General features: G+C 45.8%; 1 protein-coding gene across 1 annotated transcript; it reads right to left on the bottom strand.

Moving 5' to 3' along the window:
* Positions 1-23,924: 23,924 nt before the first annotated feature.
* On the bottom strand, positions 23,925-47,394 carry PPP1R2 (protein phosphatase 1 regulatory inhibitor subunit 2). Its single transcript, XM_030215939.1, has 6 exons — positions 47,139-47,394; positions 38,715-38,822; positions 37,045-37,128; positions 36,548-36,645; positions 35,230-35,403; positions 23,925-25,544 (listed from the first exon to the last, which is right to left on the bottom strand). Exons 1-6 carry the CDS (start codon positions 47,258-47,260, stop codon positions 25,507-25,509), a joined length of 624 nt encoding a protein of 207 aa, XP_030071799.1. The 5' UTR covers positions 47,261-47,394; the 3' UTR covers positions 23,925-25,506.
* Positions 47,395-67,759: the final 20,365 nt, after the last annotated feature.

Genomic DNA, 67,759 nt, shown 5'->3' with positions numbered 1-67,759 from the left:
CCGAAAAAGCAAACTTCTAGAAGCCCCTGCCCCCCTCCCTTCCTCACTACTCTCTCAAACTTCTAGAAGTTTGCTTTTACGGGGTGGGGGGAGCGGCGGAAAGTGGGGAGCAGCGGGGGGGGGGGGGCAAGGCCGTCCGTACAGGACGCTCCTGATGAGCGCCCTTGCCCCCTCCCGATCCTTTTTTTATTTTTATTTTTTTATGTGTTTTCTGAGGTCCTTTGGACCAATCACAGCGCTTTTAGCTCTGCTAATGCGCTGGGATTGGCTCAAAGTTTGTTTATTTTTTCACTTAACACTTTTTCCTGCCACGGAGCTGTCCTAACGAGAGGTCCAGACCTCTCGTTAGTTTTCCTGCCTTTTTCCTGCGTAAAGGCAATCGGAAAAGGTTAGTGCATGTCGTTTCAATGGGGTTTTCACACTAATTGCTCATCTCCATTCCGTTTTCGTTAGCTGCTACTGTCGTCGGAAAATAGGCTTAAGTGCATGGAAAGGATAGGAAATTCTTCCCTGAGGGCTCATTTAACGATGAAAAACGTTTAGTGCATCTACCTCTCAGTGCTGTGTTGTGCTCTGAAGCCTTATGTCCCACCCTTCTTTTGTGCATAGAAATACTTCAAACCGCCTCCCACTCCCATACTGTACCACTCCCTTCGGTTTTGCAGCCCAGATGCATGACCCTGCAATTTTTAGCATTAAAACTTAACTGCCAAATTCTAGACCACTTTTCACCCTATCTACATCCTCTGGGGTCTCTACCCTATTGCAGATTTTGGTATCGTTCACAAAGAAGAGTCAGAACAAGGGCTGATCCCTAAAACACACCACTGATAGCATATCTTTCCTCTGAGAGAACTCCATTTACCATTATCCCTTGTCACCTTCTGCTCAACCAGTTTCTTTAGGGTACATACTGAGGGCACTCCGTTTATTTTTAAGTTGCCTAGGTGGAACTGTGTCAAAGGCTTTGCTAAAATCTAAATACACCACATCCAGCATGCTCCCTTGATCCAACTATCTGGTCACCCTGTCAAAGAAATTAATCAGATTTGTCTGACAAGACCTACCTCTAGCAAAAACCAAGCTGCCTCAGGTCCTACAACCCATTGGGTTCCAGAAAACTCACTATCCTATGCTTTGGAAGCACTTTCATTGTTTTACTTACCACAGAGGTCAGATTAACAGGGACTGCAGTTCCCAATATCTTCCTTCTGCTTTTGTGAAGAACAACCGCCATCTGCCTTTCTCCAGTTTTCTCGGACCACTCCTGACTCTAAACAGGCATTGAAAAGGTCAGACAGCAGTGTTGCCAGAACTTCTCAGATGATCAAAAGCCCTGCGCTGTTCCAAACAGCACTTTAAAAATAGCGCTGGAACAGCACGAGGCTTTACCACCCCTATGATCAGAGATGTTCATGCATATTTATGCATGCTATTATCTCTGATCATAGGGTAAAGTGCGGGAGGATTGTGCCAGAGCATGCCCAGACCTATCAAATGCAGGGGCTGGAGGTCTATGGGACCACCAGACCCCAAACAGCATGGTCCTGGTGGCCTAGTGCCCCCACCAAACCCCCACCCTGAGCCAGCGACACAAGGGCTGGAGGTCCAGCAGACCGCCATTGCCCCTGACCCCCCCCCCACCCCGAAAAAAGTTAAATGTTTGGTACGCTGCTCGCTGATCATTGGGGAGGAATACATTGAGCATGCATTTACATGCTACTTGTGCTAAGACCCCTGCTTTGCATGCATTTGCATGCTACTTGCATTCAGAGTCCGTGAGCGCGCTGTTTCACGCACTCAGGGGCTCTGATCATGGGGCGGTAGCAAACGCAGGCTAGTATGGCACTAATAGCCTCTAGCACCTGCATTTGCTTCTGATCATTGGCCCATAAATTCTTTCAGTACCTTTGAATGCATCACATTTTGTTTAGCTAGCTCTTCACAAACAGTCTTCTGAAAAGCATTCAGGGACTACCACCCCCTCCATTCCTATCTGTTTGTCTTCTGGCATCCTACTCCCGGCCCTTCCTTTACGAACAGGAAGCAGACATATTTGTTAAGCAATTCCATTTTATCCTTATAAACTTCTACACATTCCTCCCCTTCATCCTTGAGCCTCACCATACCACTTTTGCATTTCCTCCTATCACTTACATATCTTAAAAAAGAAAAAGACCTTGTTCCCCCATTTTACCATATTGGTTATTTTTTTTTCTTCCATTTGCATGTTTGCTTTCCTGTCTACTCTACCAGCTTCTCTTAGCTTTTCCAGATATTGCTACCTGTCTTCCTCTTGCTGCGATCTCTTGTAGTTTATGAAGTTGTAGCACTCTTTTCCCTTACCTTTTCAGCTATTTTTGAGAACCAAAAGTGGCCTCCTTTCCCAAGTTTATGTTTCAATCATTTTTATTAAGTGAACATAATCAGCTGTAACATTTCACATTACATACGCAAGTTCCATAACAGCAATTGGCATATCTTCACATTTTGTATTTTTATTGATATTAGTATTTCCCCCCCTAAACTACTCCCCCTCCCCTCCCCAAAGCCTCCCCCCCACCTTTTTTCCATTATATATCCAATAGCAAGCAGAGGTTACAGGAGCAGCAGCAACGGGGATTATAGGTTCAATATCTGGCTCCGGACCATTGGGGGTCAAGGTTTCCCAAAAGGGTGCCCATCTGCATTCAAATTGTTGTCTTCTTATCCGTGGCTGGTTCCGCATTGCCAGATGTTCTGTACGTAAAAGTATAAGCATTTGAGTTCGCCAATATTGCAGTGATGGTGGTTTGTTGCCCAGCCACTCCTGCAGGATTGCTTTTTTGGCTACTAGTGTACCTCTTTTTACAAAGTCTGTGAATCCCTTCGCGTTGGCTTGCTTAGCCTTGGGTGCCTAAAAAGCAACTTTGGATCATATGTCCATCTTCGGGACCAGAGTTCTGTCACTTGTTGTAGTATACTTTTCCAAAACCAAACCACTCTTGGGCATGTCCAAAACATGTGAGCCAATGTAGCCCCTTCTTGATGGCATTTCCCACATGCTCCATCCGGTGATGCTCCCATATGGAAAGCTCTTCTAGGCGCCACATATATCCTTAGTGTGAATTTATATTGTATTTCCCAGTGCTCTGCCAGTTTTGTGGTCTGCCAGAGCGACCGCACATGGTCCTTAAACATAGTCTCAGTTTTCCCAAGTTTATTCATACTTGATAAACCACCAGAGAGACATTCCATCCTCTCACTTTTATTTATTTTCCTAACAAAAAGATTTGTTGCCATTGAAGAAGCTCCTTTCGCTTTTGCCCACTGCTTTTCTACTTCCCCCAGATATTCAGCTAACAACTCTTTGAGGTATTCCCCCATCTTGACAAAGTTATCTTGGCGATTTTATTTTTTATTTTTATTAATTCTAGAACCTTCACTTTTGAATAAGTTCTCTACAAGCTGGACTTGTTGAGGGGTATTTGAGACTGTCACACTACTTCATATACATACATAATAGATGATGGCAGAAAAACACCTGCACGGTCCATCCAGTCTGCCCAACAAGATAACTCATATTTGCTGCTTTTTGTGTATACCCTACTTTGATTTGTACCTGTGCTCTTCAGGGCACAGATCCAGATCCTATAAGTCCGCCCAGTACTATCCCCGCCTCCCAACTACCAGCCCCGCCTCCCACCACCAGCTCTGGCACAGACCGTATAAGTCTGCCCAGCACTATCCCCGCCTCCCAACCACCAGCCCCAAGGTTTGGATGTAACCATCCTGATTTCTACAATAAAATCAGATTACTTTTATCACATAGTGCCCATAAAGGGGTAATGCAGAACTAGAAAGCTCTGCTCTGGCTTTACAATTATACCATTATTTTTGTTACATTTCAAGCAGCCGTATGTTCTTTAATAATTCATTACAGAGACATGGTCCAGCTTTCATGTTAGCTCTCTTTAGAGCCAGATGTTTTGGTGGTCAGTTGCCACTGGGTATACGTTATATAAATGTGTGGCCTCTATAGAGAGCTTTGTTTTCCAATAATCCATTTTCACATAAGAAATGCATTTATGACATTGCCTTGGGCTTTGTGAGCTCTTAAAGCCAAGCATCTGGTACTGAAATCCCTCCCTCACCAAAATATATCTGACCCTGACTCCAGGGCACACTAAACTGAACCCTCCTTTGGTTGGAAGCTTCATTAAGGACATATGCTCAACAATATTACATCCTAAGCAGGCACTGGGTTTATTTAACATTTTTGGCATTTCAGTTAATTTTTTTCCGAGAATATAATCATTCTTGTGGGTTGTAATTGTATTAACATCCCTCTCCTTCCCACGTCATCCACTCCCCCCCCCCCCCCTTTCTGCTGTAAAAGATCCTCGTTGGCAATAAGTTGTATGTTTGACAGAAGAATTCTCTTATTGAGTTCTTATGCTGCCTGGCTCCATTCCAACGGCCGGGTTGGAGCACAGAATGACACAAGAGAGTTCTTAGGTTTAAGAGTGACATGAACCTTATGCTCTCTGGTGATATCCAACACAAATCCATTACAGGAGATTATTCAGAAAGCACTATTTTCTACAGCAAAACTTCTCTCGTTCTCAAATACATACACGTCTCATCCTTGCTCACCCTCCTCCCAGGTCAAGATGATGCTGCATCAACATGTGGCTAGTCAGCAAGGTACAGACAGTAATTACTAGAAGAACACAGTTTCATACTGACACGCCCCTTCCTTTCTAATTCCAGGCCATGCTTCGCCTTGGTTAAAAGAAGCACAGAGTGCACTAGCTCAGTGTTCCTTCTGAATCCCAAACCTGGTCCTGGAGGCATCCCAGCCAATAGGGTGTTCATGAGAAAGATTTGTATGCAGTGGAGGTAGTGCATGCAAATCTCTCATTTTTATTTTTGTTACATTTGTACCCCGCGCTTTCCCACTCATGGCAGGCTCAATGCGGCTTACATGGGGCAATGGAGGGTTAAGTGACTTGCCCAGAGTCACAGGGAGCTGCCTGTGCCTGAACTGGAAATCGAACTCAGTTCCTCAGCAACATTCCATGTAGAAGTCGGCCCTTGCAGATCACCAATATGGCCGCGCAGGCTTCTGCTTCTGTGAGTCTGACATCCTGCATGTACGTGCAGGACGTCAGACTCACAGAAACAGAAGCCTGCGCAGCCTTCTACATGGAATATTGCTAGTGGAATAGCAACATTCCATGTAGAATCTCCAATAGTAGCAACATTCCATGTAGAATCTCCAATAGTAGCAACAGAATCTCAATAGTAGCAACATTCCATGTAGAATCTCCAATAGTATCTATTTTATTTTTGTTACATTTGTACCCTGTGCTTTCCCACTCATGGCAGGCTCAATGCGGCTTACATGGGGCAATGGAGGGTTAAGTGACTTGCCCAGAGTCACAGGGAGCTGCCTGTGCCTGAAGTGGGAATTTAACTCAGTTCCCCAGGACCAAAGTCTACCACCTTAACCACTAGGCCACTCCTCCACTCCATTCATTATGGATATCCTGAAAACATGACTGGCTGGTTTGGGAACCACTAGATTAGATATTTTATATGATACCATATAATGAAATATTTCTGTAGACATGTAATTCCACTTGAGCTCGTTTTTCTTTAGGGGAAAGTGGAAAATAAATGCCAATTTAGATTAAAATAGATTTTTTTTTTCCTATCCTGATTGTAAAGTGAGTTGGGTTCATCTATATGAAAACCATCCCAACATCCTACGTGCAGGTTTTGAAACTGGTAATAGTGAGAAGGTGGAGACAGATGACGATCAGACTGTGGATGCTCCAAGGATAATTGAAAATGATTAAACTCCGTAGAAAAAAAAACTAAGACTGAAATAGGTCAGACTTCCTGGACACATCCACACCATCCAACATATGTCTTAATAATCTTTTATTTAAACATCCTTGGTAAGGTATTATTGTGCTATAAAGTTATTACTTTTTCCTGGACACTCAAAATCTGCTGCCAAAGGGAACAGCTGTACTCCTGTAACTTCACTCATATCCCTTGAATCCCATAAAGGAAGAAAGACATTATTGTTCACTTGAAGGTAGCTGCATGTGGAAAGCATTACCCAGCAGAATGAGTTCCTATTCTATTATTTTCATAACCCTCCATATTGTAACAAATCTTCCACAGAACAGCTTTGCATCTGGTGTCTGTACCCCAAGAATGTTACTGTTTAGTAACGAGACACAAATCCGCTGCTAAAAATCTGGGACTGTTATCACAGAGGGGACAGAGGAACATCTTTTGGTTGTGGGAGCCAAAGAAGCAACCTCTGTCCTTGGCTCCTCCTCCCTCAAGCTGCTGATGCTGTGTGAGGCAAACGATGGTCTTGAAGACTCGTCCATTCCGCTTTATGATTAAAAAAAAAAAAAAAGATGCCAATTTATAGTTCTAAGCCACTTCTGTTTTTCTGGTTAACTATGGTAAATTTTGTGATATTGTTAGCAGAAATGGTATTTCCGGAAAATGACAAATGGGAGTTCTATTTGCCAACTGTCTGTTCTAGTGGAAGAAAAGAAAGAGCGTTCTGTCTTTTAACTGGTTACAGAGACACATAAGCACACACAATACACTGTTAATTAGAAGAGGAACCTGTACAGAAAGCCAAATTGTAATGATTGGTCTCAGTCTCTGCTGACTCAAGTTCCCTGTCTTCTGGATCTGTAAACGTTCTTCCCTTCTATTCCTTGAGTAAAAAAACCTGCTTTTGTGTTAATTCTTTCTTTTCTCCCTCCTTTAATGTGTCTGCTCGATATTCATAGCTTACTTTGAACTCCTTTTCTCCTTCCTCTGTGTCTGCTCCATATTCATACTCTGTAACATTACAAAGATTTCTCTCTCTCTCTCTCCTTTGACTCCTGTAGACTTCTCAGCCAAACCTTGTTTACATCTAGATTAGATTACTGTACTAAGCCACTAGCCACATCTCCCAGTTCTCTCTGTAGCCCCCCCCACCCTCTTCAGGTTTTCCAAAACTCTGCCGCCATTTTCTTTTTCATTCATTTGTACTCTCAGGTGTCTCCACTTCCATTTCTTAGTGTTATTATTTACTATTCTCCTTTCTTTCCATTGACTTCCTATCAGTTCCGGCTACTAATATCAGAGTTGCCAAGTCTGGCGTCATTAGGCGTGTCTCTCACTCATTGGAAGGCTCTCTCATTCTCACACTCAGTCCCCTTCTACACCTCATCAGAGCCTCAGTACCAGTGCAGGGATCCTGATCACTGTTTTCATGAGAGGCAAGTTGAAGAGAGAGTTGCACAGGGACAGAAATTTCACTCATCTGCCCATCCCCAATGAATTCTAACCTATACTCACTAAGATCCATTCCATCCCCAACGTACATGGAGTAATCAACAGTATTATTTACTTGCTTGCAGCCCTCTGTTTCCTCCCAACCCCAACAGCCTCCCATTCTAGTGATCCAACTGCCTCTCTCTGTACATTCCAAACCTCATTCTGGTGTTACAATTCCCTTTCTCAGTGCATTCTAAGCCTCATTCTGGAGTCACCAGTGACCTGACTACACTCCCGCGGGAATCCTGTAGCAACTTCTTCCATCCACACAGGAATCCCGCAGGTTCCATGGGATTCCCACAATTCCCATTCAGGTCTGTAGTCTGAGAAGGAAAAGTCAAGAAGTCTAATGTAAGGAGAATTCATTGTGTGCTGTCCTGCTTCCTTTGCCTCCCCCTGTACCCCCCCCCCCCCCACATCTAAAAGAACCCACTGTGAAACCTGTGCACCCAGCTTTAGAGGAGAGTAATTTTCCGCCTGGAGAAGTAGCTACAGTAATTGCGTAGTTACCTGAGAAAATTCTTTTGAAATTGTCCTCATACTGCTCCCTTCTCTGTCTTTATCCTTTCAGAGGCTTTTTTTTTTCATTTGCAAAGTAATAAAACTATTTCTATGTTTATACCAAGATGCACCATCTCAAACATCTCACTCTTTAGGATGGACATAAGAGTAGCTCTCTTGAAATCTCTGTAGAATAAAATGAAATTCACCTCCATTCTTTCAGTTGGATTCATGGTGTTGCCCCCATCCTGTCTACCACTCCCTCCCTATTTATTATTCACTCTTCCCTTTCACTCAGTCTTCATTCTTTCCTGGGGCCTTGGCTCATTTACAGGCTTTTCCCTAGGAGCAGAGTTTGGCATTTTATTTATTTGTTGCATTTGTATCCCACATTTTCCCACATATTTGTAGGCTCAATGTGGCTTACGTAGTACCGGGAGGCGTTTGCCGGCTCCGGTGAGAAGACAAAGTGATATTGTGGTAAGATAAAATTCTCATGGCGCAGTCACATTTGGGGAAATGTGCAGCGTAGAAGTTGAATTATGTCCAGTATGTGCTTTAATTTTGATGTTGCAGAGATCAGGCATTTAGGTTGGATCGACAGGGTATGCCTTTTTGAATAGGTTAGTTTTTAGTGATTTCCGGAAGGTTAGGTGGTCCTGCGTCGTTTTCAAGGCTTTTGGTAATGTGTTCCAGAGTTGTGTGCTTATGTAGGAAAAGCTGGATGCGTAGGTTGATTTGTATTTGAGGCCTTTGCAGCTTGGGTAGTGCAGATTTAGATATGTTCGAGTTGATTTTGATGCGTTTCTCGTTGGTAAGTCGATCAAGTCTGTCGTGTATCCAGGGGCTTCACCTGAACCATGGTGCATATTTTGAAGGTAATGCGTTCTTTGATTGGGAGCCAGTGTAATTTTTCACGGAGGGGTTTTGTGCTTTCATATCGTGTTTTTCCAAATATAAGCCTGGCTGCCGTGTTCTGGGCGGTCTGAAGCTTCTTTAAAGGTCTGTTCCTTGCATCCCGCGTAAATTCCATTGCAGTGTTAGTTTATTGGCTCTGTTGTCCTGGACTAAGAATCCAGCTGTTTGTGTATTGGGTCTGTGGGTGCTTTCCGGGAACTGTGGGACCCCTGCGAGTGTGGCCCCAGTAACCTGGAAATCACTGGGGAATAATTTGAGAGTGGGAGACTTACCCAGAGGCAAGTGGGACCCAGTCAGTGGGAGGAAGCATGTGTCTAGGTGAAAGACCCTCAAGCTGGCCAAAAGGTTAACCCCAGGTGGGCGCTAGGCGTCCCATGACAAAGAAACAGAATAGGCTTAACATCTACTACCCTGGAACACTGCAAAGTACCAGATTCTATAATCCTTTTCTTTCTTCTTGGGCATTTAAAATATATATATTGTTATACTTTTAGAAAAATTGGCGTCTACCAATATTGTGGCTACTCCCTATATTTAATAAAATGCCTCCCTCCATACTTTCAGAATATAAAGGCAACACCCGCATGAAATTCAACAGTCCAGCTTTGTAAGAATAAAAAGCTGAGTCTGTACAAGAAAAAGGAGCTTTCACATACTTAATCAAGGATCTGAAATCTCCCCCAACATCTCCCCAGCAGAATGAACTGGGGGAAACCAAGATGGCTTCAGATTAATCATGACGAGGGGATATCTGTTTGGGCTGCTGTTAGAATGATGGTGAAGAGGAAGGGGTAAGCTCAAGCGTTCCCTTTCATACCCAGTGCAGAATTCTGGATCACCAGTATTGGGCCTGATAAGATGCTTCCGTCATGCATATACCGACATCACCATATTGAAACAGGTGGGAAATCAGGAGACGAAAGGCAAACTTTGGTTCCAAACAAGGCAACTTTATTGCTAGCAAGTGAACAGCACCGAGTAGCCTCGGGACACTGTGTGTCATAAATCACCTGACACTTACATTTATACTTCCCTACTGGGCCTGCGCATTTGGCCCCTTACACGTCACAACTATCATGCGCAGTAGACATTTGTAGTTCTTACAGTACAAAATTGTAGTCCCAGTACGTACACACGTCATAACACTGAAATGATACTGGCAAGAAAAACGAAACTCAGCAGCTTATTCTGTACACACAATGCTCCTTTCTAGCACAGGAGATAAGGTGCGGCTCAGGAATGCAGGGGGGTGTCAGCACCCTCCAAGGTCGCCTATTCAGATGGCGTTGCTACGTGCAAGCTGGTCTTGTATAGGCCTTGCAAACTACTGTTACAAGCTATATGTCTAATAGCCCTGCATTCTGTCTGTACATTAGTAAACAGCAAACTTCTTTCTGTTAGTAAACAGTAAAACTGGATAAGGCACAAATGTCCAGTGCAGTAATAAGGTGTGGCCAAACAGCCAAAAGCAGAGGTAGAGTGCATAAGTAAAAGTCCATCAGTAGGTACAAAACATGAGGTTGTCCTGTTGTTCAGTAGTATTCAGGTAGTACCGGCGTTCCACTCCTTCATTCCCCCCTTTTGATACTTGAACATCCATTCTGGTGGAGAGTATCACCTCCATGAACCCTGAAACGGAAAGAAAGGACAAGGATAGTTAGCGAGGGAGGCAACAAGCGAGCCCTAAGCCCTTGCGCAGCCGTTGGTTGCTTCGCCGGGGTTGAGACGGAGGGCCCCTAGTGGAATCCCCCCCCCTGTGTAGCCGGTCTTTTGCTGGCACAAGGGTGATGGCCCATTGAGTGACTCAAGGGGTTCAAAGTACACATCAGCCACAAGGTGCTTCATCGTCAGCTTCATCAGCCTGGGGAATGGGGGAGTACATCTGGAGAGCCATAAGTTGGGCAGCAGCACGGCGGTCAGCGATGCTTTCCATGGTGGAGCGGAGACACCTGAAAACTAAGGGGAGAGACAAAGGTATTATTAGGCAAGACAGCAAGAACAGGCCACCCATGACGAGGAGGCCTTGCAGGCTTCCGGAAGTTGGGAGCCAGCTGGTGAGGGAGGAAGTCCAATCCCACGCACTGTTCCAGGTCTGGACGGGGACGTGGGCTAGTTTAACCATCCGGTCAGTTATCTCCCTGATGACATGGCTCTGGTCATCAATCTGTAAGCAGCAATTACTGAGGTTAAACTTGCCACACACCCCGCCCTCCTGGGCTAAGAGGTAGTCAAGAGCCAAGCGATTTTGGTAGACGGCGGTAATGAGCTTAGTGTTCTGTCGAGCTAGGATATTGAGGGCCAGGGCCGAATCGTTAGTGAGGATTTCGAGTACGGCCTGTAGGCGAATAATGCGATTTAGCATATAGATAGGGGTACGGTACCCCCATGTACCATCTTCAGCCCACGTGGCCGGTCCATAGTAATGAATGATGCGTTCAGGCGGCCACTCATTGTCTTTCCAGTCTCCAATTTGGACCTTGGGCTTGACGGGTGGGAAAGACCGTCGTCGTCGGGTAGGATTATCAGGCCCCTTTTCCACGTAAAGGGGGATACCCAAAGTTTCGCCGACTTGTATGGGCAGAAGGAAAAAACTAGGGCGGACAGTGCCCAAGAGACAGGTACCATACCAGCGGGCCGGGAGCTGTTCGTAGGCCCTGCGGCCGCAGATATAGTAGTAGCCCGCCGGGGCTACCCACTTGAGGGAAGCGTTCCCTCCGTAGGTCCATGTCATGTTCAAGGTGGGTTCTGTCCAGATAGGCTCCGGGGCGGGCAGGTTGTCCGTTTGCCACCAGGTCGTCCGGCTGCCATTATAGTGAAGAACCCCCGTACAGGCAGAGTCTCCCACTGGTACAGAGTAACGCTTCGATGGCGCTCGACTAGCGCAGAGGGTACCTATGATATTTGTTCTCAGGGCCCATTCGTACGGCTTCGGCCGTTGGGGAAAGGTAATGTTAGTGGTGTTGAGTGCATCCCATGTGTGTTGTCGGATCTCTCTCGCTTCCCAGGGCCATTGTTCACCCATGTCGGTGCCTCCACAGACGAAACAGTTGGCAATTCCGAGGGAGAGGGCGATGTTTTCAGCCAAATTGAGGAACATATTTCGGGCTTCTGGGGAGATGGGGAATTTAGTCTCGGTCTGCTCAGCACGAGCAATTTCATCAAATACGTCTTGGTAGCCGACAACAGTAGTCTGGTAGTGCGTAGGAGGCTTCGTTTCGAGACTCTGATATATGGTAATATATGTCAACGGATCCATTCCTCCGCCGTCAATGCCGAGGCCCCACGTTCCTCTCCAGGGCATGTCGTGTCCTCGGATGGGCCAGTCTAGGGACACATAGTTACCAGAACCTCGACGAAATTCACCCAGGCCGGCGCATCCGGCATATCCTCCTCCCGTATAAGCACATACTCGGTCCCAGCCGGAAGCTCGAGTGTCGCCGGCGCATGGGAGCCACACCCACGGGGAGCAGCATCTCATGTCTGGACTGAAGGGGCAGACATACTTGTGGTCCTTAACGTATGCCTCTCGCCAACTCTGGCTACCACACTTGCGAGACCAAGGGTGCTTGTCCATGGCGGCACAGACGTCGAAGGTGAGGGTTGCCACAGTTTGGATGCCACCGACAAGGATACGAGTGGAATTAATGTAATATAGGATGCCATCTCCCTCGACTCCCGGAGGTCCGGCCACATACGCAGGGAGTCCTACGCTGAGGGTGACATTGTAGTATCTTGGTTTGGTAGGGCTGTGGCAGATAGTGAGATTTCCTTGGAGGCATCTGTGGAACTGTTGGAGGCCATTCGGAGTGATGAGGGCGCAGGTCGGGAGAAACTGGCAACCGCCTTCCGGGGGCTGCGTCTGGTGAATGAGGGTAGTGACTAGGTGATATCCTCCCTCTATACGGTGGCGCACGAGGCGCAAACATTCAGTACAGTTCTGGCTCAAGGGGTAAGAGCTCGGGACTGAGCAAAGGAGGAGTAGTAGGCTAAGCATCATATATGCGGTGGAAGGTATCCGAGCCTTTGCAGCAAGAAGATGATAAGGCCTACGATTATGGCTGCGATAAAGAGAGAGCCAAAAACGCAGTGGGTCCAGAAACTGAGTTCCTGTCGCTGGGCAGGCATGAATCTGGTGGTTCACGTCTTTCTTAGAGTCAGCCGTAATGGAGCGTCAGGATGTTGGTGCGCAGTCCAACGCTTCAGGGTGCTGCTAGTGGGAGCAGCAGGCTTCAATCGGGTCCAATGTATCCACACTGGGCTTCCTGCAATTTTAACAGCGGTGGAGGTCGTTAGGAGAACAAGGGAGGGCCCCTTCCATTTTGGCTTTAGGCAGTCAGATTCATCCCACTCTTTTACCCATACCTCGTCTCCCACCCTGAACCTGTGCGTCGGATTGGTGAGGACCAAGGGAGCTACTCTTTCAGTGTACTGCTGGATGTCTTGCACTACCTGGTGTAAGGCTCTCATCTGTTTTACTAAGGAACTCTCACCCTGTATCTGCAAGGAGTCGGGAAAGGAGGGTAGTGGTGGTGGCCTAGCGTACATCATCTCGTAAGGAGTAAGGCCTGTAGCCTTGGGGGTACACCTAAGATGCAGCAAGGCCAGTGGAAGCAGGTCGGGCCACTTGGCTTTTGCTTCTTGGCATAGCTTGGCAAGCTGGTTCTTCAGGGATCGGTTAGCCCTCTCCACTACTCCACTGCTTTGGGGTCTCCAGGCACAATGCAACTTCCAATCGAGGCCCAGTCTGGTACTGAGCTGTTGTGTTACTTCACTAGCGAAGGCGGGGCCGTTGTCAGAATTTATTTGCTTGGGGAGGCCGTATCTGGGTAGGATTTGATGAAGCAGTAGGGAGGTGACTTCTTTAGCCATCTCCGTTCTAGTGGGCTGGGCTTCAATCCATCCGGTGTAGGTACACACGGCGACGAGGATGGCTTTGTAGCCGCGCGCCGGGGGCATGTGTGTGAAGTCAATCTGGCACACGTGGAAAGGGCTGGTTCCTCGGAGAACATGTCCTGGCATAGGGCCGGGCCCCGTTCGAGGGTTGTTCCGGGCACAAGTCGCGCAGCGGCTGGAAGCGTTTTTGGTCCACAGGGATAGTTTGTTGATGTAGTAGGTCTTCTCCAGTAAGCGCCCCAGAGCGTCCCTTCCCAGGTGTGTGCGGTCGTGAGCCTCCTTGGCCACCGTCCAGGCCAAGGCTTCGGGTATCCATATGCGCCCATCCTGTAGTATCCACCAGCCATTGCGTGACTGTAGACCCTCTTGTTGGGCCCATTCCGTTTCTTGGGGGGTGTAGATAGGGGTCTCCGTAGGGAGCTGGACGACGAGTACGGGGTCAGAAGGGTGAGAGGAGTAGGGGAGCTGACTTGCCCTTTTTGCAGCGTCGTCTGCCCGCTGATTTCCCCGGGCGATAGGGTCCGTTCTTCCAGTGTGGGCCCTGCAGTGCATCACAGCCACCTTCTTCGGCTTCCATACCGACTCGAGTAATTGGCAGATCTCAGCGGCATTTGCAAGTCCTTTCCCTTCAGCTGTCAGGAATCCCCTCTCCTTGTACAAGGCTCCGTGCACCTGGAGGGTGAGGAAAGCGTATTTGGAGTCGGTGTAAATGTTGACAACTTTTCCTTCAGCCCACAGGAGGGCTCTGGTGAGGGCGATCAGCTCCGCTTTCTGGGCTGATGTTCCGGGTGTCAGAGCCATAGCCTCGATCACATGGTCCTCAGACACCACCGCATAGCCAGCTCTTCGAATTCCCTCTATCACCTGGCTGCTTCCATCGGTAAAAAGGGTGATGCCCCCTTGCCAGGGTTGATCCTTCAGGTCAGGTCTGCTCGAGTGCACAGTGGCCATTACCTCTTCACAGTCGTGGAGTGGTGGTTCAGGGGCCGGAAGGAGAGTAGCGGGATTAAGGTTAGTTGTGTCCAGGATCCGTACCTCCGGATTTTCGCACAGGAGGGCTTGGTATTTGACCAATCGGGAGTTGGTCATCCATCTAGGTCCGTGGCTCTCGAGTAGGCCGCGGATGGTGTGGGGTGTGGTCACAAAGAGTGTCTGGCCAAACGTGAGTTTATTGGCCTCGTGTATCAGGAGACAAGCAGCCGCGATGCTTCGTAGGCAGCCCGGCCATCCTCGTGCCACGTTGTCCATGCTCTTGGAGAGGTATGCTACAGGGCGTTGCCAGGTACCGACCAGTTGGGTGAGAACTCCAAGTGCCAATCCCTTCTTTTCGTCGATGAACAAGTAGAACGGCTTAGTCACATCTGGCAGTCCGAGCGCTGGGGGGGCCACAAGGGCCTCCTTGAGGTCCTGAAGGGCTTTCAGTTCGTGTTTCTCCCACTGGAGATTTTGGCCCTCGAGTTCAGGTCCTTTCAGTTTGGCGTACAAACTGTGGGTCAGGATGGCAAAATTGATAATCCAAATGCGGCAATATCCAGCGGCTCCGAGGAGTGCCCGTAGTTCCTTCTTATTTGCAGGCGTGGGTTGGTTGCGGATGGCTTGGGTTCGGGGGATACCGAGCCGTCGGGTTCCTTCTCGGAGGCGAAACCCCAGATACTCGACTTCGATCTCGCATATCTGCGCCTTCTTGCGACTGGCCCGGTACCCCTGGGCTTCCAGGGTTTTCAAGAGGTAAAGGGTGGCTTCTGCACAGTCCGTGTACGTCTCACGGGCCACCAACAGGTCATCCACGTATTGGACGACCGGCCCGTACTCGTCTTGGTACGTTTTCAGGTCCTGGGCAAGCTGGTCACCAAAGAGGGTGGGGGAGTTCTTGAACCCCTGGGGAAGCCGGGTCCATGTATATTGCTGCTTGGTTCCCGTCTGTAAGTCTTCCCACGTGAAGGCAAACAACTTTTGGCTGTCAACAGCAAGAGGGATGGAGAAGAAGGCGTCCTTCAAATCAATGACACTGTACCACTTGGTCTGAGAGGGCACTTGGGCTAGGATGGAGTATGGGTTCGGTACGAGGGCAACGATGTCGGCTACCTGGTTGTTGACTTTCCTCAGGTCCTGGACGGGTCTGTACTCGGATGTTCCTGGCTTCTTAACGGGCAACAATGGGGTGTTCCATGCGGATCTGATTGGCTTAAGGACTCCCTGTTGAAGGAGCTTCTGTAGATGTATGTGCATACTATGCCGGGCTGCATAGGGGATGTGGTATTGTCCTTGGTTAACAACTTGAGCATTCGGTTTGAGCTCAATCCAGATGGGGATAGCGTTTACGGCCAGTCCGCCGGGGTTCAATTCCGCCCATACATCAGGCACTTCATCCATTATGGCCCGCCTCTGCTGGGCGAAAGGGGTATTCTGGTCGTAACGGCAGTCGCCGGGTCCCACAGTTGGGGGAGCGTGTAGTCTCCATTCTTCTCTTACTGGACAGATAAGTGTTACTGGCCGATCTTCAAAGCGAGCTTCCACTTCACCCGTAGTCTTGAACTTCAGGGTGGCCTGGAGCTTACAGAGTAGGTCTCGACCAATCAAGGGGACCGGGCATCCAGGGATGTGTATGAACTGATGGGACACCATCGTCCCTCCGATCTGGACTTGGCGCTCTTTGAGGAGGGGGGGCCGCAAGGGATTTCCCGGAGGCTCCCACAATTGGTATAGTTTCTTTCGTGGCTGGGGCTATGGCAGTGGTGATAACAGATCGCTGGGCCCCCGTGTCTAGTAAGGCCTTCATAGATTCTGTCCCCACCCGAATTTCCACCAGAGGGTCAGTGGGGACTTTGCCCTCCCGGTTTCTTCATGCTGTGCCGTCTCGGGTAGCGTCCACAGCCATCTGCCATTCCCTCCGGTCATCCCGTCCTCTCTCTCTTCGGCCCCTTCCACGGCCTCGCCTAGGGGCCCCCGTGCGGTCGCCGGTCTCCTCCTCTCTCTGCCGGTCCCATGATTCCTCTTCTCTCGGGTTGTCCCGTATCTCCTCTGGACAATCAGCCCACCAGTGTCCTTCTTGTCGGCAATTTGCACACTGGTTACGCCCTATGGGGGACCGCGTTCCTCTTGTTCTCCTGCCCCTCCCCTTTGGTCTAGACCTCATTCGTTCTTCCAGCACCGTGGCCAACACATCTGCCTTCTCCCGCATCCGTCTGGTCGATTCCTTCCGGGCCTCCACCTTCTCCTCCTGGTCGCGATATCCGAATACGCGATCAGCTATAGCTTTCAGTTGGCTGAGGCTCATCCCTTCGAACCCCTCTGTTCTCTGTAGCTTTCTTCGTATATCCGGTGCCGACTGGCTAACAAAACTCATAACCACGGTTGGGAGGTTCTTAGGGTCCTCGGGATTTATCGGGCTGTGCCTCCTGAAGGCTTCCATAAGTCGTTCAAGGAAGTCCCCTGGGCTCTCGTCCTTTTGTTGAACCACACTGTGGATTTTTCCCATGTTGGTAACCTTCTGCTTCCCCTTCTTTAAGGCGGCCAGGTACGCCTGCTGGTATCGGCGGATAAAGGTTTGGCCTTCGGCGGTTCGGTAGTCCCACGTAGGGGCAGCGATGGGCGCCTCCGTTTCTAGTAGGTTCTGTAAATTGGCATGAGCCGGATTCGCATCCCGGATGGCTTGCTCCATATTTTGTTGCAAAAGGCGGCGTTCTTCAGAGGTCAGGATGTGGGCGCTCAACTGCCTAAGGTCTGCCCAAGTTGGATTATAACTGTATATAATACCTTCCACCAGCTCTATCAGCTGCTCGGGTTTCTGGTCGTAGGACGGCCCATGGAATTTCCAGTTATACAAATCGGCACTTGAGAAGGGAACGTGGCTATAGACGGTTGATTCGATGGGCTGGCCCCCCCCTTCCGCCGGGTTAGGGGTATAGGTGGTGGACTGTCGAACTGGGAATAAGTGGGAGGTTCCCTCTTTTCGGCTGGACGGAAGGGCCTGTTGCGGACTCGATTGGGGGAACCGAGTAATGTTCTTCACAACCCGTTTACTCTTCCGTGTGGTTGCGGGGCCAGGTGACTCAGGTGAGGCTGGGCGGGACGTCTCCCCGGCATCCGACCCTGACCCGGAAGTCCCGGCATCAGCGGGGCCTTCTGCTAGGCCCGTAAGGTCAGGGTACATAGGAGCATAGGGCGGCGGCGCGATGTCGTCTTCGTATGCTTCCGCCGTAGCAAGTATCGGGGCTTTTGGAGGCTTCTTCTCGGCCAAACCCTGAACTTTCCCTGTGGTTTTCTTTGGGGGTTTTTTTCTAGAAAGTGTGTTGGTAGTACTGGGCGTAGTTCCTGCTTTCACCCTGGTAGCAGGGGGCGTGGTCTCAGTGGCTTCAGTGCTAGGGGCGGTAGGCCGTATGGGGGCGGTCCCTGCGGCCTTCGGGACGACAGCGGTTGCCGAGCTTTGGAGAGCGAAGGCGTGGGTCGGCAGGGTTCTAAGTTTGGTTTTCCGGCCTTTTCTCTGCTTTACCAACATAAGGGCGGCCTTTTCTACCTTCCGTTGGGCCCAGGCCGGCGGATCCCGGACTACATCCAACCACGCTTCTATGTATGGAATGTCCTCTGGACAGCCTGGGTTCCCCTCAATTATAACAATATTCATGACCGCCGCCACTTTCTCATACTCGAATGACCCTTCCGGGGGCCATCCAGCAATTCCTAGCCCTGGCCACATAAATTGACATCTCTGTATCATCCCGGCCCTGCTACATTTATCGAGGTCGAACACTTCGCTAAAGTGTTCCGTCATTAAATCTAACGGTGAAGACCCACCCCCGCCCATCCTAACCTGAGTGCCAAAGGACAGGTGACGGACAAAAGGGGAAAGGGGAGGTGGAGGAGTAAGGGGTCTCGTTCCACCAGACACAGAAGGGTCAACACTCGGCCTGACCAGGACGCGGTCGCCCGGCCTGGAACTGCAAGCCCACTCACACACTTTCATACGCCACAAGAAACCCCCCCGTTCGTTCGCCGCTCGGTTTCGTCGCCGGAGCCTAGTGAGTTTCGGGACCTAGTCGGATACCAATAGTCCGTATTAGTCACTGGCTAAAAGAGGGTGATCACGCCTCTTCTTCGGTCCTTACTGGGCCGGTCACTACGTAGAGTATACTCGCCTGTCCGCCGGGGTCGCAGGCTGCGCCGTCGTACGCTTCTCTCTGAAATAGAAAAAGGTGCCTTGTCGGAACCACACAGCCCTCTCTGCAGTCAGGCGGAGTGGATCGGCCCTCCTCCGGGAGATGGACGCTGAAATCAGCGGTGGCCACTCACCACCTCCTCGGGTGGGAATCGATGACCCGATCCGACTGCAGTGGGGGAGGGGAAGAATATAATCCGATTCCCCTTTCTACTTCTGTCCCATCTGGGTCGCCAATGAAACAGGTGGGAAATCAGGAGACGAAAGGCAAACTTTGGTTCCAAACAAGGCAACTTTATTGCTAGCAAGTGAACAGCACCGAGTAGCCTCGGGACACTGTGTGTCATAAATCACCTGACACTTACATTTATACTTCCCTACTGGGCCTGCGCATTTGGCCCCTTACACGTCACAACTATCATGCGCAGTAGACATTTGTAGTTCTTACAGTACAAAATTGTAGTCCCAGTACGTACACACGTCATAACACTGAAATGATACTGGCAAGAAAAACGAAACTCAGCAGCTTATTCTGTACACACAATGCTCCTTTCTAGCACAGGAGATAAGGTGCGGCTCAGGAATGCAGGGGGGTGTCAGCACCCTCCAAGGTCGCCTATTCAGATGGCGTTGCTACGTGCAAGCTGGTCTTGTATAGGCCTTGCAAACTACTGTTACAAGCTATATGTCTAATAGCCCTGCATTCTGTCTGTACATTAGTAAACAGCAAACTTCTTTCTGTTAGTAAACAGTAAAACTGGATAAGGCACAAATGTCCAGTGCAGTAATAAGGTGTGGCCAAACAGCCAAAAGCAGAGGTAGAGTGCATAAGTAAAAGTCCATCAGTAGGTACAAAACATGAGGTTGTCCTGTTGTTCAGTAGTATTCAGGTAGTACCGGCGTTCCACTCCTTCAATATGACCTTGCCAGAAGAAGAGTCTAATCTCTTTTCGGAAGAGCAATGTCCCCTCAAGTTCACAGTTCATGAAGCCATTGACCTATCGCTTTGGGCTGCGAGTGATGATGCACCCGGAGTGATGGGAGGAGTTTTGGGTGGTCCGGGCATCCAAGGAAGCAACCAGTCATTCTCTTGGCCTTGGGGAACACATGAGGGATACAATGGAGGAATCAGGTACTGCAATGTGAAAGCAGCAGAAGGGCTTCCAGGGGACTTGATGCAAGCTGAGTTCCAGCTGCTGCCCGGGAAGATCAAGATGAAATGTCCTGACGTTTTCACAGTGGAAAAAACACTATGAGGCGATAGCTAGAACGCAGAATACACTTGTCAGGGCAGATTTCCAAATTGTATGCCGAGCTTGTATTGGTGATCTCCAAATCTTCCAGACGAGGGACTCAGGTCTTGGATTTTAGGATCAAATAGAAGGCTCAAAAGCAAAAAAAATTCAAAGTTGGAGATAAATGATTATTCACTGATGAAGGACAATTCGTCTTTGCATATAAGGATTGGTAATTTGGGAAATGTTTATCAGGTGTAGAAATATTCTGCTGATTAATTTTTCTAAAATGTTTTTTAGCAAATCCTCAAGGTATTAAAGGTAGCCCGAGACCTCAGAGTAGTGCCTCTCCCAAAAATGTACTACCTCCCTTTAGCAGGGAAAAGGAACTGGTGAAGCTCAGCAGTCTACTTTGTCACTTATTTTCTTGTAAGGTCTGATGTGGAGGCTGTGACACTGGTAACCATAACTGTTCAGTAGGCTTTAGCCTTTGACAGGAAGCAGCTCTTAAGAAATTTCCATAAGTACTATAATATTCCTTTTTTAACAAATGCAAAAAATACATATGCTGTATCACATTCTACCTAGAGAAAGAGGAAACAATGTTTGCTGATGAGACCACACTTTTAACAGCTGAATGTCTCTTTTATACCAAGATATCCCTGTAACGCATTATTAAAAAATTCAAAGGACAGATCTTTTTTGACCAACAAACTGGGGGCCTCACCGCCTCTGGCAGCTCTTAGCAGACTGCATCAATTTGCACAAGTCCTTTTTTCATTTATTAAAGGTTATTTATTTTTATTTATTTATTTTTGTTACATTTGTACCCTGCGCTTTCCCACTCATGGCAGGCTCAATGCGGCTTACATGGGGCAATGGAGGGTTAAGTGACTTGCCCAGAGTCACAAGGAGCTGCCTGTGCCTGAAGTGGGAATCGACCTCAGTTCCTCAGGACCAAAGACCACCACCCTAACCACTAGGCCACTCCTTCACTCCTTTTCATATTTCCTATGAAAAGTTTTTCCTGCCTTCTCCTTTGTGTCTGCATTCCCCAATTGTGGACTAGAACGGTTCAAGTGTGGGTGATATATATTTTTTGTACTATTAAGCTGCTAGAGCATGGACGCTTACTTCTTTGCCTCGTGTCTCTGTTGGAAGCTTCTGATTATTGTAAATTTAAGTGTATAAAATGAATAAAAAGAATGAAAATGAGAAATCTAAATAAATTTGCTTAATTGCCAAATGAAAGATTTTGTCCGTGCTTGTTAGTACTGTTGACTTTGCAAAGAGCCAAGAAAAAGTACACAATACTGACATTAGGAAAGTAAAGGAATATACAACATTACTCTAAAATGGAACGGTTTTATTGTTTAATACACAGTTTCATTGCAGAGATCAGGGAATACAATCTGTTTGTTAGATGTTCATGGTTTAATACTGTACTGTGTTAATATGATGCGCTCAACACACACGTTTAACCAGGAAAACTCAAAAGCAGCTTAGAAATCTAACAGAAGAGATTCCCGATGGAATCAGCTAATGAAAGGCCTGTAAAAACCAAAACAGATACCAAGGTTATAAAGACACTGCTGCAGTTCAGAGATCACACTTTCTATGAGAATATTTTATGAACAATTCTTCTATGCAAATACAGTACAAAAAAAAAGATAGAAATGACCTTTATATCTTCTACATTTTAGTGAAAATGTAGGTACTCTACTGGAAAGAAAGTCAGGCCTAGTGAAGTGTTCCAAGTGCAATTTATATTTTACGTGAATTAACAGATTCTGGCAAAGTGCTGCATGCAGGAAAAGAATTGGTAATACAACATTGCCCATTTGCACACACTGGAATCAGAGTTAAACAAGCTTTGACAGGTCATTTCATCTACTGTAAATACTGGCTAATTAAAACAAAAAAAAACAAGTCCCCTATTTATTCTCCTAACTAAAAAAAAAAAAAAAGACAAGCTTAAGACTTAGTCAATACACAAAATCAAATTAACTTTGAGGCAGAAGTATGTGTGCAACATTCAAATTCCCTCTACACAGCTCCCATTCCCCTCTTTCACCTTCTTTCATTGCAAACCTCAGTCACCTCCATGCAGCGTTAGAAAGACATAAGGAAAAGTACATTTTTGAAGGGAAGGGGACAGAAACAAGCAGAACTTTTCTCTCAACCCATAATGATAACACCATTTTGTGGGGCAGAGAGAAGTTTGACTTGGTAGGAGAATACAAAATGTTGCATTTTGAAAACCATATATTTAGAACTATGAAAGTGATTCAAAACAGAGCTGCGGCTGTATATATAAGTACTTTTTATTGGAGGCATGCTTACAATACCACCCGTTTTCAGGCACAAGAAAACCAAAAATACACCTAGTTGACCAAAGTTCCTTAAATTTTTGCTTTTTTTTTTTCCTATCAAATGTTGATTCAGTGACAATATTTGTTCTTTAAAAGATAGTTTAAACTAATTTGCTGCTGTTTAGGGGTGAATACAAGATCAAATTAACTTATACCGACCTTTTTATTTTTTTTCACGCACACTTCAAATATTCTATATATATACAATCTATTTCAGCATCATCGTACTAAAGTCCCAAACGTGTGGCATCATTGAGAAATAAGCAAAGGTTTAAACCAAAGAAAAGAAAACCAAACATATTATATACTCCATAATGGCAGCAAAGTGCGAGGCTGTGTTTAAAGGTAGAACAAGGCCTGGATATTAAAGTGGAATCAGTTGTATGGTGCAGCATGTGAGGATGAAGATGAAACAAAAGAGGAGGTAAAAACCCTCACGGAACCGTGAGATATAAAACAAAAAGTGAGGAGATTGAATAAGGATACCAAAAAATATTTATTCACATGAAAAATAACAAATGATGTAAACAGTATTAAAAATGACCCGACATGGCCGTGTTTCGGCCCAAAGGCCTGCCTCAGGGGTCTTTATAACCTTGGTAATATATGACTTAGAATATATGCTCCAAGGGATATAATAAAACGAAACTCTCTTGGGTCTCCTCTCTTCAAAAAGAGATGTGTACAAATATGTGATATATCACATATTTGTACACATCTCTTCGGAGAGGAGTACAACAAGTTGTTTTGTTTTTTAACACTGTTTGAAGAGAGGAGACCCAAGAGAGTTTCGTTTTATTATATCCCTTGGAGCATATATTCTAAGTCATATATTACCAAGGTTATAAAGACCCCTGAGGCAGGCCTTTGGGCCGAAACACGGCCGTGTCGGGTCATTTTTAATACTGTTTACATCATTTTTTATTTTTCATGTGAATAAATATTTTTTGGTATCCTTATTCAATCTCCTCACTTTTTGTTTTATATAGCAGCATGTGAGGATGCACAACGAACACCTCGCAGCCTCTCCTACTGAATATTCAAATATAGGATACTCCTTTCTTGGTCTTTTAGCTGAGACTCAGATCCAAGCAAGGCGCAGTGCCCCACCGGGTGCACGGAGCCGCCATTAACATGGCGCCGTGCCCCAATGGGCCTGCGCACTAACGCGAGCGGGGGCGAGGCGGGCATGTTCCCGCCCCCCAGGGGCAACCCGCTGGGAAGGGCAGGGCGCAAAAAGGGGTTTAAAACCCCTGGGCGGAGCCCGGACGTCCTCTTCTGGCGTCCGGGCATCAGCATGCACCCAGCCCCCCCCTCCCGATTTAATGTGGATATGTACAAGTATATAGTTTGTCGCAGCTTTGGCGGGGTACCCAAGCCTGATGGTGTAAGCAGCTGGGATAGCTGCGCTTACGGTTGAGCGACCTTGCTGTGCGGCGGGGAGCTCTGTATACGATTGGTCAGTCTTGCTAATGACGGCGGACTGGGTTGGCTTCTAAGCCGAAAGATTGATTGGCTTGGGTATACCCAGGGTTATGATGTTTGTTTTTAAAATAAAGCTGCGGCCAAGTTGTGCCATGTTAAGAAAATACCATGTGTCTTGTTATTATTCCAACATCACAAATACCCTTAGGCCCGAGAGGTCGCGGCTGCCTATGTTATGGGTAATAAGGGAAGTTTACACCCTACCGCCAAACTAGGATGTAATGTAATGATCATTACCAAAGTAGGAGAATTCAACCTTGTATTTAAAGTGAGAAGAACCCCCACCACACACACACAAAATCTCCAGGAAAGCCGATACATGCCCCAGTTTAAAGCAGCAATTCATTTAACACAGCTAAGAGTAATGCTGCCTGGAAAAGTAGGCCGTGAAGTTCCTCCTTCCCTGAAATAAGAAACAGGACTCCAAGATGGTAAAATATACTAGTGTAGCCTCTGAGGGAGCCAAACAACTAGAAAATGAGCCCTGGGCCAGAGTACACCCATAAGACAGATGGACAACCTCTCTGCCTCTGGAGCACTTAAATTTTCAAACACATATATATGTCAGAAAAACAAACAAACAAAAACCACATTAGAATTCAGTGCAATACTAGTCAGGTTTAAGGAGTTGATTTTGCAAGAAACACTTAGTGAAACTGATTCAGATCTTCTAACAACAAATAATGGGGTAAGAGTTATAAATTCTTAAAATTCACCAGAAATATAATTACCAACATAATCCCTTAGTCAAATGCTTAAAGCAGCTCTCTTACCCTTTCTTATCTCATTCCACTGCCGCTCGATATTTCTCTGTCATCCTTCTCTAGGGCCTAAAGCTCTTTTTTTTTTTTTCCTTTCTAAAACTTCTATCACGAAGATATTCCCTATTTCTAAAGTACTGCTTTCTCAGTGGTCACTCTTCAGGCACTGGAGGAGAGGATTGAGCTACCACTGAAGAACCACACCATGGTAGCAGAAAACAGAGAGGAAGGAGCAGGCGACAGGAGCTGCCAAAAATGAACGTCAATCTCGGAAACTCAATAAAAATTAGGAAGGATAAACGGAATCTTAAATCTTTTATCCTAACTGCTAACTATATTATTTAAAAATCTCTCTATTCTGGTTGTATCATTTGCCATCATTTTACTCAACGTGTTGATTTGCTCAGGATATTCATAACCAGTCACCTTATTTGGCTTTTAATTCATAACCCTTTCTGTAAGTGATGCCATGGTCAGATCCTGATAGAACTCCTACAGATAAATAGTGAAACCCACTAAACATATATTGATTCCAATAAATCTGAAGTACATGAAACGTCTGAATGCACATTACAACTATTCAGGGCCTTTACCATATATTTTGTTTTGATGGTTCTTGAAGTAATGGTCTCCGTAAGACACCGGGTGAAAGAAGAAATCACTTTGGCAATATTCATTCAGGAGTCACCTCGTTCACCGCTACAGTTCTTGGCAGTACACAGCTATGACCAATACACTCCTCAATGTTCAAAATCCATACGTTTGCAACCCTGTGGAGTAGTGCTTTTCTGTGATAAATAGGTGCTTCTCACAAGCTGTTTTCAGAGCTGGGCTGTTATCGTTTACAAACCATGTCCAGTGAGTAGACCGTCAGAATGCGCTGCACAAAAGAAAAAGATATAGATTTAACACTGAAGCAGAAGGTCAAAAATAAATTCCAGGTAAACTCGATGTTAGTGTTTTCCCTAGAGCAAGAGAAAAAGTATTAACACTGTAGACAGAATGAGAAGACAGAAAGGTTTCTCAAGATAAATGGCGCCCGTCATCTGCTGCTGAACTCAGCATCCCGGTGCAGTCATTCATAAAGTGAATAGTGGTCTGCTGCTTCTAATTTCCATGCAGTCTTGCCACAGTTTTCTATTATGCTAAACATCTGGAACTGTCATGAATATTCCAGTAATTTCCTTGGAGGCTCCGCCACATTTGTACAATGAAACTGCCCTTTTCTTGTTCTCACATATGCCTGAAAAAATATGTATGGAAATGCCACATCTTCATGCATTTAACATACATGTTATATGTGTTTTTACATCCCGGGTGACCCCCCCCCCTCGGTTTTTTTTGTGGGGGGGGTAACATTTTTCTCCAGCTACAGTTTTTCTCTCTCTCTCATTCCCCCTCCCCCCTCCTGATCTTGCATCTCTCTCTTTCACTTTCTCTCTCTCCCTCCTCCTTAGTTCTTTACAGTCTCTAGCTATACTGTCATAAGACCAGTGATCCATATACAGGCAGTCTTCCACCTTTGTGGATCTGAACATAAAAAGTATGAAGGACTGCGGGGGGGAGGGGGGGGAGGGATGCAGGACTCATGCAGAGGGGAAGAAGAATTAAAAAAGACACAAACAGGAGCAAAACAGAGGAAGAAGGGAGAGATGGGGGAGGGGGAGGCCTCGATGCCAGCAAAAACCTACCAAATTCCATACAAAGTGTGCACGTTATATGCATTTATTTTTACATGTTCACACAATTTCCAAGTTTCCAAATAGATTAATACTTGATATACGGCCAGAGGGACATTCCATCAAGGCAGTTCACAATGTAAAAAAAAAAAAAACTCTATATAATTAATCCAGTGAGAAATAGTCACCTTAAATGCAGGCACGAAAAAAAGAACAAAAATGATCAGACCACCTGAGAACATTGGTTATTTGCAAATACCGGAGAAGAATTTGACAATACCAAGGCAACGGAACAAGCGAAAATCTGTCTTGCAGGCCCCTTCCTTAAAAAGAGGGCAGGAAAAGAGGCTGGCTAAGATGAAAAGCCAAAGAACTGGATTAAGGACATGCGCTAGATGTAATCTACTTGGATTTCAGCAAGCGTTTGATATTCTCTCTCACAGAAGACCCGTGAATAAACTGAGAGGGCTGAACTTAAGACCCAAAGTGGTGACCTGGACAGGAAACTGCTCGACCTACAGGTGACAAAGGGTGGTAGTAAACGGAATATGCTCAGAGGAAAGGAAGCTGAGTACTGAAGTGCCTCAGGGGTTGGTGCTGGGGCCGATTCTGTTTAATATATTTGTGAGAGATATTGCTGAAGAGTTCATACCCATCACTAATATTTAGGTTATATGTATATGTTTACAGATTTAATACTGAGGATTGTTTGGAGGTCAGTTAAAATTTAATGCCAAGAAATGCAGAATGATGCACTTGGGGTGCAGAAACCCAAAAGAGATATACCAGATAGGAAGGGAGAGATTGGTAAGCTTGACTCAGGAGAGGGACCTTGAAGATAGTGGGCTCTCCAACCTGTCAAGCTGGTATTTATGAAACAAAGGGGCAGACGATCTGCAAGCTCCAAGATGGAAAATATACAAAGCAGATCGTTGATTATTTTAATAATAAATTAGAATATGCATACAATAGGGCTATTGTATGCATATTCTAATTTATTATTAAAATCATTTTTATCCATCAACGATCTGCTTTGTATATTTTCCAAGCTGGTATTTATGACTACAGCTATCCAAAGAGAAGATGCCAGAGACGCAGTTCAGAGGAGCTTGTTCGGTTGAAGCCACCCCCGACATACTGTGCTTCGCCAGAGGTCTCGACATGAGACGATAATTGTAGCCCTGAGAAACCAGTGACCACCAGGACAAGAAAGGCTGCTGGAGCAGATGCATAGGAGCTGTGGCTTAGGACACTGCTGTAGAGCCCAGTACCTGAACATAATCCCAAACTCAAAGATTCAGAATTTGCAACAAGCGGCGAATTTGTTCTCGAACCATTCTGGGAAAGAGACCTGACCCCGGGTCATATTGAATCGTACTTCCCAGATAATACAAAGTCTGTATTGGGACCAGATGACTCTTTTGCAGATTGATAATCCAACCTCAAGACTGCAAACGTGCCATGACCTTGGTAGTCACTTGAGTTGTCGTCTGCTCCGACGGGGGCCTGATTAGCCCATCACCCAGACAGGAATGCACTCTGATTTCTTCTTTTCTCAGCAATATGGCGACCACCACCACATCCTTGGAAAAGGTTCTGGGCATCGTAGCTAAACCAAATGGCAACGCTTGAAACTGAAAGATGCCCTAGCCTTGCCCTAGAAAATGCCAGCACAGGGGCCAAAAGAGAACATGCAAGTAGGCCTCCTTGAGATCCAGAACTGGATACAACACCCCCGTGCTCCGCTCGAAGGACTGGTCCACGGGGGGAGATCTGGTTCTGCTACCCAGGGGTCGGGGCCTGCTCCAGCGAGGGCCAGATGTTAGGCCTTCCTACCAGCAGAGAATTTTTTTTTCCTCCAGTGAATTCAGAGAGAAGAGAGGATTCTAACTGCCAATTTGTCCTGGCAGGAACAGTGTATGAGAGCAAATGTATCCATTTTTTGTGCTGGAGAGGGGAAGGGAACAGCACCTGTAAAATGTTCCCTGACAAAGAGAGAGAGATTGAATGACCCAAATTTACACCCCAGAACTATAATGCAGCACCCCTGTTCAGCGTCTGGCTCTGAAGGCCGCACAGCATGTGCCATCAGCACGCCCAACCCCATAGCAGTCGTGAACTGGCCTGACTGACTGCCCCAGCATCCCTGCTGTCCCCAGCCCTCTGGGTACGCCTAGAGGGAAATTCCCTACTTAGTACTTTACAACAGCATTAGCCCCTGACAAAGGGCATGAAGCTAGCCAGGCCACTTGAATTAATAAGCATTATTCTTATTATTTGGCATATCTGCTGCTGAAGGGAGTACTTTTGGAAAGCCTGGGAGCTGCAGGGGAAGCCTGTGGAGAATACACCCAAACAGGGTGAACAGGCAACAGGGGTGGGGGGATGAGGACCGGCACCCCTCAGGCAAGGTCCTGCAGGACCAAGCCAAGTCACACACAGTGGCAGTAAGAAATGTGACTGGAGGCTGCGGAGCCAAGCTCCGAGGTCAACCAGATATGGTCCTGAGAATGTGATCCGGGAGCGGCCGTTAGGCTCAACCATGATGTGTGACTGCGGCTAGCAGAGCGGGGAGCTAGGTCACGGATAGGAGCAGGTCAAGAAGACCCCAAAGTCCCATCCTGCACAACCTTGTAAGGCCATTGCACCCTCCATCTGCAAGGTGGTTTGTTTGGGGTTTTTTTTTTTTTGTGCCTGCAGCCTTGAAAAAAAATCAACCTAAGGTAATGCAAGCCTCCCAAGCTACAAAGGAGAGTCATGGCCTAGGCCACCCAGGGTAGTCCACTGAGCTGAAAAGAGAATGTGCATAGCCTCCAGGGAATGCTTTAGGTGGCTTCCAGTGCACTAGCCACCTCAGGAGTAGAGACTGAGGGTTTTTGTGACTCTAAGCTATAAAATTTCAGAGCCTCCAGAGTATTAGCCATAAATGAAGTTAATTCCTCCTTGGGGTAAAAGAAAAATGTTAACAGCTGTAGGAACATCCTCATCATCAGCCAGAATCTCTCCCTCCTCAACTCCCTCAAAAAACAAAAAGGTAGGGAAGCTGCTGCCAAGCTCGATTAAGACCAAGGGGAAGATGGAGGAGCCAAAGAATCTGTCACACAATCCAACTGCAGAGGCTAAGAAGCTTGAAAGGACCCAGAAACCTTGAAGTGACGCTGACGGAGGCAGGCAGAAGACTGTGTATGCTGAGGAGCCCTTTGCAGAATATAGGCTTGATTTTTTTTTTTTTTTTTCGCACTGAAAGAACACTGGGAGAAAAGTCACCAGAGACCCAGAAGTTACAGTACAGTCAGAAACTTTACCAGCAGATGTATAAGGTCCAGAAATATGCCCAGCTTGAAGAGGCAGCATGGATCCTGCAGCTGTGGGAGCCAAATCAAGCAGATTTAAAATGGCCACGAGAGGCCTGAAAATCCATGTCCAAGAATGCCAGCTGAGGAGAGAGAGGCTGTCACTGCACAGTGCAGGAAGACAACAGTTTGCCCGCCAAAAAGGCTGCTCCACCGAAATGCCCTCATAACACCTCGTCAACATTTCCCCAATGCTGCTCTCTGCTTTGCATAGCAAGAGCAGCGCTGACAAGGCTCTGCAGCCCTCACAAGGAAAATGCAAGTGAAATCACGAGTGAGCCCGAAAAGGGAGAAAATGTAAAGGAACACCCACCAAATCTACAGGAACAAGTTCTGACTCGCCACTGTCACCCAGGGTATACTGGTTGCAGCAGAATCAACCCCATCCAACATCTAAGTAGCCACATAAGCAGGCAAAGCTGCTGTAATCCTTTTTAGTTTTGTTTTAACTCTATGAGGAAGAAGAAAGTGGATGGATCGGGGTGGGGGAGGAACCTGGCACTACCAGGTGTACCCCCTAAAGCTGGCACTGCTTTGCCTACGCACCCCCAGACTCAACTGAACTGGGAAACCCAGAACAGGCGCCACAACACAGATGAAACCAGGAGCTTTTGCGACAGACCATCCACCACCTGCTGGAGATAGAGACATACTGACTAACGAGGGAGCATACCGTCCTTTAAGACAGAGTTTAGAGCTCTCTATCTCCACCTGCTGGTAGATGGTCACAATCCACAAGTCTCTGGATTCATCTGTTGGAGGTGCTAAAAAAGTTGGGCTTTAAAGACAGGCAGAGAGGATTCCAATTGTAAGGTCTGGAGACGTGCACATTATTGTGTGTGAACATACAGTAATTGATCATGGTTGTGATGCTCGCATTCAAACATTCCCTTTTTTCAAAAATTCTACTGTGGCATTTGCTCAAGCTTTGGGCACCAGTGTCTGACATCAATGGATTTCTTTGTACTGTAGAATGTGCCTAAAATTACTATAACATGAGGCTGAAATTATATTTCGCACTTCGCTTTATAACCCAACCCAAAAGATGGGCTGCTCAAGATTCTGGATTGCATCAATGATCTGATCGTTAATCCCATACCCTTTTTAGGAACACAGAGTAACTGAAAATCATGCACTCAAATCTCAATACGAAACAGTCTTCAAGGGGAAGCTAACATACAAAAGATTTTATACTGTGACACTGTCATGCAGGTATAAGAGAAACATAGCAGATGATTGTAAATAAAGATCGAATGGCTGATCCAGTCTCTCGACAGTGTCAAGTTATATATTCCAGCTATCAGTTATAAACACTTGCTCCTTTCTTCACCTTTGATCCCCTACCATTGGGACACAAGATCTCACGCTTAACCCGTCATTCAGTTATCCATCTCCAGTCTTCCCCACCACCCCAAAGATCTTATTATAGTTTCAGTAATAACTCCCAGTGAAGGTATTCTTATTAATACCATGATATCTTTAGCATTGAAGGTGATGTTAACGCATTGGAAATCCTTATTTCAAGCCACCTCCCAGGAGTGGTGGGGCTTATTGTTTCAAATTTATAAATACGAAATGCATCTTGCAAAGAAATCACCTAGTCTTGCTCAGTATAGAGAAAAATGGTTGCCTAGTGTCATATTTCAACTCCGTCACATGATGTGTGGTGAACCAGGTGTATATATATATATATATATATATATATTTTAGTTACATTTGTACCCTGCGCTTTCCCACTCATGGCAGGCTCAATGCAGCGGGCAATGGAGGGTTAAGTGACTTGCCCAGAGTCACAAGGAGCTGCCTGTGCCTGCAGTGGGAATCGAACTCAGTTCCCCAGGACCAAAGTCCACCACCCTAACCACTAGGCCACTCCTCCACTGCTGCTACTATTTGAGATTCTACATGGAATGTTGCTATTCCACTAGCAACATTCCATGTAGAAGTCGGCCCTTGCAGATCACCAATGTGGCCGCGCAGGCTTCTGCTTGGCCTGCGCAGCCTTCTACATGGAATGTTGCTAGTGGAATAGCAACATTCCATGTAGAATCTCCAATAGTAGCAACATTCCATGTAGAATCTCCAATAGTATCTATTTTATTTTTGTTACATTTGTACCCTGCGCTTTCCCACTCATGGCAGGCTCAATGCGGCTTACATGGGGCAATGGAGGGTTAAGTGACTTGCCCAGAGTCACAAGGAGCTGCCTGTGCCGGGAATTGAACTCAGTTCCTCAGTTCCCCAGGACCAAAGTCCACCACCCTAACCACTAGGCCACTCCCCCACTCTGTTTTGTAACCTCCATCCCTCCCCCTTTTTATTTTCTTTTTCCGCTTCTCTTTCCTCTTTTCATGATTCTCTCAATTTGGACTTGGTTTTTGACTCTTGTTTGTGAGCTCATGTTTCGACATGTTTGAAAATGAGCACTTTGAACCATTTTGTGAGCTCCTGTTTATTTTGAAAATTAATAAAGAAATTATAAATAAATAATCTGAATAGCTATCCAAAGACTAATGAATCTGCAGCACGATCATCTGGCTGCCCACGTCCTGTGACCTTGCTGGACTGTGGCCCACCAACAACAACCTACAGGCATTGTCCAGATCGGGTTCTGAGAAACAGTAGCCTGCTGGTTCCAACCTGGTTGTCCTACAGTGAAGTGAAATTAGGACATGCCTTTTCTTGTCACCTTGTACTATAACAAGCCACACTGTTAAAAGCTGGCCTGTACCATAGATTCCTATTGATATTCTTAATAGGGGCCTCATTAAGGATCCTACGTGAGCCCTCATACAGTTATGACCTACTGAGAAAGACAACGTGCTCCCTAAATTACTTTAAAAATCTCAACCTGATCCTGTGCTCATCTTTCCTTCAAAACAGTCAGACAATCTAAGGAGTGCTAGCAGTCATCCAAACTGGACAATGGATCACACTGTAAACTGTAAGCTACGCACACTTGCAAGCAGATTAGACTCTAAATCATGCCACATATTATATACAGTACCAGTGGCGTTCCGAGGGGCGCGGACACCCGGGGCGGAGCGCCGATGCGCCCCGCCCCCTGGGTGCAGCGACACCCCCCCCCCCGGCGAAAGAACCCCCCCGGGTGCATGCTGCTGGGGGGGGGGGGGTGCCGCGCGGGTGTTAGGGTCAGTGTCGTTGGTTTCCAGCGTCGTTGGTTACTTCCTGTTCCGGGGCACAGGGAGCATGGAAACCAATGACGCTGACCGGCGCACGGCACCCCCCCCAGCGGCGTGCACCCAGGGTGGACCGCCCCCACTGCCCCCCCCCCTTTGGTACGCCACTGTACAGTACCTGTATATAGTATATAAGCCACCTTGCACCACAGAAAGGCGGTATATCAAATGAATTACCCATTACCATTAAGCCATCTACTAGGGATATGTATTTGTTAGTAAGCCTGCAAACTCAATTTCTGCACGTAAATTTCTTTTTGTTTGAAACAAATCTAAAAATTCTAAATATTAGGGAAAAGTAAGTATGAAAATGACTCAAATGCGCTACTTTTTTTTTCCTTGTGTGAAAGTTTCTATTCCTGTACTTTGCAAAATACAAAAAAAGAGAAGAGAAAGCATTCCCAATGCTGACAGAGAAAAAATTGTATTTTAAATGTTTAGGAACTGGACTATCTTCGTTGTCTGGGTATTTTTATAAGCAGGTTGGTCAGTATTAGTCTCTCATGTCCATTTTCCTTGTATTCATATTTTAAGTTCCCATTTTCTTCTCTTCTTTCTCTACATCCAGACATTTATCTTTTCCTTTCACCCTTTTCTCTTCTCTGCTAGATTTTATCCTTCATTCTTCCTTTCTTTCACCCCGAGTCTTCAATCTCCCTCTTCTCACCTCTCAAATATCCAGCTGCTTTCTATTTTCTACTCCCTTAACTAGCCCCCTATTCCCCTTCCTCTGGCTTTCACCCACTACTCCCTTAGTTACCTATTTCCATTCTATGCATTCAACTCTCCTAAGTCCTTATCTACCTTTCGCCGATTGTCATTCCCTCACCAGCTTCAGCTCCTTTCCTGTAACTTCTTGGTTTTCAGTTCTTTGCTTGTTCTATTACCCCTACACAGCTATTCCCCTCTTTCAACTGCCTCTCAACCTCTAACTAGGCACTATAGACCTTTTCTCTGCATGCCCACTCATAGTAACATAGTAGATGATGGCAGAAAAAGACCTGCACCGTCCATCCAGTCTGCCCAACAAGATAAAACTCATATGTGCTACTTTTTGTGTATACCCTACCTTGATTTGTACCTGTCCTCTTCAGGGCACTGACCGTATAAGTCTGCCCAGCACTATCCCCGCCTCCCAACCACCGGCTCTGGCACAGACCATATAAGTCTGCGCAGCACTATCTCCGCCTCCCAACCAGCAGCCCCGACTCCCACCACCAGCTCTGGCACAGACCGTATAAGCCTGCCGAGCACTATCCCCGCCTCCCAACCACCAGCCCCGCCTCCCAACCACCGGCTCTGCCACCCAATCTCGGCTAAGCTCCCGAGGCTTTGCTAAAATCTAAATACACCATGTCTAGAACTCTCCCTTGATCCAATGTCTCCCTCTCCCCTCATTTTAACATATTGGCTATTTTTTCTTCCATTTGCACTCATACCATACATTATTTCTCCCCTCCTCACGCCCTCCCTCTAGACATTCTGACCCTGATTTTCACCTATTCCATTCCTCCCTCCCACATTTGACTCTCACCCTAAAATATCCAGACTATTCTCTTCTCACTCCCTCCATGTGGCCAGTCTCCCCCCCCCCCATATCATATCTCTACCCTTTATCTTCTCTCATTCATCTCTCTCCCAAAATTCTTCCCTCTCTCTCCCAATACTTTCTCCCGTTTCACCCCGACTCTTCTCCCCTAAGAATAAGCCAGGCAGTATGGATTCGGTGTCAGTCTTCTTCCTCACCATATCTCTTCCCACTCTCCGAGAACCAGCAGTAGGAGAGAAGCATTTAACTGTTGCCGTGGGGCCAATCTTGCGATTAGAATTGTAAAATCTTGCAGTTCTTATAACACCGGGCCCATGCAATTGGAGATGATGCCCAATTCAATGCCTCTCCTGCTACTGGCCCAAGGAACATGGGGGAGACATGAGTAGGAAGAGGACAGGACAGCACCCTTTGGATCTGGCAGGGATTTTGGTTACCCTGGGCCCTATTCAATGTCTGGAACTGCAATGCCAAGCCAATTTTAAAGGGTGGCACTGATCATACCCATGCCAATATGGTAAATGGCACTATACCACCAACAGGCAAGTACTTGAATGTACCCAACAAAAATCAACATCAAAATTAATGTTTTTGTTTTTGGAGGAGGGGGGGGGGGGGGGGAATGCACGTATAGAATCCAAAACACTATTGTAAACATTTTCAGAAAATTTTCTGTCACTTGGTTCTTCATAACTGCAGGAGTACAAGCAGCACTCGAGAGCTACTGTACTACTTGGGCACCTGACAAAGAAACCAACAAGCTTCCTTAGGTTCAGGAGTGTACCTTCATCCACCATCTCCGTGCTCACGCCTTCTAAATCTGCAACATCCTCCATCTCTTCATCCGCCTCCTCCTCATCAGCCGCTAATTCTTTTGCAATTAACTGTCTAGCTAGTTTAATGTTCATTCCTTCATTGTAATGATGTTTCCTCTTCATTTCAAATTCTCTCCTTTTCTCTGCATGAAAGGACAAAACAGGACAACAGATTTAACATGCATTTGCATGGGTTAATTGGTTTCATTAACAAGAATCACCTTTATGCCCTCCCCTGTCTTGTGTTATCTATGAATTAGATCGCCGAACTAGAAGACAGCAGTTATCCAAAATAGTAGATTGTGCTAAAGCAGTTGGGAATATAACAGTGGGAATAAAATTATGGAACACGTAGACAAACATGGTTTAATGGGACAGAGTCAGCATGGGTTCAGCCAAGGGAATTCTTGCCTCACCAATTTGCTGAGTGGAATGGAACAGGTGGATGTGAAGCGTCTGTTCACGCTTTCCAAAAATACTAGGACTAGGGGGCATGCGATGAAACTACAGTGTAGTAAATTTAAAACAAGTCGGAAAAAATGTTTCTTCATCCAAAGTGTAATTAAACTCTGGACTTCGTTGCTGGAGAACGTGGTGAAGGCAGTTAGCTTGGCAGAGTTTAAAAAGGGGTTAGACGGTTTCCTAAAGGACAAGTCCATAAACCGCTACTAAATGGACTTGGGAAAAATCCACAATTCCAGGAATAACTTGTATAAAATGTTTGTACGTTTGGGAAGCTCGCCAGGTGCCCTTGGCCTGGATTGGCCGCTGTCGTGGACAGGATGCTGGGCTCGATGGACCCTTGGTCTTTTCCCAGTGTGGCATTACTTATGTGAATAAACATGTCAATAAACGTGAGCTGGTAGAAGCAGCGTATCTAGATTTTCAGAAAGCTTTTGACAAAGTTCCTCAAGAGAGACTCCTGAGAAAATTAAAAAGTCATGGGATAGGAGGCAATATTCTGTTGTGGATTAGGAACTGGTTAATGGACAGAAAACAGAGGGTGAATAGTGGAGTACCGCAGGGATCAGGTACTGGGACAGGTACTATTTAATGTATTTGTAAATGATTATGATGACATGTTGCTTGTACACTGCCAACTCCCACCAAATGGTGGTTCAAGGCAAATCTGGAAATCAGAACGACAAGTGAGAGATAATTGAGGAGCAAGTTAAACCCTGATTCCATCAGTCTCTATTCTCAAATTCTTCTAGTGCAAGATTTCAAATAGGCAAATGCCGAGGTGTCCTGATCTGCCAAATATACACAAGCAATAATGACATCTACCTCTTTCTTCAGGTGTTAACTCCTCCTCCTCCTCTTCTTCACTACTTTCACCTTCATCAAGTAAAATTTTGGGATCCAATCCTTCTGCTGCTGCCAACCTGTACAACAATTATTTCATTAAAAGCTGCTGATACCAGCAATAGCCACACTATTACAGACAATTAATCTAATTAAGAAAAAGGGAAGGGGGTGGGCTTTGATTGTAACCACAGGCAGTGTACATAAAATACACAGATACTTATTTTATACTTGGGGCAATGGAAAGTTAACTAACTTGCCCAAAATCACAAGGAGCTGCAGTGGAAATTAAACCCGTTTCCCCTGGGTGTCAGGCCACTGCACTAACCATTAGCTATTCCTCCACGTCAAGGTTCTTAGCAGGATGATTTAAAAGCAGATTTCCCCAAGAGACATCAATAAATCACTCCTGTGGTTCTGAACACAAAACATGACTGGTTTTAGAAACCCTGGTTTCCACAATACTCAGCCGTACTTACTTTTTAGCTAAGATGTCAGCTGTCAGCTCTTCATTTGCTTCTGAATCACTCACAGCCCCTTCATCATCATCCTCCCCAACCATTCTAAAACAAGGAAGCCAATCAATATTCTTTGAGGCATGCTGGCACACACACACACATTATATATATAACTGGAACAAGTAAACTTAGATTCTGAATTCTCCAAGGACAACATCTGTATGTAACTCACCTTGAACTACACCTGGGAAAAAGAGAGAGAGTGAAATCAAATAGTAATGCGCTAAACTAGGTGTGGCCATACGGGGCATCTGACTTTTCCACTTTTTGAAGTTGGTAAGTGATTTGGGGAGGAGGGGAGTACAGGAGGGATGCAGCTGGCAATTTTCCCCATAATGGATGGAAGTGGGTTGAATCTGCTCCACTTTGGACTGGTTTGTAATACTGAATGAAAAGCCTCCTTTGCGTTACCATCACAGAAAAACCTTTAGAGCTGCAAATGGCAGGTTCACAGGGACATGCTGAGAGCCAACAGCCATGGCAGCTATGCTACAAGGGTTACAGAGATTATGCAGTCTCTTCTCTTTGGGGACAGGCCTGTCCATGCTGCCTTATCTTGTACTGTTTGGACCCTCTAAAGGCCATTAGGATATTTAAAAACTACATCAAGGCGGTATACAGTATCGGGTGCTATCTGGAAAATCTTTTTGCAATACTAAATGTCTATTTTCTTACATACTTCCACTACTCATGATATATTGTAAGCCACATTGAGCCTGCAAAGAGGTGGGATACAAATGCAATAAATAAATAAAACAAAAAATAAAGCTAAAATGTAAAAGAAGATATAAAATAACATTCAGTGAAACATAAGACACTTACCAAATTAGCACAGAAGGAAAGGGATATGAATAGCACAACCATCCTTACTAAAAGATTAATTTCTCAAAACACTTAAGGAAAAAAAAGAATAATAATGTAGGGTTCCATCATTCTTATTAGCCCCTAAGTGCTCAAATAGTCATATCATTAGGACAAATTTAAAGTTCTTATATGACCTCTCTTGTCTAAGTAAAGAAGACAGAGAATTCCAAAGTATTGGGCATGCACAGCTAAATGCTGTGTTTCATGAGGTAAGGAGCCAAATTTTATTGTGACAGGGCCACAGAAGGTTGAGAAAAACAAAAGGGGTAACAGAAATAAACTGGACGCCATGTATGAACTGCCTGGTGGGCTACTATCTAACCAAAACTGGTAACCAGTGGCTGCCCTTGAAGCAATCGAGAAACGTGTTCATGACATTTTCCATTACATAATAGTCATATTGCTGTATTTTGGACCCGCCGTATTCTTTTTGTCTGATATAGTGGATAGCCTATGAGTAAAGCATTACAATAATCAATCCTACTTATTCATGCATGTAGTAACACTTTAATCACTTTATGATTCAGAAATCTGTTTAGATCCTCAACACTGTCTGTGCCCAAATGCTTATCCATCATCTTTTTAAAATTACAGTAATCCTTAGAAGCTACTCTCTCATTCACAATTCGAGTTCTCTCAAAGCCCTAATTTTTCAACTTTTATAAGCACAAATGATTGTGCCAACCGTTAAAAGCCACGTCTTTCATTCTTCCATTTGTAAAACAACAGACTACGGTATGATCAGAACAAGTATTTAAAACTTTTACCTGTGGTACGGTGTGCTGGGTTCATCTATCTTCATCAAGCCATAGTCTTTGTCCGACGGATGGTACGTAGCCAAGATGTTCATTTCATCCCACTTCTGGGATTTTTTACTAAATCAGAATAGAAGATTTCAACCATATCATCAGTTTCCTTCAGACCAACTTTTCATCTGTTTCATTTTATTTAGGGAAAATGATTAAACAAAAAGGGATTAGAGAATCCAGCATAAAATCAGTGTTTCTTCCCTACTCTCCATAACAACCAAACAGATAAGAGGAATTCAGACTGGACATGCAAGAAAACCGGTCCTGTTTTATATAAGCTAAAGCAACTGATGTTCTGGGGTACTCGACAGATAACCATTTCCTATAAGAATCGGTGCACTAGCTTTCTCTGTTTTTATGTTTCAACAATTTTAATACGTATATTAGAAGAAAAGGCGATACAAGGAGTCTTACAGTAATGAAAACCATGTTATCATGGAACAAAACATAACATTTGTTATACCCCTCCCCACCCATCATAGCTTTACGCTTTTAAACGGGAAGGCACTTTGCAGGAAACCTTAATCTGGGAGAAGCTCATGTTGAGGTACACACAGAGAAAAGTACAAAATTAATCAATCATTTCCAGCTGTCTTATTTTAAGTTGAATTCTGTTCAGGATTTTTGGTTGTTCAGGACAATTACAAATAATAAAGGATATTTCTTCAGCCTAACAGGGGTTCCTCCTTGGATCTATACAGGCAGCATCCCTTGTACATATGAAAAGAAAACCCTCCAAGAAAACCCTCCAGCAGTTCAACTGAGGCCTGCTAAAATCAACTCATGTGTGCAGATCAGTTATGATGCCACATCACCTAATCCTGCATTTCCTCTCACTCGATTGCCTCTTGCTCCCTCCTCTTAGTGTTGAATGTTATTTCTGTGGAACAATTAAATAATAAATTATTGAGAAAATTAGATAATAAATGATTGAGATCCTTATTTCCCAGATCAAGGTTTTCAGTTTAAATCTCAAGATTCAAAGGAGACAGCAGTATTCAAGTACCATCAGCTGCTTTGTTGTTACATTTGTACCCCTAGCTTTCCCACTCATGGCAGGCTCAATGCGGCTTACATGGGGCAATGGAGGGTTAAGTGACTTGCCCAGAGTCACAAGGAGCTGCAGTGGGAACTGAATGCAGTTTCCCCAGGATCACAGTCTGCTGCACTAACCACTAGGCTACTCCTCCTTCAGATTAAGGGTACTCTGGGTCCTTTTACTTCCATTATCCTTAATCTGACCCTACATGGGTTCCTTTCTAGCCATAGGACATAAGCTTCTGCCCTTCCTTTAATCTATCACTAGTGGCAAGGTTTGAGGATATCCATAATAAACATGTCCAAGATCAATCTGCATTAGGGTGGTGGACTCTGGTCCTGGGGAACTGAGGAACTGAGTTCGATTCCCACTTCAGGCACAGGCAGCTCCTTGTGACTCTGGGCAAGTCACTTAACCCTCCATTGCCCCATGTAAGCCGCATTGAGCCTGCCATGAGTGGGAAAGCGCAGGGTACAAATGTAACAAAAATAAAATAGATACTATTGGAGATTCTACATGGAATGTTGCTACTATTGGAGATTCTACATGGAATGTTGCTATTCCACTAGCAACATTCCATGTAGAAGGCTGCGCAGGCTTCTGTTTCTGTGAGTCTGACGTCCTGCACATACGTGCAGGACGTCAGACTCACAGAAGCAGAAGCCTGCGCGGCCACATTGGTGATCTGCAAGGGCCGACTTCTACATGGAATGTTGCTAGTGGAATAGCAACATTCCATGTAGAATCTCAAATAGTAGCAACAGTGGAGGAGTGGCCTAGTGGTTAGGGTGGTGGACTTTGGTCCTGAGGAACTGAGTTCAATTCCCACTTCAGGCACAGGCAGCTCCTTGTGACTCTGGGCAAGTCACTTAACCCTCCATTGCCCCATGTGAGCTGCACTGAGCCTGCCATGAGTGGGAAAGCGCAGGGTACAAATATAACTAAAATAAATAAATAAAATAAATACACCGGAGATTTGATATATGTACGTTTACCTTAACTCCCCAGCTGAAGTTGGCCTAGAATGAAGCCGGGCTTGGTGATGCATATTTAATCTGCTAATAAATGTCTGTATTACTTTTATAATTGATGTGCGTCTGTCACTTGTGAGTCTTCTTGGTCTTATACATTTGGAATCCAAACGGACTTAGTACAGACACCTGGAGGCATATTTTCAAAGCACTTAGCCTTCCAAAGTTCCATAGAAACCTATGGAACTTTGGAAGGCTAAGTGCTTTGAAAATATGCCTCCTGGTCTGCATCAGGAGTCGGATGCCCCAAAGAACGTTGTAGTCGCTGTGTAGTAAGACACTAGTAAAATGTAGCGTGCTGGAAACGCTCTTCTTCACATCAACCAACGCTCTAACCTCAATGGGTAGAAAACAGCGTCTGCACAGTATTCGACCAAGCGCTTATAAAGATGTAAAGCACCGTACATTTTACTAGTACCTTATTACACGACGACTAGTGTTCAACATTCTTAGGGGCACCCGACTCCTGATGCAGGCCAGGTGGCCCAAATACAGGCCCGTGTTGAGTCACGCCTTATTCTGCATTAAAGTTTTCATTTTTACACGTACTGACTGTAACAGTAGCTTATTGTCATCTTTGCAGTGCATTTCTAAACCACTTCCCTGATCAAAGAACAATCAGTGGTTTAGAGAATTTCAAGGGCCGCTGAGCAGCGATGGCATCCACTTATCAAGAAAGGGGTGCAATGTCTTCTGGAACAGACTGGCAAACCTACAGAGGAAAGCCTTAAACTAGGATGAATGGGGATGGGTAGATAAAGACCTCAGGTAAGTAAACAGATGCATGGAAACTGGGAAAAGGGGAAATATCTGGAAAGCTATGTTCCCTGATGTCCACTGCATAGAAAAATAATATGCCAGATCTACAGGCTCTGATGGAAAAGGCTGATCTGGATTCAGTGTCTGCCATGCAATTACACTGGGCTATAATCTATTAGGAAGAAATGAGCTACAAATAAAAAAAGAATAATAAATAGTAAAGAAAAAGGATGTAGGGCCTACAAGGTTAAAGAAGCAGCACTGTGGGTTAATGTGAAAGAGGGACTAGAACGTCTGTTTAGAATACTGTGAAACACAGACCTTACTTGGAGAAAAGAATTGGAGTCATTCACAACATTACTATGACAGGGGAACTGATAAGAGAGTTCAAATTGCCAGCTGACTGGGACAGCCCTGCTAGGGTATCATCTAGAACATTGGTTCTTAACAGCTGCAACTCGGTTAGGTTTTCAGGATTTCTACAATAAATGTTATTTGCATACAATGGAGGCAGTCTTGGAAACTCATAGAAAATGTAGGCAGATAAAGACCATATGGCCTATCCAGTCTGCCCATCCATGCCATCTACTCTCCCTATCACAGAGATCCTATGTGCATGTCCCAAGCTTACTAACTCTGCTCCCCACCTCTCTCTATCTCCCCCCCCCCCCCCCCCAAAAAAAAACAGTCCTTTAACAGTTCAAAATCTTGCTTCTCGCAACGGGTATCTCTTGTAGTTTATAAGCAATTCCTTGAGGTGATCTCCCATCTGAATAAATTAGCTTTTTTAAAGTCTACAACCCTCACTTTTGAATGAACCTTCTCCACACCTATCTTAATATTAAACCACACCAACCAGTGATCACCTACTATAACATTGGAAACACTCTCCCCATTAGTAAGCACTCAGTCCAGTATGGCCCGATTCTGCGTGGGTTCCATCACCTACTGCTGGAATAGTTCCCCATGCAGAGAATCCAGGATCTCCCTGTTGCAATAGGGATACCCCAATCAACATCTGGCATATTAAAATCACCCGTTAGTAGTACTTCTCCTTTCACAGCTATATATTGAATGTCTTCAATTAAGTCTCTCTCCATTTATCCTGTCTGTCAAGGAGGCCTGTACAATCACACCAATATAAAATAAATTTGCCACTCCCTCTTTCTAGATTGACTCAGAGTACCTTATCCCATAGGTCCTGAAATTATGTGGCTTTAATATCTTTTCACATATGCAGCCACTCCCCCTCCCTGTCTTTCCTGAACAGATTATAGCCCAGTATAACAATATTCGAGTCATGGTTCTCCGTGAGCCATGCCTCTATAAGTCGCCAGTAAATCCAAATCAGCCTCTTCCATCATAGCCTGATTTCCCATACTTCAGGCATTGGTATATAGCACTTTCCAGACATTGCCCCTTTCCCCCCATTTGTGTAGAGGTATTTAACGCTTCACTTACCTGAGGGCTTGTACTTACCTGGGGGCTTTGATCATCCTGCCCCAACAATTATGGTTTAAAGCCCTCTTCTGTAGGTTAGTCAGTCTGCTGCTGAAGACACTTCCTCTCTTCTTTGATAGATGGACACTACCTTTGCGAAGCAGCCCTTAGAAAAGCATCCCATGGTCCAGGAAGCCAAAATGCTCTTGACACCTTTTGTGCAGTCATATATTCATCTCCAGGATGCAAGCTTCTCTTCCTTGGCCTTTACCCTCAACAGGGAAGATCGACAAGAACACCACCTGTGCACCTGTCTGCTTCACCCTCTCTCCCAGAGTCATGAAGTCACTTTTGATACGTTGTGTGCCAACATAAGATCATAAGACTATCCTGTTTTAAAAACAGTGGCCAAGCCAGGTAGAAACCCAAATTGTGGCAGCACTCCATACTACAAATCCCAGGGCAAGCAGTTGCTTCCCATGTCTGTCTCAATAGCAGACTATGGACTATGGAATTAATCCAAACCTTTTTTAAATCCATACACTAACCACTGTTACCACATCCTCTGGCAAAGAGTTCCACAGCTTAACTATTCGTTGAGTGAAAAAATATTTCCTCCTATTTGTGTTAAAAGTATTTCCATGTAACTTTGAGTGTCCCCTAGTCTTTGTACTTTTGGAACGAGTAAAAATATCGATTTACTTCTACTCGTTCTACACCGCTCAGTATTTTGTAGACCTCAATCATATCCCCCCTCATCCGTCTCTTTTGCATGCTGAAGAGCCCAAACTTCTTTAGCCTTTTCTCATACAAGAGGAGTTCCATCCCCTTTATCATTGTGATCGTTTCTCTTTGAACATTTTCTAATTCCGCTATGGGGCTCATTTTCAAAGCACTTAGCCTTACAAAGTTCCATAGAGATACGGCCACCAGAACTGAACGCAATACTCAAGGATTTATTGGTAGGATGGGTACACGCTGGGCAGGAGTTCTCAACCCAATCCTCAGAATACACCCAGCCATATCCACATTGAATATGCATGAGGTAATTACATGCACTTTCACTGTATGCAAATCTCTCATGCATATTCAATGTGAGAAAGGATGCTTGAAACCCAAGGTGAAAGGGGGTAGACTTAGACGTAATCAAAGGAAATATTTATTTACAGAAAGGTTAATAGACCTATACAACAATTTCACTGAAGAGTTAGTGGCGACAAGGATAGTATCCGAATTCAAGAAAGCATGGGACAAGTACAGAAGATCTAAGGCAGAGAAAGGTATTATAAAACTGAGCAGTTGGAAGGGAGGAGCAGACTGGATAGGTTGTATGGTCTATGTGTTGTCATTTGTTTTTGTTTCTATTTTCTAATTCACGATATAAACATTTATACCTTTGCAGCGTTTTAATTTCCTTGGACTTTGTCATCTGAATTTGAACTTTAGGCTCCCAACCTTACTAAGCCCTTGCTTTCTGCAGACTATGAGCATTTATGAAGGTATCAGGGCCAGAATTTTGAACACAGATGTGAAAAACATGTCCCCACACAGCCCTGCGACCAAAAACAGGCCAAGCTGCCCAATCGCCTGAAGAGTGGGGGGGGGGGGGGGGGGGGGGGGAAGCACCCGTGCAAGCATGCTTGCTGTCTCTTCTCCTCTTCCCTGCTGCTGCTACTGTCTGGCTCAGCTGGCTGGCTCCTTCTCCATCCAGACCAGCTGATGACCTCACCACCCACCTCACCCTCCTACTGGTCAAATTTGGAGTCAGAATGAGGCTTGGATGAACCACATCTCATCCCAGCTCAAACTCTGATCAAAAGGGTGAGAGCCGCCCCAAAAAAACAAAAGCCCACCGGAAAAGATGCAACCTGCAACTGAAGAAAAATGCCCGTGGGAAAACCTCAAGAGTTGGCAACCCTGCCTGGATCCTATCAAAGGGTTTTGCCTAGTTCAGTGGTTTTCAACCCAGTCCTCAGCACACAATTAATATGTATGTGATAAATTTGCATAATATGAAGGTTATCAATAGAAATCAAACAAAATAAAACATGGAAAAGAAAATAAGATGATACCTTTTTTATTGGACATAACTTAATACATTTCTTGATTAGCTTTCGAAGGTTGCCCTTCTTCGTCAGATCGGAAATAAGCAAATGTGCTAGCTGACAGAGTATATAAGTGAAAACATTCAAGCATTACTATGACAGTCTGACAGGGTGGGAGGATGGGGGTGGGTCGGAGGTATGCATGGGGACATCAAAGCATATCATTGATATTCTAACAGGATGGGTGTGGGTAGGTGAGGGGAGGGTGATCAACAGAGACATACATAATATGAAGGTAATGCATGCAAATTGATCTCATGCATATTCACTGTGGATATCCTGAATACCTGAGCAGCTAGGTACACCCAGAGGCTTGGGTTGAGAACACCTGGTCTAGGCACAGCATAGTTACCATAATACTGTAATCCACTTGAATATGTAGCAACAATGGTCAACAAACAAGTTTTAGTTTTAGGTAAGACCAGGGCTTTTTTTGAGGGGCTACTTTGTGGGTGCTGCTAAAATTGACCCGTGGACCCCAAGTTTTAATGAAAGAGCTAAGGCTCTACACACCTTCTGCCTTGTCATACATTCTGTGACTGGTTGCATAGGGCCTGGCTAATGTGGGGTGGGTCCCTCAGTGATCACCCCACCCCTGAAGGGTGGCCTAGCTTTTGAGTACCTACACCTTTTTTGCTAGAAAAAATGCACTGGTTAAGACCTTTCTATCAGACTGGGTTCATGCACAAAAGACACACCCAAGGCTAGTCACAAATGTCTAAAAAGTACAATACAAAAGTACAAATAGAAAATGTTTAAAGTAAAATACAATAAAGTTTGTTCACCCTTATTCTATGGAGAAATCCTTGGATAACCAGTCATAGCAAGTACAATTAAAATAGCACAAAGCAAGCAGATGGGTGTAAACACTTTTCAGATACAGGGACCCGGGTTCATGCCTCACGCTGTCAGAGGTACCAAAGGGAGCCTTTTTGTCCGATCCTGGTTTTAAACGTGCACCCCAAAGCAATGTAGTATTTGTAGTCCACGGTTGTAGCCATTAACATCAATGATCATCCCGCACATTCCTTAATCTGCACTTCCCTAACTTGAAAGGTCTGAAATACAAAGTAACGCACAGGTCAAACTTTACCTACTTGAGCACACAGTTATGGACTGCATTGCTGCACAACCTAAAAACGATTTACGAATTAACGAACTTCCGCAAACTACTGAACACCCATCTCTTTAACAAGGCATATCACAAAGATCAACCAATGTGAATATACACAACTCCTCCACATATATTCAGAGCTGTCTTACAGTATCTGCTTGTTATACCACTATCATGAGTGGAATGGATCGGGTGGATGTGAAGCGACTGTTCATGCTATCCAAAAATACTAGGACTAGAGGGCATGAGTTGAAGCTACAGTGTGGTAAATTTAAAACGAATCGGAGAACATGTTTCTTCACGCAACGTGTAATTAGACTCTGGAATTCGTTGCCGGAGAACGTGGTACGGGCGGTTAGCTTGACGGAGTTTAAAAAGGGGTTAGATAGATTCCTAAAGGACAAGTCCATAGACCGCTATTAAATGGACTTGGAAAAATTCCGCATTTTTAGGTATAACTTGTCTGGAATGTTTTTACGTTTGGGGAGCGTGCCAGGTGCCCTTGACCTGGATTGGCCACTGTCGGTGACAGGATGCTGGGCTAGATGGACCTTTGGTCTTTCCCAGTATGGCAACTACTTATGTACTTATCATGTCTTATCATTATCATGTTACCCAAGATCCTTCTGTAACACTAAATGTCTATTTTCTAATATATTTCCACCATTCATGATATATTGTAAGCCACATTGAGCCTGCAAAGAGGTGGGAAAATGTGGGCTACAAATGCAATAAATAAATAAATGCTGCCGAGGTTAGCAGAAACGTCTCCCTCCTGGAACGGGTAACTGTGCCCTCCCTCAGCCCCTCCAAGTCTGCAAGAAAAGTGCCGCCACCTTCCCCAATCCAGCTCCGGAAGCCGAGAGAGAGAACCTCTGCCTCTCCCGGACTCACCTCTGCTCGTCGTCAGCCGGACACGGCCGCGGAGGTTCGGCTCTGACGGGCACAGAAGCACCGCGCTCCGAGCTCTTGTTCTTCAGGATTCCCTTAATGGGTCTGCGGCTCTGGGTCGCCATGGCGGAAGAGGGTGAGCGGCAGGCAGCCTCCCCCGCCGCTCCTCAGCTTCCTTCCCGTCTAAGTCCCGCGGCCACCAGCACCACGTCACATCCCCCGCTCTGGGTCCTCCCTGCCGGCTCTTCCGCTCGCTCGCTCACCACCTCTCGCGAGAGCCGCCGAAAAGAAGGGATGATGTGATTGGCATCGTCGCCATCCGATGGCATCACCCGTCACTAAACCGCGACGCGCGATGATGACGACACCAAGGAGGTTAGATTGAAAACAGGAAACCAGAAGGTTTAATAGACAGGAGTGGAAGTGAGCGTATCTGGTCCAGTGTAAGCGAGGAAGCCTATTAGGGTAGTTTATGTTTCCCCTTCCCAGCGCAGCCGTCATCCCCGTTCACTCAAAACAAAGCAATCAAACCTATGAGCTGCTGCATCCGCATTGTCGTTTTTTTTTTTTTTTTATTGTTCGTCCATCTGTAACAAGTCTAAAGCGAATGTTGTTTCACTTGGATAGGCAGTGCCTTAAAAGGTGGAGGACAAAAGTTTTTTTTTTTTAACTTATTGGACAGCTTATTACTTTATTTGAAAGCTTCCCATATGTAGATATAAATATCATGAAATAACAATTGAATATCATCACTAAAAAAGCTTAAAAATTATTATAGCTGGTAGAAACAGCAATTTTAAACTGTATTTTGTGCTCAATTTTCTACACTAAAAACTAAATAAATACACTGTATACAATACAGATGGCCACATTTTCCATGGACAGGATCTTCTAGCCACACCCCTTGAATATACGCCACGATGACGTGCGTGACCCGGCCATCCAATAGCAACGCTTTAAAAAGAAAGCAAAGAATTAGCGGATTCCCACCCATACATATGGTATAAATACCCTTGACAGCTCAGACCAGTCAGTTTTATTTTTTCCGCGATTGACAGCGACCCGGTTTTTTCTATTTACTCAGTTAGTCAGTCAATTAATTTAAATTTATCACGTTATGTCTCAAAAGAAAACGGGGTTTAAGGCTTGCGCTACATGCCCCCGTAAATTATCTCTCACAGATACACATTTTAGATGTTTGAGGCGTTTAAACTACATCAGTATCTAACAGCGCCTCAGTCTGACACTCGATCGGTCAGCTCCTCTGACAAAGCTTCACCACATATGGCGGCCACAACAGCAGCAGCTTCAACGCTTCAGGATGTGGCCATTCTCCCTGCTCTCCCCCTTGCCTTAGTGCCCGGGGATCAGGAGGCGTCCATTCCTGCTCTCCCCCTTGCCTCAGTGCCCGGGGATCAGGTTGTTTCAATACAAAATGGACAGCAGACTTCGAGGAGAGAAGTCACTGACATCGAGGTCAGTTCTCGAGATCGACGTCGGCATCATAGATCTTCGAGATCAGCTGATGCTCGACGTCGTCATGACAACCCTCGACAGTGCTTTTTTTGTAGAAAAAAAGGTGCCGGTACTCATTGTGGGCGGGGTCACCACACATGGTACCGCCCCTATTATAGCCACACCCACATTAGTCACACCCCTTATACCAGCCATGGCGCATATAAACAGACATCATTGAAAATATTAAACTAGTATAGGAGAAAAAATAATGTGATTTCTTTTCATTATAAATAATTTCTGTAAGCTGTTACAGCTCCAGTATACCCAATGCAAAATAAGACAAATTCCAAACACTAAAATGAAAATAAAATGATTTTTTTCTACCTTTGTTGTCTGGTGACTTTGTTTTTCTAACCATATTGGTCCCAGTCTCTGATTCTGCTGCTATCTGTTCTCTTAACTCCATTTCCAGGGCTTCCTTTCCATTTATTTCTTTACTTTCCTCCTTTCTTCTTCTTTTGTTGCCCTGCATCCATAAGTAAAAGCTGGGTCCTCCTCCATGGAATTGACTGGAGGAGGTATAACATGGATCCAGCTTTTGCCTATTTTCTCCATCCATGTGCAGTTTTTCTCCTCTTCCCTTTCCCTCATCTCCATCCATGTGCATCTTCTTTTTTCTTTCCTTCCCTCCATTCATGTCCAGCACTTCTCCTCTCTCCTTCCCTCTATCCATGTCCAGCATTTCTCATCTCTCTTCCCTCCTCTGTATCCATATAAAGCAATAATTCTCTCTCCCCTCTCCTCCATCCAAGTCAGCATTTCTCCTCTCTCCTAGCCAACTCCTCCATCCATCCATGTCCAGCAATTCTCCTCTATCTCCTGCTCTCCTCTCCATCCATTTCTAGCATTTCTCCTCTCTCCCCTCCATGTCCAGCAATTCTCTCTTCCCTGTCCTCCCCTCCCCATCCAGCGATTCTCCTCTCTCCCCTCCATGTCCAGCAATTCTCTCTTCCCTGCCCTCCCATCTCATGTCCAGCAATTCTCTCTCCCTTGCCCTTCCCTCCCATGTCCAGCAATTCTCTCTTCCCTGTCCTCCCCTCCCCATCCAGCAATTCTCCTCTCTCCCCTCCATGTCCAGCAATTCTCTCTTCCCTGCCCTCCCATCCCATGTCCAGCAATTCTCTCTCCCTTGCCCTTCCCTCCCATGTCCAGCAATTCTCTCTTCCCTGCCCTTCCCATGTCCAGCAATTCTCTCTCCCCTGCCCTTCCCTCCCATGTCTAGCAATTCTCTCTCCCTTGCCCTTCCCTCCCATCCCATGTCCAGCAATTCTCTCTCCCCTGCCCTTCCCATGTCCAGCAATTCTCTCTCCCTTGCCCTTCCCTCCCATGTCCAGCAATTCTCTCTCTCTTGCCCTTCCCTCCCATCCCATCAATTCTCTCTCCCCTGCCCTTCCCTCCCATCCCATGTCCAGCAATTCTCTCTCCCCTGCCCTTCCCATGTCCAGCAATTCTCTCTCTCCTGCCCTTCCCATGTCCAGCAATTCTCTCTCCCTTGCCCTTCCCTCCCATGTCCAGCAATTCTCTCTCTCTTGCCCTTCCCTCCCATCCCATCAATTCTCTCTCCCCTGCCCTTCCCTCCCATCCCATGTCCAGCAATTCTCTCTCCCCTGCCCTTCCCATGTCCAGCAATTCTCTCTCCCTTGCCCTTCCCTTCCATGTCCAGCAATTCTCTCTCCCCTGCCCTTCCCATGTCCAGCAATTCTCTCTCCTGCCCTTCCCTCCCATGTCCAGCAATTCTCTCTCCCCTGCCCATCCCATGTCCAGCAATTCTCTCTCCCCTGCCCTTCCCTCCCATCCCATGTCCAGTAATTCTCTCTCCCCTGCCCTTCCCATGTCCAGCAATTCTCTCTCCCTTGCCCTTCCCTTCCATGTCCAGCAATTCTCTCTCCCCTGCCCTTCCCATGTCCAGCAATTCTCTCTCTCCTGCCCTTCCCTCCCATGTCCAGCAATTCTCTCTCCCCTGCCCATCCCATGTCCAGCAATTCTCTCTCCCCTGCCCTTCCCTCCCATCCCATGTCCAGCAATTCTCTCTCCCCTGCCCTTCCCATGTCCAGCAATTCTCTCTCCCTTGCCCTTCCCTCTCATCCCATGTCCAGCAATTCTCTCTCCCCTGCCCTTCCCATGTCCAGCAATTCTCTCTCCCCTGCCCTTCCCTCCCATCCCATGTCCAGCAATTCTCTCTCTCTTGCCCATCCCTCCCATCCCATCAATTCTCTCTCCTCTGCCCTTCCCTCCCATCCCATGTCCAGCAATTCTCTCTCCCTTGCCCTTCCCTCCCATGTCCAGCAATTCTCTCTTCCCTGCCCTTCCCATGTCCAGCAATTCTCTCTCCCCTGCCCTTCCCTCCCATGTCCAGCAATTCTCTCTCCCTTGCCCTTCCCTCCCATCCCATGTCCAGCAATTCTCTCTCCCCTGCCCTTCCCATGTCCAGCAATTCTCTCTCCCCTGCCCTTCCCTCCCATCCCATGTCCAGCAATTCTCTCTCTCTTGCCCTTCCCTCCCATCCCATCAATTCTCTCTCCTCTGCCCTTCCCTCCCATCCCATGTCCAGCAATTCTCTCTCCCCTGCCCTTCCCTCCCATGTCCAGCAATTCTCTCTCCCCTGCCCTTCCCATGTCCAGCAATTCTCTCTCCCTTGCCCTTCCCTCCCATGTCCAGCAATTCTCTCTTCCCTGCCCTTCCCATGTCCAGCAATTCTCTCTCCCCTGCCCTTCCCTCCCATGTCCAGCAATTCTCTCTCCCTTGCCCTACCCTCCCATCCCATGTCCAGCAATTCTCTCTCCCCTGCCCTTCCCATGTCCAGCAATTCTCTCTCCCCTGCCCTTCCCTCCCATCCCATGTCCAGCAATTCTCTCTCTCTTGCCCTTCCCTCCCATCCCATCAATTCTCTCTCCTCTGCCCTTCCCTCCCATCCCATGTCCAGCAATTCTCTCTCCCCTGCCCTTCTCATGTCCAGCAATTCTCTCTCCCCTGCCCTTCCCTCCCATGTCCAGCAATTCTCTCTCCCCTGCCCTTCCCATGTCCAGCAATTCTCTCTCCCTTGCCCTTCCCTCCCATCCCATGTCCAGCAATTCTCTCTCCCCTGCCCTTCCCTCCCATCCCATGTCCAGCAATTCTCTCTCCCCTGCCCTTCCCTCCCATCCCATCCCATGTCCAGCAATTCTCTCTCCCCTGCCCTTCCCATGTCCAGCAATTCTCTCTCCCCTTCCCTCCCATGTCCAGCAATTCTCTCTCCCCTGCCCTTCCCATGTCCAGCAATTCTCTCTCCCTTGCCCTTCCCTCCCATGTCCAGCAATTCTCTCTTCCCTGCCCTTCCCATGTCCAGCAATTCTCTCTCCCCTGCCCTTCCCTCCCATGTCCAGCAATTCTCTCTCCCTTGCCCTTCCCTCCCATCCCATGTCCAGCAATTCTCTCTCCCCTGCCCTTCCCATGTCCAGCAATTCTCTCTCCCCTGCCCTTCCCTCCCATCCCATGTCCAGCAATTCTCTCTCTCTTGCCCTTCCCTCCCATCCCATCAATTCTCTCTCCTCTGCCCTTCCCTCCCATCCCATCCCATGTCCAGCAATTCTCTCTCCCCTGCCCTTCCCATGTCCAGCAATTCTCTCTCCCCTTCCCTCCCATGTCCAGCAATTCTCTCTCCCCTGCCCTTCCCATGTCCAGCAATTCTCTCTCCCTTGCCCTTCCCTCCCATGTCCAGCAATTCTCTCTTCCCTGCCCTTCCCATGTCCAGCAATTCTCTCTCCCCTGCCCTTCCCTCCCATGTCCAGCAATTCTCTCTCCCCTGCCCTTCCCTCCCATCCCATGTCCAGCAATTCTCTCTCCCCTGCCCTTCCCTCCCATCCCATCCCATGTCCAGCAATTCTCTCTCCCCTGCTCTTCCCATGTCCAGCAATTCTCTCCCCTGCCCTTCCCTCCCATCCCATGTCCAGCAATTCTCTCTCTCTTGCCCTTCCCTCCCATCCCATCAATTCTCTCTCCTCTGCCCTTCCCTCCCATCCCATGTCCAGCAATTCTCTCTCCCCTGCCCTTCTCATGTCCAGCAATTCTCTCTCCCCTGCCCTTCCCTCCCATGTCCAGCAATTCTCTCTCCCCTGCCCTTCCCATGTCCAGCAATTCTCTCTCCCTTGCCCTTCCCTCCCATCCCATGTCCAGCAATTCTCTCTCCCCTGCCCTTCCCTCCCATCCCATGTCCAGCAATTCTCTCTCTCTTGCCCTTCCCTCCCATCCCATCAATTCTCTCTCCTCTGCCCTTCCCTCCCATCCCATGTCCAGCAATTCTCTCTCCCTTGCCCTTCCCTCCCATGTCCAGCAATTCTCTCTCCCCTGCCCTTCCCTCCCATGTCCAGCAATTCTCTCTCCCTTGCCCTTCCCTCCCATCCCATGTCCAGCAATTCTCTCTCCCCTGCCCTTCCCATGTCCAGCAATTCTCTCTCCCCTGCCCTTCCCTCCCATCCCATGTCCAGCAATTCTCTCTCTCTTGCCCTTCCCTCCCATCCCATCAATTCTCTCTCCTCTGCCCTTCCCTCCCATCCCATGTCCAGCAATTCTCTCTCCCCTGCCCTTCCCTCCCATGTCCAGCAATTCTCTCTCCCCTGCCCTTCCCATGTCCAGCAATTCTCTCTCCCTTGCCCTTCCCTCCCATGTCCAGCAATTCTCTCTTCCCTGCCCTTCCCATGTCCAGCAATTCTCTCTCCCCTGCCCTTCCCTCCCATGTCCAGCAATTCTCTCTCCCTTGCCCTACCCTCCCATCCCATGTCCAGCAATTCTCTCTCCCCTGCCCTTCCCATGTCCAGCAATTCTCTCTCCCCTGCCCTTCCCTCCCATCCCATGTCCAGCAATTCTCTCTCTCTTGCCCTTCCCTCCCATCCCATCAATTCTCTCTCCTCTGCCCTTCCCTCCCATCCCATGTCCAGCAATTCTCTCTCCCCTGCCCTTCTCATGTCCAGCAATTCTCTCTCCCCTGCCCTTCCCTCCCATGTCCAGCAATTCTCTCTCCCCTGCCCTTCCCATGTCCAGCAATTCTCTCTCCCTTGCCCTTCCCTCCCATCCCATGTCCAGCAATTCTCTCTCCCCTGCCCTTCCCTCCCATCCCATGTCCAGCAATTCTCTCTCCCCTGCCCTTCCCTCCCATCCCATCCCATGTCCAGCAATTCTCTCTCCCCTGCCCTTCCCATGTCCAGCAATTCTCTCTCCCCTTCCCTCCCATGTCCAGCAATTCTCTCTCCCCTGCCCTTCCCATGTCCAGCAATTCTCTCTCCCTTGCCCTTCCCTCCCATGTCCAGCAATTCTCTCTTCCCTGCCCTTCCCATGTCCAGCAATTCTCTCTCCCCTGCCCTTCCCTCCCATGTCCAGCAATTCTCTCTCCCTTGCCCTTCCCTCCCATCCCATGTCCAGCAATTCTCTCTCCCCTGCCCTTCCCATGTCCAGCAATTCTCTCTCCCCTGCCCTTCCCTCCCATCCCATGTCCAGCAATTCTCTCTCTCTTGCCCTTCCCTCCCATCCCATCAATTCTCTCTCCTCTGCCCTTCCCTCCCATCCCATCCCATGTCCAGCAATTCTCTCTCCCCTGCCCTTCCCATGTCCAGCAATTCTCTCTCCCCTTCCCTCCCATGTCCAGCAATTCTCTCTCCCCTGCCCTTCCCATGTCCAGCAATTCTCTCTCCCTTGCCCTTCCCTCCCATGTCCAGCAATTCTCTCTTCCCTGCCCTTCCCATGTCCAGCAATTCTCTCTCCCCTGCCCTTCCCTCCCATTTCCAGCAATTCTCTCTCCCCTGCCCTTCCCTCCCATCCCATGTCCAGCAATTCTCTCTCCCCTGCCCTTCCCTCCCATCCCATCCCATGTCCAGCAATTCTCTCTCCCCTGCTCTTCCCATGTCCAGCAATTCTCTCTCCCCTGCCCTTCCCTCCCATCCCATGTCCAGCAATTCTCTCTCTCTTGCCCTTCCCTCCCATCCCATCAATTCTCTCTCCTCTGCCCTTCCCTCCCATCCCATGTCCAGCAATTCTCTCTCCCCTGCCCTTCTCATGTCCAGCAATTCTCTCTCCCCTGCCCTTCCCTCCCATGTCCAGCAATTCTCTCTCCCCTGCCCTTCCCATGTCCAGCAATTCTCTCTCCCTTGCCCTTCCCTCCCATCCCATGTCCAGCAATTCTCTCTCCCCTGCCCTTCCCTCCCATCCCATGTCCAGCAATTCTCTCTCCCCTGCCCTTCCCTCCCATCCCATCCCATGTCCAGCAATTCTCTCTCCCTTGCCCTTCCCTCTCATCCCATGTCCAGCAATTCTCTCTCCCCTGCCCTTCCCTCCAATTATTTCCAGCGATTCTCTGCCTCTCCCCTGCCCTCACCTCTCCCATATCCAGCGATTCTTCGTCTCCCAGCGTCCTCCTTCACTGCCTGCCAGCCAGCGTCGGAGTCAGAAGCGAACGGTGCAGGCAGCGATTGGCTGGCAGCATCGTAGCTTCCCTCTGCAAGTCCCGCCTACAACTTCCTGTTTACGCATAGGCGGGACTTGCAGAGGGAAGCTACGACTTCGAGCAATGGATCCATGATCGATGCCAGGCAGGTTAGTGCACGGCACCATCGACATTCCTCAAGATATGAGTGTTTTCCTCGAGGCAGAAGCACTGTCCAATCCAGTTCTTCTTCTTCTTCATCTGCTTCTCCTCACAAAAAGCGATGCAGAAGGCAGGCTCGATCACCCTCCCGCTCTGTTAGATGCAGGGGATCGACTCGGTCTATTTCTCATGCCTCCTCTAGAGGGCGTTCTTCCACTTCTTCCACTACACAATTGAAAATAGTGGATTTGCTAACGAAGTTGTTAGAAAACCAGCAAAAAAAAAAAAAAAAAATACAGCAGCCTGCAGTTCATTCTGACTCAATTTCTCTACCTCATTCACCTCAGAGGCAGCAATTATGTGCCTTTTCTCCTTCACCTTTGGTGCAAGACGAATTGTCAGTGAAGTCATTAGTAAATTCACCACCTCCTTCAGTGGATTCTTCGCATCATTCACACAAGACTACCACAGGACAAGATTTACCTGTGCTTCCACCTATTCCTTCCACGTCTCAGGAAGAGACTCTTCCTGTTCAAGATGAGTCTTATACAAAATTTTTACACAAATTAGTGACTACTTTGCATATACCCCTTACATCTCAAGGGGAGATTTCTGAAGGTAAAAGATCTGTCACTAAATATTTAAATTTAGTCAAGCAATCCATAGCCTTGCCTATACCGCAGGTGCTTCAAGATCATCAAAAATTAGTTTTGTCCACACCTTATTCAATTAGACCTACACAAAGGTCGTTAGATAATAAATATAAGGTTCAGGATTCTCTGGGTCATGAAAAGTTGCAACTTCCTCATGCATCTTTGGTAGTCAAATCAGCCATGAGACGAAGTAAGTTACAGAAAGATATCACCAACCATCCACCACCAAAAGTTTTGAAATTTATGGACATTCTAGCACGGAAAACTTTTCAGTCTTCCATGTTGTCAGCACGTATTGCGATTCACATGTTCCATCAGATTGAATACCTTTATACCATCATGGAAGACTTATCTAAATTACAATCATTGATTCAGCAACAGAACATGCCACTTTTTCAGCAAATTCTGCTGAATTTAGAAGACAGTTCTAAACAAATGATCCGAACTATTCATGATCAGTTTGACACTTCGGTCAGAACTGCGGCTACTTCTATTGCATCCAGACGTTTGTCATGGCTAAGAGCGTCGGCATTAGGAGAAGATGTTCATGACAAGGTAGCTGATGCTCCTTGTCTTGGGGATTCTTTGTTTGGAGATAAAGTAAAACAGTTAATTGAGGGTCTTAAAGAGGATTGTACAACGTTAGATACGTTAGAGCAGGATAAACAACAACCTTCAAAATCAAACTATAAACGCTTGCCTTATTTTAATACTAAGAATAGATTTTTTCAAAGGAAATCTTTTCCTCCTCAACGGTCAACTTCTCATTTTAAATCTCAGTATCACCGATACAATTTTCATCCTAGACCGGTTAGAGAAAGGCGTTCTCAGAAGCCTATTTAACCACATCAGACGCAAAAGCTTACACCATCTTTTTGACCCTTCCCAGACCCAACATCCGGTGGGGGGCAGGATTCAACATTTTTTCCCTGCTTGGAGATCAATAACAACAGACAAGTGGATTCTGGAGATTGTTCAACATGGTTATTGTCTGGTATTTTCACAAACCCCACCTTTTCGATCATCTACACATCTCCATGTCCCCAGTTCTCAACTGTTTCAATTACGTCAAGAAGTATGCAGACTTCTTCAACTCAATGCTATAGAGATTGTACCTGCTCACGACATAAACAAGGGCTTTTACTCCCGATTTTTTCTCATTCCCAAAAAAGATGGAGGTCAAAGAGCGATACTAGATCTCCGGCATCTCAACAAGTTTCTCCCAAAACAACGATTTCGAATGACATCGTTACAAGTCATTCTCCCTCTATTGAATCAGGGAGCATGGTTTTCAGCCATAGACCTACAGGATGCTTACCTACATATTCCTGTTCATCCCTCTTCAAGACGATTTCTTCGGTTTGTCTGTCAAGAGCATCATTACCAGTACAAAGTTCTGCCTTTTGGTCTAACATCAGCTCCAAGGGTGTTCTCGAAGTGTGTCATAGCACCAGTGGCTCAATTACATCGACAAGGAATTGTCCTTTTCCCATATCTCGACGATTGGCTGATTGTAGCACAGTCTTCTTAGCAGAATCTTCAAGATTTACAAACTACCATTGTGCTTCTCGAAAAGTTAGGTTTAGTGATCAATTACAAAAAATCACATTTGATCCCAACACAAAGATTGACTTTCATCGGAGCGGATCTGGTGTCATACGAGTCTCTAGCGAAGTTACCGCTCCTTCGAGCTCAATTGCTTATCCAATTAGTTCACTATCTTCAATCACTGAAAATCATAACAGCTCGGGTTCTTCTCATTCTGTTAGGTCATATGGCATCAACAGTTGCAGTACTTCCACTAGCACGTCTGCACATGAGACCTTTACAGTGGTATTTAAAGAACAGGTGGATTCAGTATCAAGATCCACTTACTTCAAGGATTCTTCTATCCTCCCGAATCAAACGTCAGCTCTCTTGGTGGACACATCAACACAATCTCTTGGTAGGAGCACCTTTCCAGTCACCTCTTCCAACAAAAGTTCTTACCACAGACGCATCCAAAGTGGGATGGGGAGCGCATATCGACCACTTCTCGACACAAGGCTGCTGGACCACTCAAGAGAAGAGTTATTCCATCAATCTTCTAGAATTGGGGGCAGTCAGATTAGCTATTCAAACTTTTCACCATCTTCTTCGATCCCAAGTGATACAAGTTCGTATAGACAATCAAGTAGCAATGTTTTAAATCAACAAGCAAGGAGGTATGGGTTCTCTTCATCTATGTCAAGAAGCTGTCACACTCTGGAACCTAGTTCTCTCCCTCAATTCGGTGATTCAAGCAATTTATCTACCAGGTCGGGAGAATCAGATTGCAGATGTGTTAAGCAGGAGTCTTCAACCTCACGAATGGTCACTGAAGACCATAATTATTCACGATCTGTTCCAGATGTGGGGCTGGCCTCTAGTAGATCTTTTTGCCTCCCCACAGAACAACAAATGTCAGAGATTTTGTTCAAGGTGGCCTGCAAAGAACAGAATAGCAGAGGACGCATTTGCTATCCGTTGGACAAATTCTCTGTTTTATGCATTCCCTCCAATCCCTCTTATTCCAAGAGTGTTGCAGAAAGTTCTCCAAGACAAATCATCACTCATTCTAATAGCGCCGTATTGGCCGAGACAGGTGTGGTTTCCTGTGCTAACCCAGTTAACTATCCGACCACCACAATTTCTGCCTCTAGTTCCAGACCTTCTTTCACAGAACAATGGTCAGCTTCTACACCCAAATCTCAACCACCTCCAGCTCACTGCGTGGTATCTTCAAATCAATCATTAGTTTTTTCTCAACCAGTTCTTGCAGTCTTGTTGGCTTCCAGGAAGCACTCGACTCGAATGGTTTATGCCTCAAAATGGAGAAGATTTTGTCATTGGTGTACAGCACATCAACTTGACCCAGTGTCCTGTTCAATTTCTTCCTTATTGGAATATTTCCTTTCTTTATCTAATTCACAACTAGCTGCATCTTCAGTAAAGGTACATGTTGCGGCGATTTCTGTTTTTCATGATTCAATTGATGGTTGCACTGTCATGTCACATCCCATCACTAAACGATTTTTGAAAGGGTTATTTAACCTTAAACCTCCGATTCAATTACCTCCAGTAGTTTGGGATTTGAATTTAGTTTTAGAAAAACTTATGGAACCTCCTTTTGAACCTCTTCAAGAAACAACCCTTCAATATCTTACTTGGAAAACCCTGTTTCTTATAGCTATTACTTCAGCTCGAAGAATTGGGGAATTACATGCACTGATATATTACAGTCCTTATACTCAAGTATTACATGATAAAGCGATACTACGTCCTCATCCGAAGTTTCTGCCAAAGGTAGTTTCTTCGTTTCATATAAATCAATCTATTGTTTTACCAGTGTTTTTTCCTCCTCCACATCAATCTGTTCAACACAGTAGGTTGCACACATTGGATTGTACCAGAGCATTATCCATTTATTTGCAACGTACATCAAATAGTCATAGACCTTCACAGCTTTTTTTATCATACAATAGTAAGGCTCAACAGCCAATATCAAAACGAACTTTATCATCATATGTGACTCAGTGTATAAATTTTTGTTATAAACAGCATTCATCACATCCTCATGTTACTGCTCATAAATTACGTTCAATGGCGGCCTCTACTGCATTTCTACATAGAGCACCTCTTATTGATATCTGTAAAGCAGCTACCTGGTCCTCTCTGCATACGTTTTCAAAGCATTACGGTTTGGATGCAGCTTCACGGGCAGATTCATTGTTTGGACTGTCAATACTGCGGGAGGCTATGTAACCGACAACTGTCCTCCTCCTCCTATCACAGGTAACAGATCTCCAACATGGGATTTACTTTATACTTCATGTTAATGATTGCATGTTTTGGTTACCTGTGTTGGCTTGGGAGTCTTCAAGGGGTGTGGCTAGAAGATCCTGTCCATGGAAAAATCTTAGTTTCTTACCTGTAACGGTAGTTTTCCGTGGACAAAGGATCTTCTAGCCACACCATCCCTCCCTACCCTCCCTGGTTGTCGTAGCTATATTATTAAACTGACTGGTCTGAGCTGTCAAGGGTATTTATACCATATGTATGGGCGGGAATCCGCTAATTCTTTGCTTTCTTTTTAAAGCGTTGCTATTGGATGGCCGGGTCACGCACGTCATCGTGGCGTATATTCAAGGGGTGTGGCTAGAAGATCCTTTGTCCACGGAAAACTACCGTTACAGGTAAGAAACTAAGATTTTCAGTGAGGATATCCTGTTTCCTGATGGGCTCATCTTAAATGTTGTTGTAATCTCCCTTGGGAAGCCTGGTGTTATCAAGATGATGGAATATATTGAAATTAAATGGAAGTAGAATTAAACTCTCCTTTCATTGGTGTATATTATGGGTGCAGTTATGAACTATAAAATATGAAACATGGTTAAGACCTGTAAGAGCTAAGGCTTAATAGAGCATATAGGCTGATAAGCCTCTTAGTTGACCTCCTTACTGAATCCTGACAAACCTGACTGCTTTGGGTAACTCCAGGATCAGGTTATCCTAACTACCATAAGAGGCAGACACGGTCCCATACTTAACATTATAATTTTATTTGTATTTGGGTAATAACTGAGAAAATGCTATTAAAAATCATATTACAAAGCATGAAGTTGACTTGGTTAACTTCTGCTGTATATCAACCAGTAGTAAATAATAGTCATAAACAATATTAAGTGCATTTTTTTATATACCACTGCATTCTTCAAAACAGAAGGAGCAAGTTCCCACAAACCATCTTTCTCTTTTGATCTAGGCACAGGAAAAAAAAAAGAAGCTTTCAAATGCTCCCTTGTTTCAACCTAATACATGTTAAATGTGAGATATGAATGTCATAAACAAATAAATAAATAGATAGAAACTCTGAATGTTGAGCACTTGATTCTCATAACATGATATCTGTTTTAGTGGCCCATTACCGGGAGAAACAAAATCTCTACACGAATATAACATGTGCTAGGGTGTCCCTGTAACCAACCCTTCATAGGCGTAGGCTGGGGGGGGGCGAGGGGGGGCAATGCCCCCCCAAACGACGAGGACGTGGACTGGCGCTACAATGAAAAAAAAAAAAAAAAACAAGCAGGCACGCGCTCGTCTCCGTCCGCTTCGCTGCTTCCCTGCCCTCTCTGTCTGCGTCCCGCCCGAAAGGAAATGACATCAGAGGAAGGCGGGACGCAGACAGAGAGGGCAGGGAAGCACCGAAGCGGACGGAGACGAGCGTGTCTATCTACCCCCTCTCTTCCTACCCTCCGGCGCAGGCAGCACCAATCTTCTCTAAGTCTTTCTTGTTCCTGGCAGCGGTAGCGACGTACACGCTGCCTTCAGCTCTGCCCCGAAGCCTTCTCTTCAAGTTCCTGTTCCCGCATAGGTGGGAAGCAGAGGGAAGGAGCAAGAGATGGATGGGACTGGGAGGGGTGGGTGGGGAGCAGAGGGAAGGAGTAAGAGATGGATGGGACTGGGAGGGGTGGGTGGGGAGCAGAGGGAAGGACCAGGAATTGGATTGGACTGGGAAAGGAGGTGAGCAGAGGGAAGGAGCAGGAGATGGATGGGACTGGGAGGGGTGGGTGGGGAGCAGAGGGAAGGACCAGGAATTGGATTGGACTGGGAAAGGAGGTGAGCAGAGGGAAGGCGCAGGAGATGGATGGGACTGGGAGGGGTGGGAAGCAGAGGGAAGGAGCAAGAGATGGATGGGACTGGGAGGGGTGGGTGGGGAGCAGAGGGAAGGACCAGGAATTGGATTGGACTGGGAAAGGAGGTGAGCAGAGGGAAGGAACAGAAGATGGATGGGACTGCGAGGGGTGGGGAGCAGAGGGATGGACCAGGAGATGGATGGGATTTGGAGAGGTCAGGCACAGCAGAGGGAAGGAGCAAGAGATGGATGGGACGGAGGGATGGTGAGCAGAGGGAAGGAACAGAAGATGGATGGGACTGGGAGGGGTGGGGAGCAGAGGGAAGGAGCAAGAGATGGATGGGACTGGGAGGGGTGGGGAGCAGAGGGAAGGAGCAAGAGATGGATGGGACTGGGAGGGGTGGGTGGGGAGCAGAGGGAAGGACCAGGAATTGGATTGGACCTGGGAAAGGAGGTGAGCAGAGGGAAGGAGCAGGAGATGGATGGGACTTGGAGGGGTGGGGAGCAGCGGGAAGGAGCAAGAGATGGTTGGGACTGGGAGGGGTGGGGAGCAGAGGGAAAGAGCAAGAGATGGATGGGACTGCGAGGGGTGGGGAGCAGAGGGATGGACCAGGAGATGGATGGGATTGGGAGAGGTCAGGCACAGCAGAGGGAAGGAGCAGAAGATGGATGGGACGGAGGGATGGTGAGCAGAGGGAAGGAACAGAAGATGGATGGGAATGGGAGGGGTGGGGAGCAGAGGGAAGGAGCAAGAGATGGATGGGACTGGGAGGGTGGGGAGCAGAGGGAAGCCTACTGGAAAGAAGACACTGCATAAAACAGAAGACACTGGGATCAAAGCGAATAGAAAAACTACATGATCAGACAACAAAGGTAAATAAAAGTTTATTTTATTCATAATTTATTAATTGAAATGTGTCAGCTTTTTGAAATGTGCATCTGTGATATTTTGCCTGTAAATTTCATTTCCTTTCTCCATATTAGCATATTCATTTGCATATGTATATATGCAAATGATATGCTAATATGCTCCGCCCATTTTTTTGCCCCCCCAAATGAAACAGTCAAACTACGCCTATGCCTCCAACTGACCACTGATGAAGATTTATAACAAATTACTACTCTACATATGAAAAGTTATTCCATTATTATACTTCCTCTGTGTACATCCGTATGCTGCACAAGAGGGCATGTTTGAAAATATAAGTGAGATTAAATAAAAGTGCTACCAACAATAAAGAACGACAAGGTGGATGTAGCAGCTCATAGGTTTGCTTGCTTTGTTTTGAGTGAATAGGGATGATGGCTGCGCTGGGAAGGGGAAACTTAGACTGACCTAATTGGTTTCAGCATTCTGACATCACTTCATCTCCTGTCTATTAAACCTCCTTGCAGGAGACACTACGAGGCTAACTAGACCATTATATGGGTTGAAGCCAGTAGGCGGAGATTGCCACCACACTGGTTCACCCAAACAATAGCAAACACTATTGAAAGCAATAGTACAACAAGATTATTAGAAACTAGTAAAAAAAAAAAAAAAAAAGGCCCATTTAGGAGAGAAATGAAACGGGCGCTAGCAAGGTTTTCTCAGTGTGTGTATGTTTGAGAGAGTGTGTGTGAGAGTGATTGTTGTGTGAGACAGAGAGAGTGAATGTGTGGGTGGACTACCTATGCTTGGTCCATCTCTAAAGCTATTCCAGTGGGATAGACAATGCCTTAAAAGATGAAGGACAACATTTTTTTTTTTACTTATTTGACAGCTTTTTCATTTATTTTAAAGATTCCCACCATTTGTAGACATAAATATCATTAAATAAAAACTGAATATCACTAAAACAGCTTCAAAAAGTATTGTTGCTGGTAGAAACAGCACTAATAAAGGCTGCATTTTGTGCTCATTTTTCTACATTGTTCTATACAATACTACACGGCCAAATTTCAGTGAGGATATCCTGTTTACTAATGGGTTCATCTTAACTGTTGCTGTAATCTGCCTTGGGAAGCCTGGTGATATAAAGACTGGAAGTAAATTTAAACTCTCCTTACATTAGGGCACATGGAATCACATCTTCACCTCATCTTTTTTTTAATAAATGGGTTATTTTGTTTTGAGCATACTTCAGGGACAAGTAGTTTTCATAAGTCAAAATAATAAAAAATACATATTTTCTTTCATGTGTTCTCAAATTTGTTTAAACATAATGGGTTATAAGCCCCTAATACAAGTCCATTGTTTTTCTAATATTTTGTCCTTGTAATGACTTCTGCTGTTCCAAAACTGGAAATACAGTGAGACAGAATAATAGAATTCAGTAACATCCAAAACTTATTAACATTATAATTGTGTTCGCATTTGAGTAATAACTGAGAAAATGCTGTTGAAAAATAACTTGAAGAATAAATATATATATAATTTTATATTCTACCAATTATTTGTGGCAAAGGACTAAAGGCAGTTAAATCCCAATAAATAATTTCAAACAAGAAATAATGAATTCTGACTTTACTGGCCATATGCCTATATGTGGGTGTTTTGTTTTCCATCATTGACAAACACTGTGGTGCACATCTGTAGCACATCTGCTTATTGGGCAACTTTGTGATTCTGACAAAAGGCCAAAGCATAGCAGGAAATGCTTTTCTTGATAATTTTAGCCAAGTTCTTCCCACTCTGAATGGATTTTTCCCCCATTGCATTGCACTGTCGCTGTTTTAGGACTATTCTGTAAATGCAATATAAACTAAGCTACCCTAGTATCTCTCCGGATAAAGATGAGTAATGAGAAGACAGCAAAATGCACAACAGTTGATGCTTGTTACACTAATGTTTGCTTTGGGAGATTAAAACATGTCACTTCTCCCACTCAAATGCTCCCCTTCAAAGAAAACCATACCACGTGCACTTTGCAGCGTTACAAACTAATAATTTGGAAAGAACAATCATTGCAAAACAGACTTGGGTGGTCTCTTCAAGCAGTTGAGAGCTGGAACACGCCCACTTCTCTTCTCTTTTCTGCCCTCTTTAAGTTTCAACATACTGGCCATTGTTCTCCAATCTGGAATCACATTAATACTATTAAAATGGAAGTATACATTTACAAATCTCCTGATTTAGCGTGTTGATATTTCCATTCTCTTTAAGTGAGTACTCGGCCTGGTCACAGCCTCCTCATTCAAAAAGTGTTGGCTTTTTGGCAATTGCATAGCATGAACCAAGATACTGAAAAAGAAAGATCTTTATTCCAAGCAAATTACCTGCACGTTTGCACAGGACAACTAAGTAACACAATCCTTGACATTAACAGTGTTACCTTTCTTATTATGTACAATCCTATATAATAATTCTCACCTCCAACAGGATGTGCTTGGGACCGTGCCTGCCGGAAGTGATCTGCTAGGCAGGCACGCACTGACCTCAGTGACAATTTGGCAAAGCAAAACAATCTGAGTGCTGGCCATTAGGACACAGGGTTGATAGGAGAGTTTTAAAAGACTGAAGGAACCGAAAGTGTTAAATGGGGGGGAGGGGGGAGTTCTGAATGACATGAACATTTGGGAAAGGAAAACAATCTGAATGCTGGCCATTAGGACACAGGGTAGATAGGACAGTTTTAAAACTGAAGGAAACGAAAGTGTTAAACTGGAGAAGGGGGGGGGGGGGGGGAGTTGTGAATGACTGAAAGACATGCAAATTTGGGAAAGGAAAACAATCTGAATGCTGGCCATTAGCACACAGGGTACATAGGACAGTTTTAAAAGACTGAAGGAACCAAAGTGTTCGGGGGGGGGGGGGGGGGGGGCAAGTTCTGAATGAATGAAAGAAATGAAAATTTACGAGAGGAACACAATCTGAATGCCGGGCATTTGTACACAGGGTACATAGGACACTTTTTTTAAAAAAATGAAGGACGTGAAAGTATTACATCTTGGGGGAGGGGTGAGGAGGAAAGTGGTGGGGTATCCGGATACTGGGCGTTAGGGCCACGGGGGTACACAGACTTTTGAAAGCCTTAAGGAACCCAAAGTGTGGGAAGGAGGAGGAAAAGGAGGGGAGGGAACGGGGTGAGGGGCATTAGGAACAGGGGAGGGGGCCCTGTCACACACACTCATTCTCACACACACACTGTCACACAGACAGTCTCACTCTGTCACACACCCGCACATTCACTCTGGCTCTCTCTCTCAAACATACACACTCCCAGGAAAACCTTGCTAGCGCCCGTTTCATTCGTTCCAGAAACGGGCCTTTTTTACTAGTAATTTATATGTTTGCAACTAGGCATATAGAGTGATGTTTCCCTTATTAGCTTGCAAATGGTGGGCTGGATATTCGGAGGAACTTGTATGTTGAGTAGCAGCCACTGAGTGCCTCCTGTTAGATGCCCCAATGCAGCATGGTGAGAACCAGTTCTATTAACAGCATCTATGCATGGACAGAGAAGGAAAGCGGAAGCACATGATGGGGTGGGCATAGGGGGGTCAGCCCCTCCCCTCAAATGTTTCAAATGCTAATCTGAATTGGTCCCCCTGCTCCCGCTGCCAATATGACTTCCTTGTTCCCTACTGTTTGCACCCCTTCCCCCATATGGGTGCTGCGAGCTTCACAGGTGGCCCATATATGCTGTTTTTCTTAAAATATACTATCTGGCAGTATGCACATGAGAAGTTTTTCATTCTGTTTTAGTGCACAATAGCACTAAATGGCACATGTTTAAAATAAACCTACAAGCATGGTACAAAATATGTGCCAAATTCAGATATATAAAATCTGTAATTCATAACATCCTTGTGATTCTGGGCAAGTCATTTAACCTTCAATTGCCTCAGGAACAAAATATGTAGCCAATGTAGAGCCCTCAACTATGGTGTCCCTTGATCAAACCTCTTAGCTCCAAAAATCAGCTTCGTTGCAGTATTCTGCATTAACCTTTATTGGGGGGAAAGGTATATTTATTTCAGCAGGCTTTCCCCTTATTTACCTAATGTGTGTACTACATTGTTTCATTGTAAATTCTACAATTCCGCTCTGTTACTATGTATCATCTCATGGTACCATATACAATGTCAGCTCATTGGCTGGCACAGCCTAGAGAGTTTTGTGCATGTGCTTATAGCCACTGTACCAAGCAGCCCTCAGCAAAGCTTTTTTCACCCATTGAAGGGAGAACAGTGTACAATGGTTGTGACTCTTGAGAGGTTCCCGCAGGGTTTTCTTTGTACACTTGTATTTCATCTAAATTCCTTTGTTCCTTTATTGAAAAAAATATATTTTTGTCCAAATTCTTTCAGCTTGGCAGAAATCTTTTTCTTTAGTGCGGGCCAAGAACGAGGCTTCAGGTGTCTAAAAATGCACAACATTTAATTTAAAAAAAAAAAAAAAAGGCTCACCCAGACAATTATATACTATGTAGTCACTGACTAAGAGTAAACCTGAGCCTGTAAATTGTTCATTGTGCTCATGCAGGCCTCTTAGAACTGTTAAACAGCTCAGGTTTCTCTGCAGGATCTGTGTCCCATGATACTGGAACTGTTCTTACTAACCTCATCAAGGCAGAATGTGAGAGCATTTGAATAAAATAAATCCAGAGGACATCCACTCCGTAACCACTTCCTTACTCCAGAAGTTAAGTACTAGTGAGAGAGTGAGAGCTGCAGGGGCTTCCATGGCACAGTGTATGCAAGGAAATATTTTAGGGGATACATACAGTCTCCAATTGATGCAGAAGCAAGGCAATATCTGTTTGCCTTGAAACAGTGGCACCCACAGTTAAACTGTAATTTGTTGAAATCTGTTGACAGTAACATCTAATGGTTATAAATACCAATCACATTTGGATTGAATTTAGCTCATAATTTTCTCAGTAACTCCATTATTCTTTCCAGACCAACAGAATGTTTGGATTCTGTTCTCTTCAAACCATCCAATCCCTTTCCCCACCAGATCATAAACAATACTCAGAGACAACAAAAACACATAAAACCCACTCACAGAAGGGATAGAAAGAATTGCATAAGGCATAAGCTATACTTCACATCCTATCCCCAGTTGCACCGATTAGATTCAATACATAAAAAGAGTTAAACAAAGTTATTGAATGAAATGAATACTCAGAAATGGAGGAACTGTGTAAAGAATGTTTTTAATCAAAACATGAATTCCAAAGAATTACAAATGTTAGACAAGATTTCTTAAATATACATTTATTAAATATATTACTGTTTATTGTTTTTTTTCCCAGCA

The sequence above is a fragment of the Microcaecilia unicolor genome, chromosome 10 (genome assembly GCF_901765095.1).
Source record: "Microcaecilia unicolor chromosome 10, aMicUni1.1, whole genome shotgun sequence".
NCBI classification, from domain to species: domain Eukaryota; kingdom Metazoa; phylum Chordata; class Amphibia; order Gymnophiona; family Siphonopidae; genus Microcaecilia; species Microcaecilia unicolor.
The sequence above is the reverse complement of the archived record's forward strand: the minus strand, read 5'-3'. Positions and strand labels throughout refer to the sequence as shown.

Bases quoted from the DNA above. Each gene is read 5' to 3' on its own strand.
- PPP1R2 (XM_030215939.1), bottom strand. From the start codon at position 47,260: ATGGCGACCCAGAGCCGCAGACCCATTAAGGGAATCCTGAAGAACAAG. The intron at 37,129-38,714 runs GTAAAAGTTTTA...TCCTTGTTTTAG, and splicing joins CCCAGCACACCGTACCACAG to AATGGTTGGGGAGGATGATG. The intron at 36,646-37,044 runs GTAAGTACGGCT...ATTGTTGTACAG, and splicing joins GCTGACATCTTAGCTAAAAA to GTTGGCAGCAGCAGAAGGAT.